This window comes from Acomys russatus, chromosome 2, assembly GCF_903995435.1.
Source record: "Acomys russatus chromosome 2, mAcoRus1.1, whole genome shotgun sequence".
Taxonomy (NCBI): Eukaryota; Metazoa; Chordata; class Mammalia; order Rodentia; family Muridae; genus Acomys; species Acomys russatus.
Genome location: NC_067138.1, coordinates 64,883,119 through 64,955,207, shown reverse-complemented (window position 1 = coordinate 64,955,207; position 72,089 = coordinate 64,883,119).

Sequence of the window (72,089 nt, the reverse complement as noted above, 5' to 3'; positions counted from 1 at the left end):
AAAGAAGGACACAACGATTACTTGTTACAGTCCTCTGCAATTGGCTGCGTGATAGAAAATATACAGATGATTATCAAGTTTGAAACAATTATCAGAAAAATCAACTTTCCCAAGCCCATGGAGCAGGACTATCCCTTGACCAAGAAAATCAATGTTCTATATATACTGTCTGATTTTACTCTGGAAGGAGATGTAATAATCAGTTAATCCACTTTTGATTCAATTTTGCAGTACACATATCTATAAGAAGAAAGTAGGTTTAATTCATTGATGGCTTGAAAGTTTGTCCCTGGGCAAAGATCTTGAGAAGAACATTAAAAAGATGGATTAAAAGCTTGGGAGGTATGATGGGTCCACAGAGCAAACTGATCACGCTAGACTAAGTTCTTTTCAAGGAGGTTGATAGATTGGTCAATAAGGGAAATGCCACAATGCCTGGGTTCCATTCTTTGCAAATGCATGTAAAGAGGATGTGTGAAGACAGAGGAGTCTTGCAGGAATGAACGGCAGGATGTCACTCTAAAACTCTGCAGGCTATGGAAGACAGTGGCTACTGATGGTACTGTTAAATAGATAGTAGCGAATGAATAGCCGCACTTAGAGAGAATGGATTAATGGCAGGATAGAACCAAGCATTGCCGATGATGCTCTTCATGGTGATTGAGTATTTTGTATTAGAAAACATTAGAACAATGCTGTATATGCAATTTTGGAGGAATGCCTAATATAGAGCTCTGAGAATCAGTATCTGACGTCCCCCAAATCTGAAACCATAAGGAAATAAATCGGAAGAAATGCAGGGAAATACTTAAAGCACATGCAAATGAAATAGCGGTAAGGAGGGGGCATCCAAGGTGGAAGGTGGGACTCATGTGACCATTCTAGCACAAAGCAGCTCCCAATGATTAATTCATACGTCAAGGTGACTTGGCCAGGGGTGCACAGATGACTGATTAAACACCATTTCTGAAGGTTTCTGGGTGAGATTAACATCTGATTCAGTAGACTGAATAAAGCACAGTTCCTTCCCCAGTGTGACGGAGCCCCATCCAATCCAGTGATGGCTTTACAGAATAAAAGGCTAAAGAAGAAAAGGGGGGTGGTTCTCTCTGCTAGGTGGTCTTTGAGGTGGGAGGTCATTCTGTTCTCACCCTTAGATTCATATGAACTTACACTGATATTTCCCCTGGTATTATGATTCTGATTTACATCAATGAGTCTTGATCTAGGAATTCAGACTAAGACTGATTTCTATGCATTTTGCTTTTTTGGTTTGAGTTTTCCAGCTTCCATACTCATATTAATCTATTCTTTCAGCCAGTGTTTGTCATTATCTCTACATTCACACATTCACAGATGCAGGCACACATACAAAGACACACACAGCCCATTGCTTCTGTTTCTCTGCAGAATCCTGAAAAATAGACTTCCATTTCTTTTCAAAAACAAGAAGAAAAAGGAATAGTTGGAGGGGCTTTTCTAAACTTAGAAGAAGTCAAAAGAGCACCAAAATATTCAGAATAGTCTCGCATGCCAAACAAGCAAGACACTTGTTATGGATTGATGGGAAATGTTCCTAAAAGACTGATTGAAGAATTCGTTCCTTGATGGTGGCACCATTAAGAGAAACCTGGATCATGAGTACATGAGTTCACTAATATGTTCATAGCTGAAATGAGATTTTTAATAGGTGAGGTTTTATTACAGGAAGTAGGTCTGGACTCTTCCTCTCTTACTCCATATCTGTCTTCTGTCTCTCATGATCTGAGTGTCTGTTCTAGCATATGTCCTCCACTCTGATGTCCCGCCTCACCATGGACCCAGCATTGCAGCCAAATGAATGTGGACTGACACCTAAAACTAGGAAGCAAGAGGAATCGTTTCTCTTGTTAAGTTACCTCAGATATTTTGTCACAGGAATGGAAAGCTGGTGATTACAGTCATATCTTAAGAATTACTCTGAAAAAAAAAAAAAAAAGAAAAGAAAAAAAAAAAAAAAGAATTACTCTAATCATGCTCAAGTATCCCGCCCATTTTGGGAAATCTCAATAGAAGGCAGAAAAGATTAAACAGGAGACTGTTCAGAAAAAAAGCACAGTGGTAGTAGATGTGTCAGAAGTTCTGCAATGAGAAGTGTTCAAAAGAGCATTTTTTGGGTGCGTGGGTGGGTCGGTGGGTAGGTCAGTCAAGGAAGGGCTTACCCCTTTCTACAAGCGTAAGAACCTAGGTTTAGTCCTCAGACCCCAAAGGGCCACTCCCTAAGCCAAATGAGGAGACAGGTGAACTGATCAGCTAATCTCCAAGTCATCTTAGCCTACTTGGTGAGTTCTAAGCCTAGAAAGAAAGAAAGAAAGAAAGAAAGAAAGAAAGAAAGAAAGAAAGAAGAAAGGAAGGAAGAAAGGAACAGTGAGTGATGAACAATAGTGGAAAATGAAGTTGCCTTCTGATTTGCACATGCATGTGTGCCCACACAGGAACAACACATTCAAACACACTCCATAAGAGAAAACATATAATCAAAAGATGAGAGTGCTACTCTGAGAGAGGCTGAAGGGAGGGGCATAGCAGATGCCTGTAAGTGCTGAAACCATTGTCCGCAAGAGTAGAGGGACTCACTCCCTAGACCTCCACCAGTGACTCAGTGCATGTGGAGAGGCATTTAGCCCACCTAAGCTCTTTCTACAGCCAGAATGGGCAGAGGCTGGCATGTCAGTTTTCTTTCCTGAGTCCACATGGTTTGAAGTTTTCCTTGGTAAGAACCAATTTAGCATTGGTTAACTTAAAGATGTTTTGGAAGCTTTTTTAGTAGGTGAGATTGCATTGTGTGGGGGAACAGTGTTATTCTTAAATAACATGGTGTGATGGATTACTTACCCTATTTCACAAAAGACACTCTCCAGAGATGTGTTCACAGGCAAATGCTTAGCTTTGCTCATGTTTTTAAGTAGGCAGCCTAGGAACCTTTCTACATTAATACTTTTTAGTTACATTAGCTTCTTTTAGCTACTTTAAATACCTGTTATCCTTTTGAAGTAGCATAATGGATTAAAACTATAATGGACATTTTTCATTCACTTATTCATTCATTAAACAATTTTTTTCCTAATAATACTAAATGAATTGCTGTTCTGAACCAGTGAGTCCCATGTACTAAGGCAATAACATCTTATTAAAAGTAATTTACCATTTGGTATTGGATAGGCAATTGATGTGCTCTTCTCTGAGAAAGAAAATTTCTCCAGCTCCCAGCATTCGTTAGTAGTAGTTGTCCTGAGATTCCCCCTTGCATGTTCACTTGTTGACTGGTGTCATTTTCTTCAGGTCATGTGTAGGCAGCGTGTTGGTGAGACTATGGGTGTAGCTGTTAAGAGACACCAACTCGCAGCAAGCCTTAGGATTTTCCCACCCATTTCTAAAATGATCCCTGAGCCTTGGGTGCAGGAGTGCTTTGTAGATGTCCTCTCTGGGACTGGCCTCTACAACCTTGCATTTGATCAGTTGTGACTTTCTGTAGTGATCTCCATCTGTTGTTGGCGACAGAAGGTTCTTTATATACCTGAGGGTATAAGGACAAATATGTAGAGTGTCGTTATGGATTATACTGGTTTATTAAACTCCATACCTGGATCCTTTAGCTGAGTTCTGGGGTGCAAACTCAGGTCTTCCTGCCTGTGAGGCAAGCACTTGTCAGACCGAGCTATGGGCTCAAGTCTTGACTTAATTCACTTTCATGGATTAACTTCCTGTGTCTTTGTAGTAACTGTATGAAGGAGTTGCTATTTTTATTCCCATTTTAACATTTTAAAGTGTGTGTGTGTGTGTGTTGTGTACAGTTTAGAAGAGGTCATTGGCTCTTCCAGAGATGGAGTTATAAAGCTTGTGAACAGACCCATGTAGGTGCTTGGAACTAGACTCTTGCTCTTCACTGCTGAGACATATCTCTGGCTCCCTTTATTCCCATTTTAGGTGGGGAAGCTAGGGCACTGAAAAGATCCATGGCAGTTTGTTCTGGGACACTCATAAGCAAAGGCTAAGATTTTGGCTCCAGAGTTAGTAGTCTCATTACTGGTGGACAATCTGCAGATTTTATAGCATTCCAGTTAAAAGTGGAAGTAAAACCTGGAATTACTGCTCATGGTCCTGTAAGTCATATTTGAGGGTAGGCTCGTAGAAAGCATCTACCATGGGGGCTGGCGAGATGGCTCGCTCACTGATTAAGAGCACTTGCAGTTCCTGTAGAGGACTGGAGTGCAGTTCCTAGCACCATATTGACCAGCTCACAATTGCCTTTAACTCCAGTTTCAGGATGTCCGATGCCCTCTTCTGGCCAAATGAGCACCCATGCATATATGCTCATAAATATGCACACATATACACACAAATACATAATAAATCTTTAAAACACACACACACACACACACACACACACACACACACACACACACACACACACACACACACACACACACACACCCCTCTGCCTATTCTAGGCTGTGAGAGACAAATGACTTCACTGTCTTCAAGTCACACTTCGAAGGAGACAGGCAAGCAGGTTCCACATCCTTATGTTCTACTAATTAGATGTTGTTTCATCCTAATTCATCCCTAAAGGATCTTTCTTGTGCAGCCTACAACATAAGCTTTTCATTACTTTAATTCTAGTATAGTCACAGATTAGAATTTAGCTGACATACATCCAGGCTGTGAGATTTGAACTTACAGACCCCTGTTCAGATCCCAGTTTCACTTCTTATAAGGCAAGTGAAGCAAGGCAAATGACTGTACTGCAGCTCCCTCTTTCTGGGTGGAGATTCCTGATACATCCTTTGCAGAGTGTTGACGAAGATTAAAAGAGACACCAGGGAGCGAGAGATGGAGCTTACTGATCCAATGCTTGTCGGTCATGAACAAGGCCCATGGTTCAATCCCAGTACCACAGTCAGATAGACAGACAGACAGGCAAACACACAGATGCTATGTATCTGACACAGGGATAGACTGGACATGGAATTTTTTTCTCTTTTAATTTGACAAATATCTCATGGACTACTTAAATTTTTTTTGAATATAGCTAGTTAAAGAAAATTTATATTATTTCTTGTAACTTGAGTTTCTTCTCAAATATAAGGAAGAATCATACTGAGTGCAGCTTCCAGATAGTTCTTTAAGGTTCGTGAAGGTTCCTTGTGCCTTCAGTAGGATGCCGCATTTCCTCTATAGTCATAGATATGGTACAAAATAGAGTAATATTGCAGATATGACTTATATCCATAGATTTGGTGCATAATTGAGGAATGCTATAGGTACAGTTTATACTTTGCTTTAAGATATGACTAAATGATATATTAGAAAATTTTCCCCATGTTAGAAAAGGAGAGCAGATTTGCATGGCCACTTGGAAAGGATATGTTGATAGTTGGTGCATACATTACCTTGTGGTGCAGCCACAGAGGAAATAAAAATATTTATTTAGAGAAAATATTGCATAAGAATGTTCGGGACAAATCCGTTCATGCTACTGGGACTGTCATCCTTTAAAAAATTTTTATTTAATTAATTTATTCAGAGTACAACTCAATTGTTAGCCCATCACTTGTGTCCTCCCATTCCTCCCCCCTCCCACTTTCACCCTATTCCCCTCCCCTAGGTTTATGACCGAGGGGGATCTCCTCCCCCACTTTGTGGTCATAGGCTATCAAGTCTCATCTTGGTAGCCTGCTTATTCTTTCTTTGAGTGCCACCAGGGCTCTCACCAAGGGGAGGTGGTCAAATATGGGGCACCAGAGTTCATGTCAGAGTTAGTCCTGGCTCTCCACATAACTGTGGAGACTGTCCTTGGACTGTCATCTTGAATTTGTCATTTTTTAGCTGTCTGACTTTGGGTAACATAGTTCTCTGCACCCCAGTCTCCTTATTTGTAACATGGTAGTATGATATTTATTTCACGTCCAGTATTATGGTGAGTTAAGTGGATTAGTATATGAGAAATTCTTCGACAGGGATCCAGAAGCAGCCAGTGCTAGTCAATGTTGGCTGCTATTAATATTCATGTAGCCATAGCAGTCATTTTCTTTATAGAAAATTGCTCTGAGGCCTGGTGTGGTGGCATATGCCCTTAATTCCAGCACTCAGAAGGCAGAGGCAGGCAGATCGCTGTGAGTTCGAGGCCAGCCTGGTCTACAATGGCCAAGGCTACACAGAGAAACCCTGTCTCAAAAAAAAAAAAAAAAAAAAAAAAAAAAAAAAAAAAAACCCCGAAAAAAAAAAAAAAAAAAGAAAATTGCTCTGATATAAAGTAGCCTTACTTTTCAGTTCTTATCCTGAGGTATCAATGAGCATGACTTGGGATCTCTAAGAAATGTTATTTATCTCTTGAAATTCATTTCAAGCACTTGTTCTGATGTCTGATACATTATTGGTGTTTATTGAATATTTAATGAATAAACATTCAGATCAATAGTTGATAGAAGATGGAGAAAGATCTGCGGCTACTGTAACAAAAATAAATCCCTCATGACTGAGAGGTTATTGATTCGAAATTGGATGTGAGGTGTGTGTGTGTGTGTGTGTGCTTTACGTTAGAACCACATGGCTGATGGATTTTAACATGGAAACCCTTTGAGTTGGGCCAATTACTGAATATTGACCTGGAAAGACAGTTTCCACAAACAGACAACACATGACACACCTTAGTTTTCTGCCAACTTGACCCAAGAAGCCTGAAAGGCTGGCTGGGATCCTCTATATAAGCTCTTTCTTTCACACAAAACTTTTATTTTGTTTTTAATTCCTTAATTCAATCAAAAGATTTGCCTCTGGTTAGGCTAGAACAGCAGTTCTCAACCTCTGGGTTATGACTCTTTTGGTGGTGGTAGTGGGTGGTGTCGAGTGAGCCTTTCTCAGGGGTTGGTATATCAGATCTCCTGCATATTAGACATTTACATAACAATTCATAGCAGCAGCAAAATTACAGCTATGAAGTAGTAGCGAAAATAATTTTATGGTTGGGGGTTACCACAACATGAGGAATTGTATTTAAAGGGTTGCAACATTAGGAAGATTGAAAACCACTGGCCCAGAACAAGCTCTGACATCAAACTGTGTCTGGCTTTTAGATAAGATAAAGGTGGGAATCTGACTTTTGACTAAGAAGCATAGATAGCAGTTGATTGCAGATATCAGTAACGAGATTGCTCCTTGAGTTGTACCAACTTTAGGAGGGTGTGGGTTGTAGGGAAGCCATCTCAGAAGCATCGCTTTTTGCATTAGCTACACTCTTGTGTAAGTACACATTGTATCTCAGGTGCTGAAGGCCTTGCCAGTGAGGAACAGAATGCAGATGGTGTCCGCCTCGAAGTTCTTTGTAGTGGGCAGACAGGTGGCTTCTTCGCCTATCACTCTGTGACTATATGTGTGTCTGTAGTAGACATGCATGAGCACTGCTTAGAGGAAATCAATGTTGCAAACAACTAACTTATTTTAGGGGTACCAGAGAGCAGGGATGACTTTCAATGGTTTCTGTGAGGCAATTTCTCAACTTCATTAAAGAAATGAGAGGGATGGACATTTCCAGCTGAAGAGAGAGCACTGACCAAAGTCCTGGGAAAGGCAGAACCACTCCAGAGAGAGACCTCAGAGGCAGGGCAGTGAGAGAGAAGCAAAGACTTGTGCTGGTGATTTTCTAGAACAGTCAACAATGTTGATTTTAAAGTGACATAAGTAATGAAGATAGTTTTGTTTTAACTGTAAGATCTGCAAAGCTTGGAAAGAATTATTCAAGTTCTAGCTCTTCTTCCAGTCTCCAAATCTTGCTCCCAGAGAGAATACTATTGGTGGTAGTCTTTTGTCTTGAATGTTTCTCCATGTTTTCTGTATGCATATAGAACATATATGATTATATATTTGTTCAAATTCATGCCACTATACAAATGAATTATTTATTACTATTATTGATGGGCAACTTTATTTTCCATGTAGAATAGAATTTTAGACATCATTCTACATAATTTGAACAGTTGCATAGTATTCTATTATAAAGATAAACCATTATTTTATTAAAATGATGATCAAGGTTCTTCTCAACTCATTATGCTGAGGATCTCCACTGATTTCATCATCTCAAGCAAAGACAAGAAGGATAATGTTCATTGCTGTCTAAAATGCACATCTTGATTACAAACGTCCTTTTAAGGCCTGAGGACAACATGCCATTTTTCCATCTGCAAATATTATCTCATGCTATAGTATTTGGTTTGGCCCAGGAATTCTGAGAGCTCTCCAGTCACTTGGCATGTGGCAGAGGAGGCGACATTTTGAGCTACATCTTGAAGAATAAAGAGGCTATTTTTATTTATTTATTTATTTTTTTAATTTTATTTATTTATTTATTTATTTTTTTTAGAAAGGAAAGCATTATTCTCTCCTGAGAAACTGCAATACGGTCATTTTCTCATCCCAATTAGTCAATCAACAATCCTTTAAGAATACCGACAGTGTGCTCAATAGCAAACAGCAAGGGAACCATGACCCTGGCCTTTGAGTAACTTACAATCTGCCTTAAGAAACTAGACTCATAAACCAGTTAGTAAGATCTATGGAGCAGTGTAAGTGTTGCTGAATTTTGCCTTACAGAGAGTACTCTTGGGACTTTTAGGAAGAGACTGAGCCAGGCTAGCATAACCAGTGAGGTCTCAATGGGTGTCTGAGATGTGGAGTGGACCTTAGAGGAAGAGCTGGATGCCAATACACAGGGTAACAAAGAGGTAACAGCCAGTGTGGAGACATACCAAACAGTTGATGGGCAGGCACATGGTTTTCAATGGCTAAATAACAGGGAAGAGCTGAATTTTCTGTCTGTGTCCTCAGACACCAAAGCATCCTACTGTCCTCTTTGCCTATGAGTCACATATTCCTCATGACAAATAAGGAAAATAATGATTGCTTACTGTCATGGAAATAAATCTCCAGGCTTCTGTATTGTTGATGCTCCTGCTCCAGGCTCGTATTTTCAGGTATGTCATTATTCTTATTTCTGGGGTGGCTGGAGAGCTTTGATTCACAGCTGCTTTCCAAAGCAAGCAGGCCCATGCCCTTGACCATCACATGTTCAGAAGGTAGCTTGGGGATCACTAAAGGAGCACTGCCCACAATAAACACAATGGCAAGACAAACTGTGGCAATTGAAAGCTCCGTGACCTGAACTATTTCTTGGCTTAACTCTACTTCAATGTTTCCTTGATGCCATGTTCCCAGGAGAAGCTGCTCCTCCAGGGGCTTTAGGTGAAAGGAAGGCTGGGAAAATTTTTACAGTATAAGTGAACAAAAACATTAGGAGAAAGAAGGCTGTCCTGGGAGAGAGCAGACTGATTTCTATTCCAGAGCTGCCATTTAATTTGCTTGATCTTGGATGAGTTATTTTGCAAAAGTAAGACATATTGCTCAAGCAGGCAGAATGGCTGCTTGCTGTCAGCTGCTTTCAGGGAAACATGGTTAAATAACTGAGGTATTCTTTTTTTAAATATTTATTTTTTTATTAATTTATTCTTGTTACATCTCAATGGTTATCCTATCCCTTGTATCCTCCCATTCTTCCCTCCCTCCCATTTCCCCCTTATTCCCCTCCCCTATGACTGTTCCTGAGGGGGGATATGCTCATAGGGTATCAAGTCTCTTCTTGGTAACCTGTTATCCTTCCTCTGAGTGCCACCAGGTCTCCCCCTCCAGGGGACATGGTCAAATATCAGGCACCAGAGTACGTGAGAAAGTCATATCCCACTCTCCACTCAACTGTGGAGAATGTTCTGACCATTGGCTAGATCTGGGTAGGGGTTTACTTACCAGGAAACTGGGACAGAGGGGAGGACATCCTATTGGGACTCTAGATGAGAGAAGCATGGGAGAATAGCAAAGAGAAGGATCCAGAAGGTCCTAGAAACCTACAAGTAGAATATTATGATAGGCAGAGTTGGGCCCAGAAGTCCCGCTCAAACTAAGGCACCAACCAAGGACTATAGGCGGTAAACTTTAAACTGAGATATTCTTATGAGTCCAGGACATGTGTGAAGGCCATCTTGAATGCCTTCAATCTTTTGCAAAGTTTGACTTGTGCATATACACATCTGTGGAGAGGCTCCACAGCTCAGTTACCTCCAGTCAATAGAAACCCCAAAGACCTTTCAAACTGATGATCTTCTCACCCACTGGTCCTTCCACCTTTGAAGTAAGCTAATATGGTTTTGGGGAAAATAATGGACTCAAACCCCTTTAAATTATAACTTTGTTACTTGAATCTTTTTTAAAAATATTTTTTTATTTTATGTGTCAGATCCCTCAGAACTGGAGTTACAGACAGTTATGAGCTGCCACGTGGGTGCTGGGGATTGAACCCAGGTCCTTTGAAAGAACAGACAGTGCTCTTAATCACTGAGCCATCTCCCCAGCCCCTGTTACTTGAATCTTAGGCCAAATCTATGTTACAGAAGAAAACTTTTTATTATAGAATTCTGAAAGATTCAAAGTCTTATAAATTTCATCCTTGTAATCTTATAGTGTTGTGTACATAGATGGTTATTTATTGCATCATTATTACTGACTTTAGTGAGGACACCCAAGAGTGTTATTTAAGGTTCCTTAGGCTCCATTCTTGGACTTTAAGGGTCTGTGTATTTCAGGGGGGGAAAAGTTCACTGCCCTAAGCTGTACTTTTCTATAAAGATGCCTTTTATGCATTGCTATTTGTTCAGCAATCACTACCTATGTGGCTGCTGTAAACTTGTCCATTTGAACATGCCTGTATTTTCTGAAGAGGCAAAGAGAACATATATCTACTATGTCGTTCAGGATTCATCTCCATTCTAGACAATTTGGCCTTTTTGAAGGCCAACTTACAATTTAATTTCAGAAAAAGGTTTCTGAAAGATTAACTTGTGCCAGGTGTAATGGCACACACTTATAATCCCAGCCCTTGAGGGGAGGAGGTGAGAGAATTAGGAATTCAAGGATGGACTTTGCCACATAGTGAATTCAAGGCCAATGTGGGCTACATGAGACCCTCTTTGTTATTATTAATTTATTATTCACTTTACATCCCAGTTGTAGCCCCGCTCCCTCCTCTCCTCCCAGTCCTACCCTTCTTCCCCACCCCTCCTCCATTCCCCAAAAAAGGGGAGCCTCCCCAACCACCCTTCTCAGTTTATTAAGTTGCGTTAGGACTGAGTTCATCCTCTTCCCCTGTGGCCCTGGCAAAGCAGTTTTGTCATGGGGAAATGATCAAAAAGCAGGCAACAGAATTCATTTCAGAGATAGTTTCTGTTCCCCTTACGAGTGGACCCACACAAAGCCTGAGATGCCCATCAGCTACATCTATGTAGAGGACCTAGGTCCAGTCCATGCATGGTCTTTGGTTGGTGCTTCAGACTCCTAAGGTCCCTCTGGACCCTAGTTAGTTAGCTTGTTTGGTTTTATTGTGGAGATCTTGTCACCCTTAGGTCCTTTTATCCTTCCCGTACTTTTCCAGTTGACTCTCTTGTGTCATCAAATGTTTAGCTGTGAGTCTCTACATCTGTTTTGGACAGCTGCTGGGTATAACCTCTCAGTGGACAACTCTGATTGGCTCCTGTCTGCAAGCATAGCAGAGTATCATTAATAGTTTCAGGAGTTGGCTCTCTTCCATGAGTTGGGTCTTGGGTATTGTCAGGCATTGCTTGGACATTCTCTTAATATCTGCTCTATGTGTTCTATCTTTATCCCTGCACTTCTTGTAGGCAGGGTAAGTTTTGGATCAAAGTTTTTGTGGGTGAATTGGTGTTCTTTTCCCTCCACTGGAAGTCTTGTCTAGTTAGAAGGTGTCCTCTTCAGTATCCATGACACCTGCTACTAGGAGTCTCAGCTATGGTCCCCCTCATATCCTCCAAGGAGCTTTTTCTGACTTGGGTCTCCAGCTTGTCACAGAGATGCCCCTACCCACAGTGTCTCTTTTCTCTGCAGCTTTTCTGCCCTCCTTCCCCCACTCTCCCCAGGTTTGATCTTCGCCCTCATTTCTCTCTGTTCTCTCTCCTCTACCTTGTTCACTCTCTTCAACCATTACCTCTGTCTATCCTATTTCCCCTTCTGAGTGAGATTTATGCATGCTCCCTTGGAGACCCTCTTTTTAATAACAAAAACAATACAGGCATACCTTTAATCCCAACACTTAGGAGGCAGAAGCAGGCAGATCTCTGTGAGTTCAAGGCCAGCCTAATCTAATAATGACTTCCAGAACAGCCAGAGCTATATAATTGAGACTCTGCCTTGAAGAAGAAATAGATTACAGGTGCTGGGGGAGGAAGAGAGGGAGAGAGAGTAATTGAGAGAGATTGATTTATATTCTCTTCCAATTAAAAATGGTTCACTCTATTTACTGTTTGCTTTGTCAGGACGTTCATTGTGAAAGTCAGAGCTCAAATGTAATTTGCAAAACTTTATGAGTTACAGTTATTGAGACATACTTATATTTATTCCAATATTAATTTTATTAATTATCTATTATAAATTAATACATTTCTATTGAAAATAAAGTCTCATGACAACAGACAACCTTTGCTTTTTTTTCTGTATTCTTTTACTACACTGACATATTTTTACTAATGGTGAACTAAAACTAAACATTTATTAAACAAAAAGTCTTTCATTTAGTGATAAGTTGTAAACATTTTTTATTTGAAATTCTTTTTCACTTTTTGCTTACTTTTAATAAAAAAGAAAATTGATTAGGCATTTGAGGACTAAAATATGAACAAAGAACAATTCACTAATTTGCTAGTTATTTTCTCTGTTGTAGACCTCAATTAGCTTAATCATTCAAAAATCAGTGTATATTAATTATACAAAATAATGGCTTTTATTGTGATATTAAGTACATTTACATAATGTACCCTGTCATATTCAGCCCCTATTATTCTCTCTTTTCCAGCCACACCCACTGTTTACTGTCTTCTTTATTTTATTTTATTTAAAATTTTTTATTTAATGAATTTATTTAGATTATATCTCAATTGTTATCCCATCCCTTGTATCCTCCCATTCCTCCCTCCTTCTCGCTTTCACCCTATTCCCCTCCCCTATGTCTGTGACTGAGGGGGACCTCCTCCCCCACTATATGGTCATAGGCTATCAAGTCTCATCTTGGTAGCCTGCTTATTCTTTCTCTGAGTGCCACCAGGCCTCATCACCATGGAGAAGTGATCAAATATAGGGCACCAGAGTTCATGTCTGAGTCAGTCCCCACTCTCCACTCAACTATGGAGAATGTCTTGTCCATTGGCTAGATCTGAGAAGGGGTTCGATGTTTACTGCAAGTATTTTCCTTGGATGGTGTCTTCTTTTAGATTAATTTATGTTATGTGTATGGATGTTTTTCTTGCATGTGTATCTGTGTACCAAAAGCTTGCTTGGTGCCCTCGGAGGTCAGAATGCAACATCAGACTCCCTGGAACTGGACTTATGGATGATTGTGAACTGCCATGTGGATAGCAGGCCTTCTGCAAGAACAAAAATTGCTCTTAACTGTTGAGGTATCTCTCTAGTCTCTAGGTGGGGATTATAACCAAAGAAACTACAGCCCCTTTTAGGTCTGTACCATGGGTGCAATATCCTTTCTTTCAGCTGCTATGATAGGCTACTGCTTGATATGTGTGTTTGGAATAGTGTCTGGAATAGCATATGCACTCAACTAGTATTCACCAGCTTATTAGGTAGAATTTATTTTCAAATTTCCTATAGTATATGACGCCAATATTTAATAGTTGTCATATCTTTTTGGATAGTCTCATTGTGGGAGAATAAAACAAAGAAAAGCAATGGAGCTGAGGAGATGGTTCAGCAGATAAAATCAGTTAGTGTTCAAGCTTAATAACCTGAGATCCACCCCTAAAACCTATGTAAAAAGCCTAAAGTATCATCTGTAATCCCAGAAATCCTATGGCAAGATTGGCCACAGAGCAGGCTTGCTTACACAGAACAGCAGCAGGAACAAGAGAGACACCATTGTGGGGGCGGAAAAAGGTGAAAGGGGAGAACTGATTTCTACGTGTACACTGTGGTGCACATGCCTATGCACACACCAGCATACACATCTTGAAAATATCAAATCAATTACCTGTGCCAATCCCGTTAGCACCTTCTGATGTCTTTGTAAGAATGGGGCATTCTCTCTTATTCAGAGATTGTTTTACCCTCAAAATAAAGCTGGGTGCATAGAAAAGGAAGGAACTGAATGTGCTAGAATGTGCAGTTCTGCAAACACATAGGTGGTTGCGCTTCTTTAATTGTTTTGTTTCATATGGCAGGTGATACTCCATGACCTTTTCCTATGAGGCTCTCAAGGTATTCCACAGGTCCTTGATTTCAGCCTCATCCTTTCCATTCAGGAAATAATCCAGGCAAGGCTCTCACTTAAAGGGAAAGAAAAGGAGAAGCTGCCAGGCAGCTAGCAACCCTGGAAGGGCTTGGAATTATTTTCCTTGGGACTGGAGACCCCACTAGCTGAAAAGAAAACAAATTCAGTTGCAAATCTGGTTTTGAAATGAGGAGTGAAGAGCCTCCAATTTGAAAATAATCACATCCACTGTATCTTCATCTTCCAAATGAGGACTCTCTTACATTTTAGTTAGTCAGTGTGTAATGTTCCTTTTATTTCTGTTCTCAAAGTCTTGACATCACTAAAAATAAATGACTCAATTACACTTGTGCATAAGCAGCTGGAAAACGACCAAAATGTTCCCAGCTCCAAAACTGTGTAAACAGAGACACCAGAGGAGGAAAAAAAAAAAAAAAGAGAGAGAGAGAAAGGGGAAAAACGAGGAAAGAAAAGAATTTTGAAAATAAAAGGGCGTGATATTAAAAACTCCCAGGCAAGAAAGCATGATATTTATTCTACATTTTTGCTTCCGGTGGCCCACGGCAGCCCTTCGGTCACCTGGTCCAGGGAGCAGAGCAGGTAGGAAAATGCATGAAGAAGCCTTCTAAGCTCCTTACAGATCGATGTCCCTGGCCAATGCACATCCTATTGCTCATTGTGGGAAAATGTTGGCAGCTGCCTCTGCTTCGGTGTTCCGGGATCTCGGGGGCCTTCATCTAGAACTTGAAGAAGAATGGAAAAACTGGGAACAGAAACCTGGGCTGCCTAACAACCCCCCGAATAATACCACAAACCTCCTCAAATCTCCCAAACTGATCTTTTGTGGTGGCTTTGAGCTCGGTGGCTTTTGAGCTCAGAAAGCACGATTATAAAAATGAAATGTTCTGAGCGTCCCGCACGCCCACGACATTCTTTTATTTACTCTCTTCTGTAGAAGAATACATCTTGTCTCCTAGATGCTCGTTTGCCAGGCAAGAAAAGCAATTCTGACCAGCAGAACACCTGACTGTCTTTATTCCTTCCTTCGTATCACCTGGAGATGAGGGAAAGGTGGAAACAGCTGTGCAGTCAGCCGAGTCACCCCGGGTCTGGCTGCATGTTAGATGTGCGCTTCAAGCGGAGAAAGTCATTGGAGATGAAGGTAGTGGAAAGGCTGCAGAAGGGGACTAAGGCTAAGAGAAGAGAACGCGAACCAAGAGCCAGGTTAAGCCTGAGGCCCAGAGCTCTGGATGTTTCTTCTGAACAGTGAGCAGGCAGGGGTGGGTGGGGGGGGCTCATCTCTGTGACCCTCTCCCTCTCTCTCTCCATCATCTCCTGCTTTCTCAGTTCGTGCGTTGCTTTCTTTTTTAATCAGTAAATGAAGTGCCTGTTGGGGCCAAGGAATCTGTGAAAGGACCTTGCAGGGCCAGTGGCAAAGAACTTTCCTCTTTCCACACGGAGGAGATAGGCCAAAGGGGGAATGGCTTAAATTGCTTCCAGCAGGATTTAGGTTCGGCATGAAGAAAATCTCCGAGGGCGATGAACTGCTGGAATGCATTAGGAAGAGAAACCCTGAGATCCACTCCAGGGATCTCCAAGGACGCCATGGAATGCTAATCCTTCCTTAATGGCTAATATTTTGATGCAATCAGAGCTGGAAACGTGGACGACCTTTCAAGTTCCTTTACTCCTGTAATGAGAACAGACACTGTCCTAGAGTGACAGCTGTGGTCTCCAGACCCTGCTTCCTCTAGGTCACCCAAGGTTCCTTAGCTGCCTGACCCACCCCCCCCCTCCACCTTTGCTAGCACTGGGGAATTGATCTGGAGAGGGAGGGTGGGGTGATGGGGAAGGAAGATTCATCTTTTTAAAAAAAAAGAGGAAGGAAGGACTTAACAGAAAGCAAGTCGAAGCCAAGATTCCTAGGACATGCTGACAGTTTGAGTGAAGGAAAGGACAATATTCTATTAAATAGTCCAAGGGCCAGGGGGCTGTGCCAGAACGGAAGAGCAGGGGCCAAGGCTCTGAAGCTGGGTAGAAGGAAGGTGAACAAAGCACATTAGGAAGACAGACACTTCACTGATGGAGACCCACGCCTCAGCAGCTATGTGCCAGAAGGAGTTGAGGAGGGAGGGAATGTGGGGATGAGGCACGTAGGCCAATCTAGCTGTTAGTGAGAAAGCACACACACGGAATGTCCAAGTGATCACATTAAGATTGCTTCAAGGGCATCTTGATGTTAGCATCTCTCCGTTGTTGTTAGGTCATGTACTTTCTCCTGTGGGTAGATAGGTGACAACTGGTATGGGGGGGGGGAGGCCAGCTTTGTGAGCCATGAGAGCCACTTAATGAGGGCTCTACACATGGATGGGATTGGAGAGATAACCATGTGGAGTATAGATGAATAGATAAGCTGGCCAGGCTAGTTGGAGGACCATTGCATCGTGTTATGACACGCTCACAGGGTATCATCGTCTTAATAGTATTTGCCTGCATCAGGGTTATCTGAGTCCATTATCTGTCACTAGGACAAGATACCATAGACTGAGTGACTTAAAAAATCAGAGAAGTTGATTTGGCCAGCATGTCTGGAGTGTTGGAGGTCTGAAACAGAGGAACTATAGATAGTGATGCTCTTCCACCAGCTGCCCCTCACAACAAAGCAGAAGACTTCTCAGAGAGAGAGAGAGAGAGTCTGTGCAAGAAGAGAGCCATTCTTATTCCTAACCCACCCTGCCATAACAGGTTTAATCCGCTATAAAGTCAGTGGCCAAATGACCTATGCACTTCTTAAAGAACTCACCTTTTAATACCATCATCATAGCAATCAAATTTCAACATGACTTTTGGAGGGCACATGCAAACCAGGACAGGAGGGCACCTTTCCTTTCATTTTTTCTCTCTAGACCAACTTGCCACACAAGAATCATTTTTAAAAAAATCCTTTGCTAGAAGCAACCTTTTTGTTCACATGCTAAGGTATGGTCTCACCAATACATAGTTATCTAGTCTGTGAGTTCTGAGCTAGTAAGCAAAGAGAAGTGGTTGGCTTCCTTTTCACTGTGTTTCATGGTGCCATGGACTCACCACTATTTTTGTTATCCTGGACTAGGTTGTGGATCTTGAACTCTAAGATGAATAATATGGGGTTCCTAGCCTTGGTCCATTCATATATAACCATCTACTTACCCTGATGTAGGGTGATGGCCGATGTCACATTTTGTTCCACTACGGGGTCAGATCTAATAGTTGAGTGTGATCAAGAAGTCTGGCAGAATTTGTAACAATGGGAAGATTGAACACTGTACTGTATATCAACACACCATGCCATATCTAACACACCGAACCATATCGCACTGTACTGTAGCATCCTAAACCACACCACACCATACCATAATACTATTCCACACCAAACTACTCTATACCATACCACAATACACCATACATACTATACCACACCAAATTATACCATCCCGCACCACCCCATGCCATCCCACACTGTGTCATACTCCACTAAGATGCACTGCCTCACACCACACCATAACAAACCACACTACATCATGCCATACCGTAAATCATTAGACCACACCGTGCCATGTTTTCTTCTCCACAGAAGCCAATTGAGTTAGAGAAATTCAAACATGATACCTGAACCTAAGAGACGGACGAGGAGAGTAAAACTGGTTAGAAGCCACAATGGCCATGGGCTCAACCCCTACAGGCAAATGTAGAACCCTTGGCTTTCTTTCTAGACTCTTCTCTTTATGGTGTGTTTAAGGCAACAGGTCTTGAGGTTTCTGTATTCCCTGGGGATGGGTGGGATGACATTACTATTGAATGGCTGGGAGGATACTAGCTAATGACCTAGGGCTGGGAGTTGCTGGGCTGGTGGTCATTGTCTAAATTTTACCACTGACATTCTTAGGAAAGAATTTGGCCTTGATGATAATTTTGGCTGCAAAATATTGGTAAGATAACCCCATGCTCTCCATTCCCATGCTCATCTTCTCTGAAGCAGAGGAAAACCCCAGACACCAGCTTTCTGGTAAAGCAAAGAGTTTCCCATAACCACGAACTGTAAATTATAAGCACGATCCTCCTCTTTCCCTTCCTCTTTGTTTTGTTCCTCAAGCAATATTCTAAGAGTCTATGCAGTCTCAGGAGGGACTTGGCTGGCAATCAGTGGAAGATGCTATTCCTTTGGCAGCAGTTCTAAGTGACTAGGCTAATGTATTCCTCTTTTGCTCAGTTTCTGCAAAATTGCATTATGGTTCTACACAGCTGAGGGCCTGAAAGGAGAAACCAGAGCCTAGAAAAAGTGAAGGTATAGTCTGGTAAAGCTGCCAAACCAGGCATTATGATTTTGCCAACTGGAAGTCACAAGCCCATTCACGTGTTAGCAGAGTTCCTGCCGTTTGTTTGGGACGTAGCTTCTTTGCAGTCACTAGGCCTCAGGGTCTCTGGTTGACCAAGAGGCAGCTGCAGCTGTAATGAATCTATGGAGACAAAATAAATCTGGGGGCTGACTTCATTTTCGAGGTTCATGTTCTTTATCTCCACCTTTGATCTCAGAGACTCTCAAACAAAGCCTGGCTCAAGTGAGTCTGGGAAACAAAATGGGTTGTGAAGCTTTCCTTCCTATCTCAGAGCCATAGGAAATGGCCATTTAAACTCTACCACTAGCCAGGACAGCGGCAAGCCTTTCCAACCTCCTCGCCCAACTCCTTGCATGCAATGGAGTTGGGGAGAAGGAGTGAGCCTTTGCGATCAAACCTCAATTTCCCTAAGTTACATTATTGCGAGATGAAAATATTTTCCCCATCTGGTGAAAAACAAATAAGCCTTGGCCACATCTCTTTCCTGCTTGGGGGCAGTTTCCGTATGTTCCTGACAGCTAGGGCTTGTTAACTTCCTTTGGCTTTGTTTTCTGAGATAGTAGAGCTGTTTTACCATGAGAGAGTTGGCTAAGGGTGAAATTTGGATCAAGTATGTGTCCTCTGTTTTCAAATACAGCATTGTAGTAGGGAGCTGGGAAAGGCTGTCACAGACCCAGGGATTTTGGAAAGATAAAGTGAATTGGCTTTTGAAAACCATTGTCTAAATCCTTTGCTAAGCTGAGCACCAGGACAGAAGCCATGTACACCACCATTAGCCACCCTTAAGTCTCTAAATTGGTGCTAGCCCATAGTGTACATTCATGAGTACTGGTGAGATAAAGATAGACGCGAACCAGATGCTATGACAAATGACACACTTGATATAAATTACACTGCCAGGCCTGGGAATGTGGTTCAGTTAGTAGAGTACTTGCCTAGCATACATGTAGGTTTGGGTTTAACCCTTCAAGTGCTGCATAAATCGGGCATAGTGGTGCATACCTGTAGTCCCAGCACTCATGGAAATGGAGACAGGACAACGAGAAATTGAAGATTATCCTTGGGTATATAACATGACCTCCACGAGCCCTTGTCTCAAAACAAGATATAATATCATCCAAAGAGAAATATTTTCAACTGCTTTTTTAAACTTAGAAGTGTTTTAAGTTGATGTGTAATAATTCAATGTATTTGTGGAGTGCGCTGTGTGTCACACCCGTCAAGAGACTATGACCCTATATGATCACAGCTGCCTGTGATGGCTGCTTCTTGGGCCTGAAGCAGAATCTTCTTAAATTGGCCTAAGTTTGAAGAATAATTTTCCTAAGTTCTAAAAACTTGGTTCTGATCCTGGCTTGATGCAGGCTTAAACAAATACTTCTCTGATCACGACCTTAGTTTTCTCATATGTAAACAAGGGGTTTAAGTTCCTAAGAAGACTCTTTCCAAAACCAGAAATAGAGAGAAAGAAGAAAATGGCACTCAGTTGGGCATTCTCAAATGAGGTTTTCACCACCCAAATGCCTCTGTTCCTTTAAAAACGCCATCTGAGCTTTGAACCTAGCAGATGGTAGATGGTTAAATGATAGCCAGTAGACGAAGAAAGAAGCACAACTGTTTCGGAAGTTGGCACTCTGTTGGCTTGACACTAGAGGAACACTTGCCTAGAGAGGGGTAGTTCTGCCCGAAATGGGCTGACTCTAGGAAATGTAGCCCTCAGAAGCCTCATCCAGGCCACTCTGCCACCTCACATCTCTTTCCTCTAGAGACAAACCTGACATGAGGTTTATGGCATGAAGCAGGTGTAGCCTCTCTCACTCATACTAGCGCTCAGCACTCAGCCATTGCTGATGATAGCCCAACTGCTATCTAGTAGTTCTGTTTGAAAAGTTGATCTCTAGCCTCGATCCTTTATCCTTCATCTTGAATCTGAGAGAAGTCAGAAAGAGTTTACTAATACATTTATTCTTTCATCCTTACTGTGACTCTACGAAATGCTAGTTTATCTAGCTCACATTATTTGTTAGTTTATTTATTTATCCCAGGATCCCATGTATCCCAGGCTGGTCTCAAAGTTACTTTGCAGTTCAGGATGACCTTGACTTATGGATCCTTCTATGTCACTTAAGAGTACTGGAGTGGAGGTATGTGCTGCTACACAGAGATTATGTATGCCAGGGGAGGAAGTCTAGAGCCTCATGCATGTCAGGCAAGCAAGTTACTAAGAAAGGCATACTCTTACTCTTCCCTGATTTATTTGTGACTCCTTCCTTCTCTTGTCCCCTTACCCTATACTGCCATGCTGTCCTTACCAACTCACGTGTTCCCACATTGACAGCCCTTCTGTTGCCTGTTTCACGTGGAGATCTTTGCTGCATATATAGAGCCTGGCCCACAATGTTTTCAAACTCCACAGTTTCCAAGGCCTGCATAAATGGGATCTGTGAGGGCCAGGTGAGTTAGGCTGGCCACTGGCAGGAAAATGCAAAGTGGGAGGAGTGGATTTCTTCAGAGATGGTATATTGGATTCATTAACTGAACTATGAGTTGGCACTATGCATCCTGGAGATAAAGATGCAGATCTTTTAATGGTTCCTAACAGCTCTTTCCTCTCACGTGCCTGCAAGATGCCTGGAGGCATTAGGACATTGATATTGTTCAACTTCTACCCCCATCTGGAACAAGAGCTCAAGTTCTAGACTCATGTCAAGTAGATGGAAGCTACCATCCCTCATCTATACTTGTAGCTACCTATATACCTCACCTGTATGTACAGTGTTCCATACTTCATGAGGAGTCTTGCAAAGATCTGTCAGCTGTCTGAATCTAGCCACTCTCGTTTCATCCGTGTTGGGGATCATACCCAGGAACTGTTCAAAGATGTCAGATAGAACTGGTGAGTGAGTGTGGGACTCTCAGTAGCAGAGCTCATGCGGATAGAGGCCAAGGCCACTTTCAACCAGCAGGGCCCATGGCAGTACATCTGTGTGAGGCGAGTCTTATGGAATGAGATCCTGCTCTGACTGTAGTCTCCATCATCAAGCCCAGAGGATGACGGAACAGAGAGTAAGTACTGAGGTTGGGAGCCAGATGAATCCACAGCAAAGGAGAGTGTGAATTGATGAATAATTCAGAGTGAGCCAGACAGCTCAAACTGTGGACAGAGATGAATGGTGTCTTCACATACCAGCAAGTGGGCAAGCTTTAGAGAGGCCCTCAGAACCGGGCCTGCCTATTTTTGGGGCCTTACTTCTAATGTGGGACTGAACTTCCTTATACCATCTGATGACATGGCTGGTCTCAGAGCAGGATGTATTCAGGCTACTTCCAGTGCAATGCAGTCCAGACTAAAATGTAACCTACTTCGTGAATAAACTATATTTGGTTAAAAGTCTTGAATAAGACCCGCTGTGATTGTCTGCATTGAGATAGGTAAAGAAGATGATCCCCAGGCCTCTTTTTAATTTACTATTTAAAATTTTTTTTTGGTTATTCATTCACAAGAGCCAGTTCTTCTTAAAGTTCAGAAACATTTTAAAAATTGAAAACCAATTTTTAAAAACAAAGCATTTCTTTACTCTGCAGGAAAATCTACTGCCACACCCGCATGTCTTGCCTGCGCCAAGTCTGTCTGCTCCCTGCTGTCACCATGTGCTTGATGAAGTCAGGACACTCGCTGAATTGGCAAATGAATGACTGTTATGGGCATTGGTATGAGGCATCAATTTACACTGTTTGCTCATAGCGATGGATGAAGCCCAGTTCATGATTTTAAAGCCACTCCTAGTGGAGCTGTGTGTGTTGAGATTTTTTGAAGATGTTGTCTGATTCCACAGGAAAAAAAAAGTAATCAAAGCTGTCTGTGGTGCATTCCTCTCATTACAGGAGAAATCCCAAGTGGGGCTTTGATGCAAAGGGTCAGACTGGTCTCCAAAATATTATGAATACCATCAAATTGACTTTTACCTCCTGAAGAGGATGGGAGAAGAGGAATTCGGTGTCTCTTTAAACACTCATCATTCTGGGAGAAATACACTGGTCTCTGCATGGAAGGGATGGGCGTGGGGAAAAAGGAGCCACATTCCTGTGTAGAATGTAGAAATAGTACATAGAAAACGCTTTCATGGTCACCATGTCATTTAATACAAGACCGTTCTGCAGATGCTGTAATTGCCCCCAGTTTGCAGATGAAAACACTGAGGAACCAGGCTGTCAGGCAGAACCTGTGCTTGGACCCTGGAGTCCATGTTATCCCAAGCACTTCACCCTTTTCTCCCACGTGGGGCAGTAGCACAGCCATCTGCACACATAGGCTTTCATCTGTGACTCACCAATGGGGGCCGATGGTGGATCTGTCTTTACAGTGATGGATGCTGTGCTTCAGTACACATTCCCTATTTTAGTTGACAGCATCACCTTGTGGATGGAAATACATCTGGTGTGTGTTTTTATTTGTAAATATATGTTTACTCTAGCGATTAGGGATAATGAGCTAAGCTATCACGCTGTCAGTCAGCGTTGTTTGGGGGATCGTAACTTCTTTTCCAGAGTTTATTTTCTTTTACTTTTTAGCCATCATACTATTATAAAAAGCATTATCGAATGGCAATTCTTAATCAACAAATGAGCAGAATGGAAGCTGCTTTGTTTCTGCCTATCTTGATTAAAATGCACTGTGATTTTTGCCTGCTTAATTAATAACTTTTGAAGAGCGGGGAGCGAGAATTTACAGCAATTGTGGTTTTGTGGAAAGAGGTAAAAGGCAACATGAGGCGGCCGCAGCTTGGCAGAGCCACACTGTGTAAGACAGGAGGACCTCAGACCCCAGGCTCAAGATCTTGAAGACTGGCCATTTTCACTTTGGGTGCTCCAAACTCCCCTGATATCGGACTCTTTCCACGCTATGCTGCCGCCCCACCCCTGGTACTCCTCTATTCCTTTCTCTTCTTTAAAAAGTAAAGTCTTTATGTGTCAAGAGCAAGCCAGCCAACACTCCAGCATGAGTAGAAAGCGGCTCCTGAGCTCCTGACCGGCTGAGGAGGAGCCACTGAGAGTTGATAACAACTTCTGGGATAGGGTGAGTCGGTTTCTTTAAGGGTGTGTCCCCTCGATAGGTCAACCATGACTTCACATGCATGAGTGTGAACACCCATGAGCACAAACTGGACTTGATGAGGAGAGAAAGGGGAGGGAGGGATGGAGAGAGAGAGAGAGAGAGAGAGAGAGAGAGAGAGAGAGAGAGAGAGAGAAGTGTCTTGGGGGTAGTGAGATAAGGATATATCTGAAAAGGGTTATTACAGGTGTCGGGGGTTAGTATGATCAAAATACATTGTATGAAATTCTCAAGAAATTAATAAAAATTAAAACCCAGACCTAAAAGGTTATGTGTATGATGCCTTTATGTGCATGTATGTATGTATCCATGTTCCTGAGCGTGTGTGTGTGTGTGTGTGTGTGTGTGGGTACTCTTGCACGCCGCTGCCCTGCAGTACGGCAGTCAGAGGGTATAGCGTTGGCTGGGGGTCTTGCCTTTTACCGTGTTTGAGACAGCACTTTAGCTTCTCCTCTTACCACAGTTGCTCTGCTTTGCAGACTCGCTTCAGCTCCTTTGCCTTTATTCGGGCTCAGGACCTAATGCTATTGCAGTGAGCAGTTTGCCTACCAAGCCATCTTCCCTCTCTTGATATTATTGTTGTTTTTGTCTTTTTTTTTTTTTTAGATGAATTCTCACTATGGAGTTCAGGCAGGTTTGAACCTGTGATTCTCCTGTCTCCAACTCTTAAGTGCTGCGATTCCACCTGGGCAGGTGAGTCCAGCATTTTGACTTTGTGACATGATGTTGACATCCTCAAAATTCATGCATGAGAATCATGCAATTGAGTGAAAAAATATATGTACACACATATATTGCATAATGTTTCAAGCAAGGATACGATTTAATCTGTTGAGTATATGGCATTCCTGGGGTACATGAGGCCCTTGGGTTGCATGTGGGACATGCCTGGCAGGCAGGCATTATTACCCCCCGATTTCTAAGCTCAGTTTCTATCTTACATAGAGAAAGTGATTCAGGACATGTGTGGTAGTTGTCAAATGTCTGAGAACACAGATCCATGGTTTGAAGGAAGCAACCTGTGCGTTTAATGACAATGAAAGCCACAAGATGATCATCTGTCTAAAGTACCCAAGAGCACGTCAAGAGTTTCAGATCTGGCAACCAGTGCCCGTCCTGTCCACTGTCTTCCTTTCTTGATGCACTTTTTGCTAGACAAATAGATTTATAAAAATAACGGAGAAATGACAAATCCTCCAGTCCTGATCTCCAAAGAGTTAAGTGACAGCATCCCCTGGCTTTAACTAGGGCAATGCGGTCCACCTTGGCTTACATTACCTGTAATGCTTTGATTAAACGCTTCCATCAGAAATTTCAGTGGAGAAAATTCTTTTTTCGTTTTTTTTTTTTCTTCCCTAGTTTTCCCAGTGGGAAACCCTGTCGGGCAACTCGTGATGCCAACGTGGATGTTAGAGTCTCACTTGGATCGAGTTTGCAAAAAGCCAGCCTACTGAACTCTACCTCACCAGGCTTTTCTCAGGTCGCCCTTTCCAGCCTGGGTCAGCGCACACCCTGCCCAGCAGCTCAAACTTCACAGCTGAAGGTCTTCAGGGCAAGCCTTCAGTTTGAATTTCCCGGCTTTTTGTCAGTCGGGTTGTCAAAGCCGGAGCCGCCTCCTCCCACTGACTGCAGTGGCTTTGTTTTCTTTTCTTCCCTTCCATTTGCTACTTGTTAGCCTCTGTGGACTGTGTCGCCACACTTACAGGAGCCAGAGCGTGGTGGTGACAGATGGTGAGGGTGGGGGTGGGAACGAGACTGCCGTGGCCAGACGCCAAGGGTTATGCCTGGCAGGGCCAGAAGCGGCCCAGTGCTCTCTGTGCAGTTTGTTTGGGTTCTGTGGGCGTGTTCGTCGGTGTCTGTGCACACGTGGCGTGTTTTGTTGTGTTACTGGTTGTTTTTATTGTTGTTTGGGCCAATGACAACAGAGGCCGCCGGCTGGCTGCTGCTTTCCGCTCTTGGCAGTTTCCAGGCTCCCAGACAGGAAATCCTCCCAACGATTGCAGCTGTGAATTGGCCCATTTTTCTGGAAAGAGGATAAAGAAAGGAGTTTAGTGGGATCCCTTGCTTTTCTTGCACAAGCAGGGATGTGTTGAATACAAACACGGAAATGTGGAGCTGAAGGGGTGCTGGGGAGAGGGGAGAATGACAGCCCTGAATGAGAAAGATGAATTCCAAGCCCAGAGCGGGCAAGAACTCCTAGACACACTAGTGCGATTTCCTAGGAGACCTGTGTGGCAGCACTGAGAGATGGGGTGAGAGGATTTGGAGCGGGGAGGGACATGAGAGTCATTACAATGTAAACAGTTTCTGCACCTGTATTTTGGAGGGGTTGCACCAGACTAGACAAGGGTGGATGGGTGAGTGTAAAAGGCCGTTTCTGGCAAGAAGTGATACTCCCATGAATTAGTGTGGTAGCTGTGAAAACGGAAACGGCGGGTTGCAGGTGTTAGGTATCTGTGGTGAGTAGATCAAGAGGAAGTGTCTACTGACAGGCCAAAGGTCGCATAGTCACCACAGCACATTGGCTCTTGCTTCAGTCACTGGGTGGCACATGGAACCATTCACCAGGGTAGGAAGAGCCCATGAGAACCAAGGCTTCCTCATTCAGCATGCAGGACAGACAGACACGTACTCTACTGTACACTAGAATGCTCAGTCTCTCAAAAGTGAATTCAGGGCTGTGGGATGAGAAGAAAATGCCTTCCATTGAGAGGCACAGTGATTATACCGGGAAAGAAAATGGCTTCCTAGTGTTTATGATGTTTTACTTCAGCTCCGTCCTTTGTCCAACTTGGTCTTCCATGGTGTACTCTAAACTGATGATAATGAAGCCAGTTTTATAGATGGAGAAAATGTGAGTTTTCCTGGTCACACAGGTGGGAGTCCTCACTATTGTCAATATGTATCAAAGGCTCGCCTTGGGCTAATTATGGTCCTGTGCACTTTATGCGTGGGAGGAAACTTCCAGTTTTACCCCATTTTGCAGAGTGGAAACTGAGGAACAGCAAGTTCAAATACCTTGTTCAACTTTATACATGACAGAGTTGGATTTCGTTTTATACACTTTAATTTTGTTTACTTATTGTATGTATATGTTTGGGTATATACATGTATGCACACACATGCGATGGCCTGGGTGTGGAGATCAGAGGACAGCTTTGGGGGGGGGGTGTCATCAGCTTGATTCTTATAGTCTGGAATTCCGGGGTTGAACTCAGGTCATCAGGCATATACAGCAAGCAAACCCACTTGATCATCTCACTGACACAAAGTTGGGTTTTAAATGGATTAGCTGAGCTCCCAAGATGTGCACTCTTCAGCGTCATACTACATGTGGTAGTAGAAGGAGGACAGCAAGCCAGAAGAACTTTTCATTGATTTTATACTCATACAAGCTGCCTCCCCTCCCTTCCCCTCCTTTCCGATTCCTTTTCCTTTCCTCCCTACCTCTTTCCTCTACTCTGCTTCCCTTCTCTCCTTCCCTCTTCCTTGTCCCCACTTCTTTTTTTTGGTAGCCCGTGCTTGCTGGAGCTGAACATGTGGTAAGGCTAGCCTTGGACATGCCCTCCTGCCCACACTCCAATGGCTGGATTACAGCTACGCGCCACCTGTACATCTTGCTGCTTTCCTGTTTTCTGTGCCATTTTGATGGTCATTTTCACCCTGCGGTGGTTTTATGCATTTGCGGCATTGTCAGCGTTACTTTAGTGGCTAGAGGATTGTGTCTTAACTACTTTCCTCTAGAGCCTATAAAGCATAATAACCCGATAACTTCAAATAAGACTAGATGTTGAAGTGACACAATGTTCACATACAACTTTCTAAAGAGAAGAAAGAGGCCATAGATGCTACAGGATAGTTTGCTCCCTGCCTTCAGTTTCGAAATGAAAATCAAAACTTCATGGAATGTCAATTTTTTTTAACTTCTTGTGTGACCTAAGGCTAAGTAGGAAGGCAAGATAGGAACATCATATCAGTTTCATTTTCCTATCTATTAACAGTTGACCTTTGGACATACCAGTGATGAAGGAATTGAGCTAAAAGCAATGCCCCATGTTGACATGCCATGGGCCTGCATGCATTGTCTTGACAGTGAGCTCGGCACACTTCTTTCTTAAGAGAAAAGAGCAATGGTTCCAATTTTACTTGTTCCTATGTATTCTATCAGGTTTCATTTATCTAATTACTTATCTATTTTTATTTTTCTTGAAGTAACGGCCAGTATGAGTACAGGGGATGTTTGCATTCTGGAAGCGCTGTTTCCAGAAAATTGCTTTCTTTCTAAGTAGGGCTGGCTGAAGCAACTGACAATTTCTTTCTTTGATTTTAACTCCTTCTAGCTACTATGGCATAATCATGGAGCCAGGTCCTCTTGCCAATTCTCTACACTGATATCTGGTACTGAGATGATGGGAGAAAGCTATTAATATTCACATAAACCATGTGGGTGGTGGTTCTGAAGATAAAGCAAGATGATTTCTCAATTATGGCTGCCACCCAATCAGGTAGCTGAGACAAGACAGGTGAAAATGACTACCACATACTCCTAAAAGAAAGCATAGGAGAGTGTTGGTATTACGCACTCCTCAAAATGTGTACCTAGCCAAGGTTTGAGGAATGCATTCTGTTTTGTCATGTATTGGGAAACTAAGAACTGTAGTAATCCTCACAATAAAGAAACCGTTTAAACATCTTCCTGACAGCATTCTCTAAGTTATCCGCCTGTCATCAGTGCTCATCGCTGTTGGTCCAACTGATATCCCAGCTAGATCACTTTGTAGCTCATTAAGATATGCTGAAATTCAGGGGATGTCGAGTCTAGGTAAGTTGTTTACAATCAAGTGAATCAGGTGACACATAGCTCATTCCCTTGTTTAGTCCTTTAGCTATTCTGTAATTTGGGGGCAAGTCCTTGATTTCCATGATCACAAAATGGGCAACAGATCTTCCCCCAAAGAATGGTCATGATTTATTTATTCATTCACAAATTCATTCATTTTTACCATTTCATTTTTTATTCCAACTCCAGGTATGGATCTTGGAATGAGGACTCAGGAGTTACCTAGTCCACTTGGAACTGGACTGTTGACTTTCCAGAAGCCCCTGACTGCACCTACATTCTCCCTACCATCACTCGATTATCTTCTGTCTTAGTGTTGTACCGCAAGAGAGAGTCCCCAGTAGGGCTAGTCCACGACAGGGCAGACCAGATGTTTTTCAGTAATTCTAAGCCAAAAGGATGTCACTCACAGCCTAGATGGGTAATGGGAAATGTGCCAAAGTAAAGACGAGCTATTTGTCAAGGCGTCTCCTACAAGAGTTGTACTAATGCTGTTTTGACTACTGCTCTTTGTTCTGCTTTTTAAAACAAAACCTTGAAGTCTTCAATCTTCGTTCTTTCATTTAAGAAATTTATTTAAAAAAAATCAACACCTGAGAAGATTCTCCATTGAAAATTAATAGGTGACTAGCAGAAAAGAGAAGGAGTTTCATGTGTGTCTGCATTGTTATGACTGGTCCCCAGGTAGAGAAAATACTATGTCCTCTCACCTCTCCCTGCCTCCCCATCACCTACTGAACCTTGAAAAGGAGACAGGTCTTTTAAGTGAGGGCTGCCTTATAGAAACCACTGGATTTCACGTGGAGTCAGAACAAGGTCTCGGAAGCTAGACAAAGCCACAGGGACCCTTCTGCTTTTGTGGAAGGGACTTCTCATTCAGTCTCTAACAAGTTGGTCCAGCAAATCCAGCTGCACTCATAAATGCTCACACACAGCTTCTGGCCCACAGGTCTAGAGAAACTAGTATGCTTGTCCAGGTGGGTGAAAGACTGGAAGACAAAACCAAACCAAACCAAACCAAAACCAAAACCAACCAACCAACCAACCAACCAAACAAACAAAAAAAGAAAACCAAACCACTGGGCTCACTCAAAGGAAGAGCAGGAGGACAAAACAAACAAAACAGACAAACAAACAAACAAACAAAAACCCACACATGTAGGGCATCTCATAGGTTGGCAATTTCTTTTTGCTGCACATTGCTAAGCAGCATGATGAATACATTGAATCCAATCATTGTATCTCTGTCAAGTGATCTGTCCTTTGCATTGTGAAACGGCTGATACTGCCCAGGACCTCTACATACTATTAGATGTCAATAGCTGCTCTTTCTAGATAGTGCCTGATGTCCCTGGGACTCAAGAACAGCATTGTCTCTGGTTTAAAATAAGTATTCAAAAGCAAGAATAGCAAGAGCAATGAAGTTAAGTAGGCCCCAGAGCAGAAATTGGACGGTCTGAGCTATTCCTAGGTGATTTTCCTCAGGGAATGGTAGCTACAGGTCATGAAACCCAAAGAGGTATTATCTTTATTTTATTTTTTATTGGGTATGTGTGTGGAAGTCAGACGACAACTTGCGGGAACTGGTTCTCTCCTCCCATCATGTGGATCCCAGGGACTAAACTCAGGTCATTAGGCTTGGCAGCAGGCACCTTTGCCAAGTGAGCCATCTTACTGGCCCATTATTCCAATTTTATACTTTATTTAATTTTTAAATATATTTTATTAATTTATTCATATTATATCTCAATTGTTATCCCATCCCTTGTATCCGCCCATTCCTTCCTCCCTCCCATTTTCCCCTTACTCCCTTCCCCTATGACTGTGACTGAGGGGGACCTCCTCCCCCTGTATATGCTCATAGTGTATCAAGTCTCTTCTTGATAGCCTGCTATCCTTCCTCTGAGTGCCACCAGGTCTCCCCATCCACGGGACGTGGAAAAATATGGGGCAACAGAATTTGTGTGAAAGTCAGACCCCACTCTCCACTCAACTGTGGAGAATGTCTTGTCCATTGGCTAGATCTGAGGAGGGGTTCGAAGTTTACTGCATGTATTGTCCTTGGCTGGTGTCATAGTTTGAGCAGGACCCCTGGGCCCAGATCCGCCTGTCATAATGTTCTTCTTGTAGGTTTCTAGGACCCTCTGGATCCTCGTTATTCCAATTTTAAAGCTGAAAGAATTGATATGGAAAGAGAGTGTAGGCCAAGCTATTTCACTACACAAACAATTGTAGAGTCAAGCAAGCCACTTGGGCCCAGAAAATGGGCTTGATTATTGTTAAGTAATGAATTAACTTCTTTTATCTTAGAGTTTTTATAAATGCTAAGAACATTAACATTCTCTCAGTGATATTTATTGAATGGAAAAATAAGTAAGTGAATGGATTCATATATTACTGGTTTCTATTTTCAATGCCTATCAATCCATTTATCTTAACATTTTATTTGTCAGATTTGTCAAGTATTGCCATTTGTGGTGTGATTTATGCCGTTTACTTACTATGCAATGCTCTCTCTCTCTCTCTTTTTCTTTCTCTTTCCTTTCATACACACACACACACACACACGCACACGCATACGCACATGCACATGCACACACACAGAATCCTTCCAATGAGGTAGTGAAGAGTCCAGCTCATGAGTGTCTTCTCAAAGCTCCCCTGAGCCTTATCTAGATTTCTATTTACAGCAGAACGGCTTTTGTGGGATATGGTGCTCTGTGATATTACCCCCAATCAGGTGATGTTTCCCACAATTATGAGGGTTCATGAGCAGCACTAATGGTTACAGAGAAAGAACCATCTAAAGAATCCAGGGTGTGGAGGGCAAGAGAGGCTTTAATTTTAGTTTTTGAAATTTTGCTTTTCCTAATAAGGAAAAATAAAAGTCTCTGCTTTTCAGCTTGGTAGAAAATAAATAGGCTTAGCTATGGGCCTGCAGTTCTGCACATGCTGTGTGAGGCACATGTGAGTTACAGAGCAAGAGGCTCTGTGATGGTGAGATTAAATTTTCCCTTTGGCACAACTTAGAATCAATCGGAGTTTCAGTGAGGATTGTCTAGGTCAGAGTGTATTTATGGAGGATTGTCTTGATCACCCTAATTGATATGAGAAGACCCAACCTGAAAGCGGATGGCACCGTTCCCTGGTTTGAGGCCCGGGGCCATGTTAGATAAAGCTAGCTGTGCACTAAGCACATAGGCATTCTTTCCCCTCTGCCATTGGCTGTGGATGTGAATAGCTTTTCCAAGCCCTGATGAACTGGGACTTTCTTTCTATGGTGGACAGATGGTGAGCTGAAATTATGCCCTTCCTTCTAAGTTGCCCTTTCTAAAGGTATTTTGTCATAGCCAGATCAATGAAGTAAGTAAGCTCCAGAGCAGAAATTGGAGGGTCTGAGCTCTTTCTGAGTGATGTTCATCAGGGCATGATAGCTACAGGTCACAATTCAAAGGCTTAAAGACAAGGTGTGCATGAAGATTGACACCAGTAGAGTGAGTGAGGACTGTGGCCAGCTGTTGATTTTCCATCTAAAAGAGATCTTGCTACCAAATTTCAGTTCACTAAAACCATCTAGAACTGGGCCTGAAGTTGAGAAATTTACCTAACTTTAAACAAAAGTCTGGAATTTGTGTTTTAAATGTTGTGAAGTCTTCCAAAGTCTTAAAGAGCCACTGTAGGGAAAGGGAAAGGTTAGCCTAGGGATAGCAAGGGGCCTTTCTAAAGGCTCACAGTATTACCATTTCAATGAATCCAAGTAGATGTGCTAGCTCTGTGAAGTGTTTCAAGTTTCACATTTATAGTTTAATAGCTTGCAAGTCACTTTCATGATTCTGTCTAGTCCCATAGTCACCCTGTGAGGGACTGCTATTGCTTTATAGAGAAAGTGACAGGTTCAGGACATTGAACTACTTAATTCTCTTTAGACACAGACCAAGCAAGTGGTGGAGTCTAGATGTGATGGCTAATCTTGGTGTCTTCAGCACACCTGCTAGCCACACCACTTTTACCATAACACTGAGTTTTCTGACCCTACTGATTCCTCTGGAGACCAACGAAGGAAGCACCATCATTATTTTAGTTTTTCTCTGTGGAGGCCTGTTTTTGGACTGAAGAATGTCATGAAGCAATGACTCTTTAAAGAAAGGACACTCAATATTCATTCTCCAATTCAGTTACCCATTGGGTTAGTGTTTCTTCTCACATCTCAAGTATCCTGAGACAGAAGCAAGACTAGAGGGAAGAAGCTATTCTCATCGTCCTACTGTCTGCTTGTGTGATTTTAAACAAAGCACAGCTTGTCCTCTTCTCTGAATTCCAGCTCATCATCTGTAATGTTGGGAGTCATGAGAAGAAGGGCTACAACAGAACCTGGCTTGGCAGCTCAGCTCCACTGCATAGAGTGAGATTAACTTATGCTTTAGACATGGAACAACTGGGTCTTCCAGTGTCAGACATGTGTTACACTACAAGGATGCTGGGTAGATGGTGGACAAGTAAAGAAGACACAACAAGACACTCGAGACTGGTGCTTTTACAGACAGATTTTATTAATCAAAACGAGTGAATGCAACACAGAGGCTGACTCTTCCTGCTATCCGATACTTTCAGAAGAGAGTTTTTTAAAAAAAAAACAAAACAAAAAACAATTTGAGTATTATAAAATAGAAGGAAGTCTCTGTGTCACAATGACCTCCATCCTCTTTGTAAAAGGTAATATTTACAGGGGCTTAAGAGAGGGCTCAGTGGATGAGGGGACTGGCTTCTCATCCAGAGGACCGAAGTTTGATCCGCAGCACCTATGAAGGCTCACAACCATCTGTAAGTCCAGTTCCATGGGCCTTGACTTCTTCTTCTGGCCTCTATGGTTACCGCACATACATGCTCCACAACGACACATATAGGTTATCTACATATAAGAATAAAATAAAAAACTAAGTAAATTTAAAAGTAAACATCTGATATACATTTGTGTGTGCCTTAGAGTTCCCTAGTTACAAGCTTCTACCAATGTGGCATCTATCTCTTTTGATATCCATTCATGTATTTTCCATGTTTTTTTTTTGCAAATGAGACTATATCACTATGGCCTTTTATAGGTTTTCTGGTTAAATACTGAGAAATTTATCTATCAGAATGAGAGAGAGAGAAAGATTATGATTTTATATGGGTAAGGAAGTGGGGAGGATCTGAGAGGAGGTGGGCGAGGGAAGTAATATTGTCAAAATATATTGTGTGAAAAAATGTAATAAAAATTAAAAATAATTTACTAGTACATACAGACTTATGTCTTAAGAGTGTTAGAGTATCTAGCATTGTGTGGTGATTTATTGAATGCTTTGTAATTGATGAGTACTTAGCAGAAACTGTATTTAATATGTAAAAGGTACATCTTTGAGATGTAAAAGATATTTGAACACTTGATCCCCAAATGGTGGTGTTGTTTTGGGAAGCTGTGGAACTTTTGACAAGTGGGACCTAGCAGCAGAAGTGGTTTACAGGCTGGCCATGCTTGCTGGCCTGTCTCTGCTTCCTGACCCAGCCAGGTCTGAGCAGACGCCTCCCTCTCCTGCCACCGTGCTCCCCTACTGCCTCCCCAGCATGGACTGTCCCTCACACTAAATCCCTCTTCTCTTAAGTTGCTTTGTCAGATGTATAAGAAAGTCATTGACATAGTATGTATCTACTCTTTTGCTATTTCAAATGTTTCAGCATATATTCATAAACACAACACTGCACTATCTACGCGTGTGTGTGTATGTATGTATATATGTATGTATGTTTTGCTGGGAATTGAAGTTGCATTAGTTGAATTCATGCGTGCCATGTAATTACTCTACCAATGAACTACATCCCTAGCCTCTTTTTATTTTTTATTTAGACACAATATCTCACAAACTTTCCTATGCTGACCTTGAACTTGTAATCCTCCTGCTACAGCATCCCGAGGTTCAAGTCTCTTGAGGTCCTCAGTCTTTCCTAATTTTTATTGCCCTTGACAGTGTCAGGTTGCAGGTTTTCCTGGGTACTTTTTACTTTTGCTTTGCTGGAACTATGTCTGTCACAAGCAACTTAAATGGAAAAAAAAAAAAAAAAACCAAAACCAAAAACCAAAAACAAAATGACTTACTTTGGCTTTTGGTTTCAGCCATCATAACAAGGAAAGCATGATTGGACACCTCACTCATGGCACTGGGATAAGTGGGAGAAGCTTTGCACATCATGGTGGAGCAAGAAGCAGAGCATGAGACAGGAAGTGAACAAGGATAATAAATAGCCATGGACCCTCCCCTAGTGAACAACTTCCTGCTACTAAATCTCTCCTACCGGTTCCACAAATTCTCAGAACAGCTTTACCAGCTGAGGACCATGTATTCAAAACATGAGCCAGGGAGGGACACTGCATATTCAAACCATGCTATCCCCCAACCTGTATTCATTTTATATCTTCTTGTGACTGAACCTAACCAATGTGCTCTTGCCAGATACATCACCAAAGTAAACATCCCATTTCTCTCAAGGCAGTCTGCAGTGAGCCACCAAAATAGCACTGTCTCAGATGTGTAGTGGTACCAAATCTTTAACCCCTTGTCAATTGTTTTGTGCTACACTGTATAAATCATTATTTTTTGCATCTGATATATATATATATATATATATATATATATATATATATATATATATATATATATATTTTGTACAATGTCCAAAGTAACTAGTATAATATACTTCAACAAGACACCTGTCACCTTTCCTAGCATCCATTAACAGTCCTCGTCTGAAGCCACTACCACTATGATGGCTGTGAAGTAATTCTATCTTCAGCACGTTCCTATATTTGTTAGCTGGCATTTCATCAAAATAAAGGGTTCTTTCTCTCCCTCACTTTCTCCTACCTCTTTCTTCCTCTCATTTTCTTCCCCTTCTCTGTTCTCCTCTTCCTTTTTCTTCAGTACACATGCAAAGATCTTATTTGTAGAGAACAGATAGTAATTTGTTAGAATCATCATTTATTTTGACATGTAAATCCTCCTGCCTTTGGCCAAGCAGGAATGTTTTCAAGCCGAGAAGCCTTTTTGACTTTTTCTTATTCTCTCAGCATTTTCCTGCTCTATGGTGCCAAGGCTTTGGGCACTTATCTTGAACTCGTTCTGCTTTGGAATCAACCCTTTCTCCACAAAGCCTTGGTTCCCATCAGTGGAAAAATTCTATAGCTGAGAACAGCATTGCTTCTAGATGTCTTCTGCAGACAGTGATGAGAAACAGTTGAGAATGCACGCAGACTTGACTTCACAGACATATACAAATCTATACGCATGTGTGATTAGTTCTACATCCACATACATTCATTTAAAAACAATGCTGTGAGTTTATTATCTATGTCCAATTTCAGTCTGATACAGTAGGGTTTTTTTTAGACTTATCTTTCCACATCTAAGTTTCCCTTTTCTGATTGTGCTCAATATGCTCTGGTATTTTAACAAATTGCCGAAGCCTTTTCTTGCCCTTGCATACACTAGAGAGCTCCCAGTGTGGTCAGATTGCAGGTTCTTATCCAACGTTCTTCTTTGGTCCCTGAATCAGGGACAACCTTGGCTTTAGCAGTGAAACTAAAGAAGTCATTATCTCAGGGGACTAGTTTGTGCCTTTTTATGTGATGAATACTGGCAGTAAAAAAATCCCTTTCACTACTCTCATTGACTTCTTTTGTTTAAAAATGTGTGTGTGTGTGTGTGTGTGTATGTGTGTGTAATGTGTGTGGAGGAAGTTTATGTGTGCTTCATGTAACGGGGAGGGTTGGGGATGGGGTGTGTGATATGTGTTGGGGAGTGTGAGGGATGTGGGGGAAATGTGTGTGGAGAGATGTTGTATTTGTGTGTCATGTAGAGGGGGTGTGGAGATGTGTAGCATCTGTATGTATCTGTCCTTCTGTCCTTCTGTCTTTTTGCCTGTCTCCCATGGCAACACTCCCCCCTCTCTGTGTGTGTGTGTGTGTGTGTGCGCGCGCGTGTGTGTGGTATGTGATGTGTGAGTATAGGCATGTAGAGGTCACAGAACAACATTTAGGAGCCAGTCCTTTCCTTCAAACTTGTTGAGGCAGGTTCTCTTTTGTTGCTGCTGCCCTGCATACATTAGGGTAGCTGGCCTATAAGCTTCTGGTAGATTCTATTCTTCACCTCCCATCTCCCTGTTGGAGTGAGTTCCGGGATTACAGATGTGTGCTGATGCATCTGGCTATTTTTTTTTAATGTGGGTTCTGGAGGTTGAGCTCAGGTTGTCAGGCTCATATTGCAAGTATATTCACCCCTGGAGCCATCTCACAGGCTCCTCATAAACCACTTATAGTGAGGACTAAAAAAGGACTCTCAACATCTCTCAGAGGTTCTCCAAGGACAGATGCTACAGAAACCCAATCATTGTTGCTATGTGGAAAAAAATGTCCCCATCTGTTTTGTTCTAGCATGGTTGGAGCCTGATTTTGAGGAGCGTTGCTATTCTCAGTGCTCCAAACAGACACGGCAGCTAAATATTACATGAGATAGATCCAGTGGCATCAGTCACAATGAATTACAAACCCCCAACTTCCACATTTCACATTTTTTTCAGACTTAAGAGATGCAACATGACAGAGACTATGCACATGAATCTGTCTTTCCCATTAACACAAGGAGGGCCTTCCACTCAGGTCAAGCAGGCTGTGCTTATCTCAGAAGAAACAATCAGCAATGGACCAGAAGAGTCCCAGTGGCTGTCGCCGTGGGTTGCTCTGTCTTTTCTCCACTTGGCAGCATCATGGAAAATGATGCTCTCTCCTGCTAAGGCCTTTCTCTTAGAAGGAGGAAATTGATTAGGTCCTGGAGGTTTCCATAAATGCATCAGACAGCTTTCTCAACAGCCCCTGGAGTAGTAAGTGAAGACTCGGGACTCAATCAAAGCGTGCCTCCTTTTCCATTTATCTAACAGCTGTTTCCCGGCCTCTAGGAGTGGGCTTATTACTCCGTGATTATTCATGGTGAACTGGGTTCCAGTCTACCCAATATTGAGACATAGAGAGACATAAACTCTCTTTTGAGCTCTGTCTGAGATCACAAGAATAGCCCAAATAAAAGAATAGTTGGAGACTTCACCAAAGCGCATCATTTTACAGATGAAAACATTTTATAGGTGAAATCTGCCCCACTTCCACTCCTCTTTGCTTTGCTTCCTCCCTCTTGTAGCTTGTCCTTGTGCCTTCAAGAACTACATCTTGGCTAGAGGTCAGCTCTGGGTTTACATTTCAAGGGAGCACAGTTTTTCCTAAAGAAGTTTCTGCTAACAGGAAATGACGTGGTGGGATTTTCCTCTCCTTCAGCTCCACGTGGCATGTCTGGCATAGTGGAGAGTGTATCCAAATGACTGCCATTCTGCCACTGCTTTCACCAGCTGAGTGAGCTGGGTCAGATTTCTCTAAACCTGCATCGCCTCATTTTTTTAAAAAATGCAAATACTGACTAAAACAGTCCTTCGAGGGCTGGGGAGATGGCTGAGTGGTTACCGTGCTTGCTGCATGAACACAAGGGCTGCAATTGAGATTCCTGGATCCTGTGTACATGCTGGGTGGCCAGAGCAGCCTTCCTGTACTTCTAGTCTTTGAAGCTGTAGACAGGGGATCCATAGAGCAAGCCGGGTAAGTGACAGCAGCCATATCAGCCAGCTCTGGGTGTGATGGAGAAATCCCTGCCTTGTTGAATAAGGTGGAGGACAACCTGATGTCATATACACCCACACATGAAGTCATGCATACATGTAGGTACCATACACATAGAAGGAAAGAGGGAGTGAGAGAGAAATGGGAAAACAAACAAAATATTCATTCAACAAATACCATTAAAAATATAACCTCTCCCTGTCATTTAGTATATGGCTTTTGACAAATTATCAAACCTATCTGTAATTGAGTCTTTGAGGGAATCGCATGCATGTCCATGTGAAAACCCTTGTGACAGTAGCTGACATATAGTACTCAGGTATTATTGTTACTATAGATATTATTGCTGTCTTCTGATTCCTCATTGGATGCTGTCTGTTTTTTATTTCTTCTGCTGAAGTTGACTTGTCTCCTGTTGGATAAGTACAAGTTCAAGGCCCAGTTCAAGTTGTTTTTCAGCAAGCCCCTTTTGATTTAAACCAGCTTTTTTCCCCCTGAGACACCAGCCACAGGTTCACTCAAACTTCATGTGTGTGCATATCACCCCTCCCTCAGGGTTCCTTCGTCTCCACCAGAACTATCTCTAACCCATGTACCAGGCACAGAAGATAACAACTTACAATTAGGTAAAAGTAGGTAAGCCATGGGATATAATATTGCTTAAGTAGTGGACCTATATTAGTAGTTTGAACGATTGTGCTGATTTCAAATTGATATAGAGAAGAGGTATATTTTTTTCTACTTGTTAATAAAATGGCTGCTGACGTACATAAATAAACAAAAATCTACCTTGGTGACTCCAAATTTTGGTCTTTAAATCAAGTCAACCTACTTCATCCTTGGAACTTTTTAAGTTTGTGAAAACCTGGTTCATGTCTCCCAAATAGTTTGGCCAAGTAGGAGCGTGTGTGTGTGTGTGTGTGTGTGTGTGTGTGTGTGTGTGTGTGTGTGTGTTTGTGTGTGTGTGTGTGTGTGTGTGTGTGTGTGTGCGCGCGCGTTTGTGTGTGTGTAACCAAAAGGAGAAAGCTCAAGTGTCTATTAGCTGGAACAACATTCTCCAGTTTCCCTTCCCCACGTGAGTGATTAATTTCCACAAAAAAGTGGCTAATGTGAGAGTCTCTTTGCTCTTCTATGTTCATCTCAATATTTTCATTCTACACAGATGATCTACCAATAAATGATACCAGCTGTTAAGAGGAAGTATGTTGGAAAGAGTAATATTCTGGATGACAAGAGATACAGGATGAACTTGACCAGATGTATTTGAAGATGGGTAAGCTACTTTATAACTCTGGGTTTCACTTTTCAAGTCTTAGGAACGACAACAATTACACTAACAGAGTAAAACTTATTTAGAGACTTTGAGATCATCTTGTTTAATTGGCATTACCCGACCACCAAAATGCTATTTGATTTTTCTAGATTTAAACCTGTCATAAGTGAAGACAGTTTGATAGTATTTTGGAAGCAACTCCTGAAAATATTGAGTTTTTAAGCTTCTAAACACTTATGCCTATGCACATAGATTAGTGCCCTTAACTTTGGCCAGAGAAGCTTCTCTCTGCCATGGTCAGAAGTTAATGCTGAGAGACACAAGGGGTCAAAGTGCTGATAATAAGTGACTGTAGAGTACTCAGCCCTAAATGGGATGTCTATATCAACCTCTCTCCTACCCTAAACCAAAGCTCAGGGACCATTACGGAAAAGAGGTTGGAAAGAATGTTAGAGCCACAGGATAGAGAATAGTACTATGAAATGCTGTCTTCTAGGCATGAAGTAGTCATTACACTCATGAACTCACTGAAGCCATGGTGACCTGCTCAAGATCAAGCCATGATCAGTCAATGCTCCAACAGGCAGCACTAATTGGACTCAGTGGGTCACAAAAAATACTGAACAATAATAATGACGATGACAGCAATGATGCCAATGACAACAAGAAAAAACAGACAAGATGTGAAGAGGGAGTAAATTGGGGGTGCTACAATCCAGATACATGCGTACATGCATAAAATTGTGAATAAGTACATAACATACATGAAAGACAGTCTATTTTTTAAATTAAGGTTTTTATTTTTATTTATTTTTGTGTGTATGTGCACATGTGCATGCACACATGCACACGAGTGCAGTTTCCCTAAAGATCAGAAGAGAACTTCAGATCCCCTGGAACTAAAGTAAAGGCAGTTGCAAGCCACCTGATGTAGGCAATGGGAACTAAATCTGGACCTCTTACAGAACAGCATACATTTTTACCTGCTGAACCATCTCTCCAGACCCACAAAGAAAGAAAATATTGACTTTAAGCCCAGCACTCGGGAAGCAGAGGCAGGTCAAACTTTGTGACTTCAAGGTCAACCTAGTCTACAGAGCAAGTCCCGGGACAGCCAGGTCACACAGAAAAACCTTGTCTCAAAAGACAAACAAAACTATTGACTGTAATGATCCGCTGAAGAGGGCAAGAACTTGTCTGCATTGTTTTGTGGCAGAATCAACAATTTTGTATGAGTGGGTCTGTTGGCCACAGAACTCCAAAGACTTGCCTTGGCAACTCTTATGGCTTATCAGTTGGAAAAACATCTTACTGAAAATTTATCTTTGTCTATTTCTGTTAACCAGGTGACAGAAATACAAGTCATTTTGGAGACTAATTGTGGGCATATAGCCAAGAGACTGTATGTCCTACCACAGTGACACATGGACAACCTTGTTTCTTGTTCCTCTTTACAATATACAGGAAATGGAACCAGTCTAGGTGTCCCTCAACAGATGATATATACTAAAAATACACACACACACACTGGAATCACATTCAACTGTAAAGAAACACGAAATTATGACGTTCACCAGGAAATGGATTCAACTGGAAAACATCCTGGTAAGAGATGTAATGCAGCCTCCAGAAGACAAAAGCCATGTTCTCTCTCATGTGCCCATCCTAGTTTCTGAGTGTTTCATATGTGCGTCTGGGTGGGAGTAGATGTAAAGAAGGCGAAGGAATAAGGAAAAGAGCTATGAGATAGGAAAGGAGCCGTTAGAGAAGGGAGATGGAAAATCTAACAGAGAACAGATTAGAATAAAAGTGGAACGGGAAATACTGGGTGTAGACATCTAGAATGGGAGGGGGGCAGGAAGATGGGGGAGGAGGGGGATCGATAGGGGATCCCTATCAACCCGAATGAAGTATTATGAAAATAGCATAAGGCAACTCTTTTTTCTCTAAGTGTTTTGTTTTGTTTTTCAAGACAGGGTTTCTTTGTATATCCTTAGCTGTCCTGGACTGCCTTCGTAGACCAGGCTAGCCTCAAACTCACAGAGATCTCCTTGCCTCTGCCTCCCAGAGTTCTGGGATTACAGACGTGCACCACTGAGCCTGGCTTCTAAGCTATTTTTTTTTTTTTTAAAACACAGTAGTGTAAGAAAATATGCAAATGTTTTTAAAATATTTGAACATAAATAAATAAAATCTGTTTAGGCTAAAGGGAACAAGACACTTGCAGCTGAATTCTGACAACAGCTGAAGTAGAGACTAGGAAAGTGTGTGGACCTCTGCTGCTGTCTGTACGTCTCTCCATGCACTTTGCCTTGCTTCCTCTGTACCCCAGGGCATTTGCCTGTTGGCTACATCCTTGTTTTTGACACCAAGGAGAGAAATCTTGTCTCATAGTCTGATATGATAAGCCCAAGGGAAGGACTTTGCACAGCTTTGGACACAGCCAACTGTGGAAAAGTACTGTGAATGGAAGATTTAATTAATAAGACAACCCCTTAGTGAGAGAAGGGGCAGTCAGTCCTACAGTCAGGAATGAAGTGACAGGGAGGCCAACCAACGCCCACTGCACTGCCCCTTACGCATTCAGGTAGAAGTACATAAAAAGGAGCTGCAGGCTATTCTGGATGTAATGTAATGAATCGGGACTTAGTTCTGCCACTAACTATTTATATGACATTAAACCATATTGTTCATCTCTCTGAATTCTGATTACTAGAAGTGGCTATTTGTTCAGTTAAAGTATGGCTTTTGAGACCCAAAATCCAGCATCACTCATATTTACCTCTTTGAGACTAAGTATCCTTTAATGAATACTCAAATGTTATTTATTTATTTTTTAATTGTTCAGGGAGTCGGCCTCAGGGCCTTATGACCGTGAAGCACACGCTCTACTATACTCCCAGTTCTTCTATAAAATTAATATGCAAGCAATATTTTTAGTGAGGCTTATTGAGGTTCTTAGAACAGATAAAAATTTTAGCAAGGAAAGAAATAAAAAGGAATATAAACAAACAGGAAAGATAAAGTAAGATAGGATGTAAAATCTTACTGGAAATTGATGACGATGCATTTGACTTTAAGTGTCTTAACAGTCAGTGCAAAGACGAGAGAAGAGAAGACAATCCTACAATTAGTATTACCAGAGTTTTAAAAGAAAGTAACAACAAAAACAGTAATAAAATAATAGAAAGCCTAGTTAAATGTGAATTTTTAATAAAAATGAATAATTTTGATATTCCATCTTTATGCTATATTTGAAATAACATACTAAAAGTTTATTATCAGAGCAGGACATTTGTTGTCAGGATGTCTTGTATCTGGGCCACAATATCTATACTTAGGGTTCCCACATCCAGAATAGAAGAACCAAGCCAGTTGCTCAGGTGAGTGAGATTTTTACAGGGATGGGCTTCCCTGAGAGTCAATGAGCTGTTTAAGGTGCCTGAGAAAAGTGGTCTCCTCTCCACTCTCCAAGTCTTGGTTGTTTTTCTGTATAAAGAGTTTGACTGAGTAATACACTAGTCTCTTCCCTGCACCAGTGCCCTATGATCACTGGAGTGGGATTTCTCCATGCACTTGCATGGAGCTTTTACACTCATTTGTGGCTACAGGCTGGCAACTGGAGACTTTCACTTAGCTGGATTCTCTTTTTCATTCAAGAGGTAAGCCCAAGAATCACTCAAATTAACACATCACATTAACCATGGTCATGTTGTGTTCTCTGCTGTCTGTTTACGAAAGGACAGCCATTGGAGTTTTTCTTATTCGTATTATTTTGTTGGCCCAGGAAGTAAAATCATTGCATTTGCTTGTGAGCTTTATAAACAATTAACTTTAATACATTTTAATTGTGTTTATAAATAGTGAAGCATTATAACTGTCTGGGCTATGCCTTGGGGTGTGACTGGAGGCACTTTGGAAGGAAGTATCTCATTGTCTAACTCATTTTCTTCTATGATTGGTCTCATCTTTTTTGATCTCTCTCTCTCTCTCTCTCTCTCTCTCTCTCTCTCTCTCTCTCAGAGAACTATGTAGGCCCATCTAGCTACATATAATACTGAGAAAAGGCAATTTGGCTTCACCATCCATTGTCACATCCAGTCATCTTGCCCTGAGCTGCCAATATTCCTTCTCAAATATTTTTCATGTTTACTTCATCCTCCCTAACTACCCTGTGACTGCACTTGACTGAACTAAACCTCTCCCACCTGAACTATTGCTTCAGCCTCCAGGTCATCAACTTGCCCCTAGCATCTCCACCTCCATCGAATGACTTTCCTAAAACTCCATTACAGGTTGTTTAGTTGTCATTGTTGGCCTCTTTCACTCTTCAGCACAAAGAAGTGAGCTCACTGAGCAGGATGCAGGTGAGGTCAGATGACCACGCAGGCTAACGAACTCACTTTTCACTCAGCTCCCTCTGGTAGGAGCCCATATGAACACGACCTTACATTCTTTGCTACTGAGGAAGGATTAAATATTTCACATACAAAATTTGGAGGAACACAGTTCAATTGCTAGCATCACATTTTCAATCTCTTCCATACTTGCAGGGATTTATAGACATAGGTCCTTTGTTTAGAATTCTTTCCCCTGGAACCCTAACCTGCACAGGCGGAATTCCTCATTCAAGGTTTCTGTTGTTCTTCTCCCCAGTTACTATGCTCATGTATCCTGTGTCTACTGTAATCCTTATTTCCCTCTCTGTCTCTTCACCTACCCTGCAGGACAATGATGGTCTAATTTGCCATTGTATGCTCAGTGCCTACCGCTGTTCCTGACATACAGCAGGATAATTAAACATTTGGGAGAAATAAATTAGAAGTGAGCCAGAGGAAATGACACCTAAGCTCACCCAGAGAGCATTAAAACTTATCCAAATAAAGGAAATGAGGGCTTCTCAGAAACATGAAGCAAAACAGAGCGCTTGTGGACAGATTAGTTTATGAAACAGGGAGTTAGAAGCTATTGGAAGGTCATATATGCAGGCAGACTAAGATCATGAGTGAACTTGTAGACAAAAACATTTGAGAAGCTTCTTATCACATCCACACATACATAGATATATTCATAGCCCATTGTGCCAGGTCTTCAGAAAGGTTTATAGAAGTAAATCACATGATCTCGTTTGCTGGTAGCAAAATGAAGGTAGACTGAGGAGAGTCAAGGCTGGAATAAGGAGGCCACAGGAGCAGCTGTGGTCCTGGCTGTTGATAATAAAGGAATAGAAGACATTATGAAGGTACAGAAGAGGGGACGTATTACAGTTGTTCTTAGAAAGTAAAGGTGGGTACATTGGATGTCTGGTTAGGCAAGAGACAGAAAAGGAATGAAAGAGAAAAAAAAAATCTCGTTCCTGATTGGACAAAGGAGCTCCTGGCAGACTTCAAAGTCAGAGGAGGAAAAAGGAACGCCCTGGAATGCATTTATGAGCAGATGGGGAAGACAAAGACCAGCAACTAGACACTGCAGGCCTCAGAACACTCAGCCCTAAAAGTCTCCATCAAATCCCTCCCCTCAGGGTTCAGGGAACTCTACAGAAGAGACAGAAAGGGTGCGAGAGCCAGAAGAGATGGAGACTACCAAGGAGATAAGGCCTTCCAGACACAACAGGACCAACACACTTAGAGCTCACAGAGACTGGGGCAGCATGCACAGAGCCTCACCAGGTCTAAGCTAGGTGGAAGCAGAGTGGGGAAGTGGACACAAGCCCCCAGAAGCTATCTCCAGCTCACAGCCACTGTCAGCCACAAAGGTAGTTTTCTCCAGTTAAGTCTCATTGGGTGTACATGCCACACTTAAGGAGAGGTCCCATGCCCAGCAGTAGATGGCCAGCACAGAGCAAACTCAATAACATTTTTAGAGAGGGTTTTTTTTGTATCATAATGCTTTGTCTCGGGCTTTTTGTTTGTTTTTATCTTTATAGGCTTTTTGTTTATATATTACATTTTCTGATTTTGTTTTTGTGGGTTTTCAGTGTGTGCAAATGTTTGAGTCTCTGCATCTATATGTGTTTCTTGTGCTTTTGGGGCTCTTTTATATGTTTTATTTATTTATTTTCATTGTTTCCTATTCTGATTTGTTTGTTTTTATTTTATCTTATTTTATTATTATTCTTAAATGCCCCTTGCTTTCTAATGAGAGAGTAAGAAATAGTATGGATTTGGGAGGTAGGAAGGAGTTGGTAGATAGGAAATGGTAACCAAAATATACTGTGTGAAAAATAATCTACTTTTAATTAAAAAAAAAAAAGAAAGATGTGTAGAAAGACAAAAGTGAAATTTAATGATAGATGCTCAAAGGGTGTCTACCTGGACAGGTCTGGCAGACCTCTATGTCTACCAGTCTGGAAACTAAGGGAAGCCTTTACTGCAGGAGTTGGCACTGGAGTTATCCATAGAAAGACAGGAAACAAAGTCATAGACACTGATTCACAACCCAGAGTAAGTGTGTGGAATAAAGATAAGACCCAAGGATAGAGTTCTGGGCCTCATAGAACAGTCCACCAGATTCACCTTTATCCTACTTTTTTTAAAAAAATTATTTGATTTTTGTACATATACATTTATATTATTACACGTATATACAATAGATTACCTATGGTAAGAAGAACTGGGACACAATCAGGAATTATATAAATGTTACATTCTTAGTGTTTTGGCGATTTATCCTATTTCTTAATAGCCATCCATACAGAAGGCTATAGACTTCCTAGGTTCATTTTGAATGTTACAGTATAGAACCATTTAAGTTTACAAAAAAAAATGCAATAGAATCTATGATTTTGAAGGGTAATAGTAATAACTTATTTATTTAATGTGTGTATATTCATGTGTAAATTTGTGCACCGTGTGTACACTGCCAGTGGAGGTCAGAGAAGAGTGCCAGATCCCCTGGAACTGGAGCTATAGGGGGTTGTGTGCTGGGAAACAAACCTGAGTCTTCCACAAGAGCAGGAAGTGCTCTTAACTGCTGAGTCATCTCTCCAGCCCAGTAATAACTAAAAAACAAACTACACAGAACTTCAGTGACTCCATTTTACATGTTTATTATCCTAATGTTATCTTCTTTAGTATTTGCCATGCCAGTATATCATATCAATATAGTCATTATTTATATACCAAATATCCCCAGGAGTTCATTAAAAATTAAAAGTATAATAATTATCTTAAAGTAAATTTCACAGGAGATTAAAATCTGTCTCTTCTTCCCAAGTTTATGAAAGAAAACATAGAAACAAAAATCCTTGACCTGGGGAGATAACTCAGTGGGTGGAACTGGTTGCTGCACAAGTGTGAGGACATGACTTTGAGGCTCCAGAATCTACGTAAAACACAAGGTATGTGGCAGGAACATCTATAATCCCAGCTCTTCTATAGTTAAGATAGGAGACAGAGACAGGAGCATCCCTTGGAAGATGTCAGAACATCTAACCTCACCTATGCAGCAGCAAAAACAAACAAACAAACAAAGCGATCTTGTCTTTAAAAAGGCAGAAGGTGAGGACTGACACCTAAGGTTGTCTTTTGACATCCACACAGGCACATTTATACCACAGAAACACAGCTGAAGTCTCTATTTCAGAGGGTTCCTATGCAACCATCATGTAAAACAAGAACACTACAATTTTCCCATTTAGACAGACTGTTTCAATTGCATAATCCTATATTCGCCACTTAACCTTGCTGAAACAAAATAGAAACAATAGAAACTTAAGGAAGAAAGAGCTTATTTCGGCTCAGAGTTTATGCTTTAAACATATACAATTTCTCGTTGGCAAGGAAGGCACTGACCAGGTAGAGCATGAAGCATCTGGTCACATTGCTTCTGTGCTCAGGAAGCAAAGAGAGATGCTTGCGTGAGCTCTCCCAGACCAGTAGAACCAATCTAGAACCAAGAGGTTTGCCTCTCTTCAGTGGTTCTGGAGTCACTAAGTTGACAACCAATATTTACCATCACAAACATTCTCTCTACATTCTAGTTTTCATCTAGAAAAGGAACCACACTACTCTTGGCCCTTTGATAACTAATCTTGCCATTAGAACCGTTGGTCTTGTTTTCAAGTCAGGCTGAACCTCTCTGCTTCCATTAGCTATGGTAACATAACACATCTGATGGCCCACACACCAAAAAGGAAAAGAAAATCTCCATTTCCCCTCATTTTATTCATAAAAATATTGAAAAGAAACAATAAACTGTGGAGACCAGAGAGGTGGCCCAGTGGTGAAGAGCACTTCTCACTCTTGCAAAGAGCCAGAGTTTGAGTCCCAGCATTGATGGCAACTGCTGTAACTCTAGCTTCTGGGGATGTGACCCCCTCTTCTGGCATCCATTGATACTGCATTCACATGCATAAAGTTACAGTCAGACACACACACATAAATGCAACTAAAATACAGGCATAAAATCGTTAGGTAATAATGTGTATGCCAAACACATTCACTGAAATATTATCTACCCTAGAAAGGTAAAACTCTTAACAAGGGATGAATGAAATAACTTTTATGACTCTAAAATGGCATACTTAAGAAGAAAAAAAAGCTAAAGAAGCTATTTAATTATATTTCTGTAACAATCATAACAATATCAAAATGCTATGGCTATATGGACAATGACTTTGAGGCACTCCTGTAAAGACATTGAACAAAGTCAAGTTCTGTAATTCTCTTCTGAGTCCCTAGGAGGGATTGTGAATTCCTTGTAAATCACTGATATGATGTAAGTTGTCACTACTACCAATGTCTTTTACAGAATATGAAGCAAGAATTAGGAATAGCCTCCGATCACTGTTAATATGTGGGGTTGAAACCATCCTGAATGGGCTGTCTTCCTCTTACTGTGCTTTCTATCAATGGTGTTGAATGCTTTCTGTAGCTTTCAGTATTTGCTAGAAGGAATGAAATAATGAACTGCTCCTCACAGTAAACGAAAGCCCAGTTCATTCTAAATCTTGTAATTAAAAATGTAAGATTTAGCATGAGACCCTCTCTTCTTTTTGACACTTCTGTGGAAAATGCCTTTATGCTCCATGTTTTGGGTTCTGAGGGGCTCTGGATGTCGCCTCCTGTATGTTTTTCACCATTACTCATGATGGGGATGAGGATCTCTATGGACTCTTATTTAGAGTCAATGCATCAGCCTGAGCCATCGTTTGGACTGAAACTCTTTGTACAATGATTGGGCTGTGAATGCCAAGGAAAGAGGCTTTGTGGTGATCTTCTTGGTTGGCTCCAGCCCCTTTAAGACAGCTAATGCCAGCAAGCTCACTGAATCATAGAGAAAAGACTTGACGGCTCACTTAAGTGATTGACCTATTTCTGGGCTCTCTGTTGTTGCAAATTACAAGAATGTACCGTGTGCATTTTCAGATAATTTGAGACTATTACCTTAAAACTCACTGGTTGCACCTCCCCCTGCCCTCCCCTGTTTAGATGGAATATCTGACCTTTTCCTTTGGCAGGCTGCTTTTCTTTTCCAGGTAGCTGGTGATGATTTTATACCCTGGATGATAATCAATATGTAGAAGCTGTCTTTATTGATTTGGATAAAACCACCAATTACAGCTATTTTGAGCAGAGCTCAATGGGATTAGATATGATTACATGGCACTGGGGTGTGAGCCTATCAGCGCCCAAAGGCTGTTGTGTGGCTATTTAATATTTACAGAAGTAATGTGGATGAATGGCGACCCAGACCCAGAACCTCTTCAGTGGATACCGTCTTCAATCATTATGGAGCAGAATCCCCCCAAATGAGCTCCCCTTCCTAGCCACACACACTTCAGAGCATCAGTGTTTAGAATTTAATGAGTCTGTCTCCAGGATAGCAAAGGTGGACTGGCTCAAAGAGAAGCAATCTTTATCCTGCCATTTACCCAGAATGCAGAGGCAACAACATTTCCAAGAACATGTGGATTTCGGTCATAGCTCTGTGAATGTCAGTTAGCAGGAAGAGAGAGCAAAGCATGCTGGGAAGAAGAAGCAGATGTTCTCAGTGAAAACAGCCTGATCAAGATTGCTATACATCCTGAAAGGTTACTACAGCCTTCCCTAAGACTTCCTATCATCTGTCCTCGAGAACATGGCAAATACCTCTATATTCCAGCGATAAGGAACACGGACTTTGGAGCTAGCCTGATACTCTTTATTGAAGTTACTTCCTGCAAACTACTAAATCTTTCTATGGTCTTTGTAAAACAGGGCCACTAACCAAATTCTTATAACTGCACTTGGCCTCTATCATTAGCCTTCTGTTTGCACTGAGAAAGCAATCCGAATGCTCACAGCACTCCATACTCTTTCTAGGTCTGTGTCTATGCCTGCATGCCTCCACCTGTATCAGCCACATTAGTTAGCAGGTGTGATGAACATGACCCATGAAAGGTACTCTCTCTGATGGTGGGTTGGTTCCCAGACAAGTAGAAACACGTTGCCTTTGCTTCTTTACCTATTGCTGTAATGTGTACTCTGACAAAAGCTGCTTAATTGGAAAGGGGCTTATTCTGGATCATAGTTCAGAAGTGTAGTACAGGTTATTTTCTCTCGTATCAAGTTCAGGCTCCCTCCCCAGGGAAAGGTCCTGCCCACAGTCAAGACAGGTCTGCACTCATCAGTTAACATAATAATACCATACAGGCACGCACAGCTTCAAGTGATTCTAGATTCTACCACACTGAGAGTGAACATTAACCATCATACATACTTTTCTTCAATAAATTGAAAGGTACATAGCACAATAAGGTCCCACTAAGAATAACAAGTATCAGCATTTTATTTGTGATATCATTCATTCATTCATCCACTCACTAAAAAGAATTTATTGATCTTCCCCTATTTACTAATGTGATATTGTTCTGAGCGCTGGGATATAGTGCTTGGTAACACTAACGAGGAGCCTGATACAAAGAATCCTACATCCCAGTGAAGAGGGAGAAATACTAAGTCTATGCAAACAAACAAATAGAACAAGATAGCCTGAGTGTTGTTGGAATACAAAGCAGGACTGGGTACCCAAGCATGATTAGATGGAGATATTGGAGGGATGCCGCTGATTTGATTAGATTGTTCTTCTCTAAAGACATGCCACAAAATGAAGAACTGGAGGCCAAGACCAGGAAGAGCTGCAACAAAGCTAAGGGGTTGGCAGAGACTGGAATGTCTGTGGACAGCAAAAGCCAGTCCAGAACATACGAGCCAAGCACGAGCGAAGAGACTTCTTCACCATCTATGGTTTCATGCATACCCCATGAACTCTTCTTTCAGGATAGTAGACTGATTCAGGAGCAGCCATGATGCAACTCCTCATTCCAAGTCATCATCTCATACCCACAGACCCGTTCCTATACATTGAGCTCAGGGCCTCCTCTCAGCAGTGGATGGATTTCCAGAGCATGTCCAGCCTAGCTCCTTCTTGAGACCCATAAAACTACAAAACCCGGGAGCTCAGATCACACTGGCTACTCTGACTGCACGTTCAGACATCCAGACACATACCCATTTCATGATGCCTGGAAACAAACATAGATAAACTACTGAAGCCTCCTTTCTATTTCGTCTTCTTCATTTTCATGCACTTTGGATTAAAAAAAAAAAAAAAGAATTCTTAAGTTTAAAAAAAAAAAAAAAAAAAGAAAAGAAAAGAAAAGAAAAATACTAGTCTCACTTGCCTTTGAAGAGAGCTCCTTACAACAGTTGTAAGATTTTTCAGGTCTGAAGACAGAACAATTGGAAACTCCCAACTGTGACTTCTGAACCCATCATTTAAGGCTGAACTCTCCTCTCTGAGACACAGTGATGGTCGCTGTTGCATAATGTAGTTTCCTAGCACGCACTTAAGTCCTATTCATCCAAAGTGGAGCTCAGCTTGCAGCAAACGTGGAGCATGTGAGAGGCTCTGTGCTGTTGCTGATGAGAGAGAATTTACCTCCCTGCTACTCCTCCAAGCATTCTGACACTGATCTGGCATTTGGGAGGCAGGAAGGAGATAGTGATGAGGATAATGTTGGGTGAGCCAAGATGCATAAAGATTTGTAGCAATATGTATGCATGCCTTACTTCTTATATACAGAATTGATCTATGGATCACCTTTTGCACTACTTCTGAGCATCCTGACAAGAGCTATTCAAAAGAGAGCAAGTGTGTTGAGGTCGAGGGTCTCTAGTCTGAGAAGAATGAGCCCACTATGGAGTAGGTCAGCAAGTCTGAGGAAGCAGCATCTTTCTCTTTTTATGGACATGTTTGTGTCCATGTCATTACCAAAGTGGGAAACTCACTGTTCTGTTGTTCTGTTTTCCCAGCTTTGGTTGTTTGTCCATCAGATTATACAGTCGCTGAGATTCAGCACACTACCTCTCAACTCAGCTACAAAGACAGCAAAAACAGTGCTTTCAAAAACCTGCCAATCTTCAGAGTTGAATTGTATAATGTCTGTAGCTTCCCGATGCTTTTCCCATCTTCAGCCTGACACAACTAGACTGATGGACTCTCAGTGGATGATATTTGCAGTTGCTGAGAAAGCAAACAACTCTGTCTGAGTGCCATGCTGTCTTCCCACTGTCTGCTTCCTAGCCAACTCCTCTTCTTCCTTCAGCTGGTATGAACCTCAATAAATGAATTCACTCCCACATCCCCCTGTGTTAATCGTCACCTAATGCTAACCCTCAGCTCATTTGAGTTTCTGGTTTCTAAGTCAGCATGGTTGTCTGATGAGTGTCCATCCATTTGGCTACCTCACAGTCACTTCTTCTCGCACTGCATTGTTCTCCTCTCTGCTTTCCTTCTGCCTCAAATCTAGTCTCAGTTCATCACCCTTCCTCTTTATCCTCAGTTCCCAACTGATGGAAAGCTATTAGTACATGGTGCTCATTAAAGATGTAGACATTGGCTGAGGCTTTCAGGGTATGTCAGCTCCTAAGGCAGTTCAGCATCCTACCCAGAAGGCCTTGCAGGGCCTCTGCAGAAGGTTTTCCTCTGTCTTCATATGTTCCACTCAAGGGGACTGAGACGAAGAGCCAGCAGAGAGGCTTCACTGCCATTCTATCTCCAACTTACCATCAATGTGCCCTTCCCAAGCCACTAAGCCTCCTGCCACACATTTTCACATGTATAAAATGCATTTTCGTGGAGCTTCTGAGAGTTATCAATCATAAGATATGTGGAAAATAAAATACTGTAGAAGGTCCCATCACTGCACTACCATTCCCATGTGACTTTTATGTGACTAGCTAAAATGTAAATACAGCAGATAGTTTGGGTGATGATCTGATCTTTCTAGAAATCTCAGAAGACTCCTCCATGCAGAATAATCTCTCTGACATGCAAATCATCATAGGAAATTAAATTACCAGGAGATACAATAAAATGCAAATTAAGCCGTAAGCAGTATCAGTGAGGGTTTGTAGGTTATCTTGGACTTTGGATGTCATTAATCTTAGCTATAAACACTAAGCTTTTGTTCTTTCCTGAATCATGACTGGTTAAGGGAAAGGTGCTGTCTATACACAGACAGACAGACAGACAGACAGGCAGGCAGACAGACAGGCAGGTAAGCAGGCTGGCAGACACAGACAGACACACAGACATAGACACAGACACACACACACACACACGTACGCACGCACGCACGTACATACACACACACACACGGACACCATGCACATGACTCAGACTACCAACCTCTTTCTTATCTTAAAACACTCTGGAAAAGGCTGTCTTCACTGTAGTCAAACATAAATTCATTCAAATTGAGAAACTTTCAACAGTAAAAGAGACATTATTAGTAATTACCCTGAAGCAAGGAGCATACATCAGAATTTCCCAGGCAGGATGGTCTTTCCTGATGCTGCCTTCTCATGCTCCATCCAGGACCTTCTGAGAGCTGTGACCACACCTAACCACAGAGGCAGGAAGGAATCCCATGGCCCACATTTCCCTTCTGTGCATCTCTCTGAGCCCCATGTCCTCTCTTCTTATCCCTTCTGCTAGCAATCTCTGATTTATACCGGCATAGCTTCTTGGCTGTTTGGGGCCTATGGCTCTTCTAGATAAACTAAGTTAAGAGTTGCAAGAGATAAGAACATTGAACAAGTTTCTTGATACTCTTTGCTTTCATTTTGTTCCCAAATATCACTCTCTCCCTTTCCTTTTCCATGCGAGAGTCATTTCCTCTTTTGCCCATGGCTATTCTTTCCAGCCAACCTCTAACAACTCACTTTATGATGCCCACCTTGTGGCTTCCAGCCTTGAGGGAGGCAGGCAAGGTGAACATACATCTCATGATACAAGGTGGCGAGTGTCAATACTATGCTCTTGCAACAAGCAAGAGACCACTTTTGACAGTAATAAATGAAGAATGAATTCATGGAGGTGATGAGAGTGAGTGAGGCCTTTAAAGACGTACACACCAGAGAATGAAAAGTTCCCTCCAAGAGACAAGAGGGTACAGGCAAAGGCCCAGGGCAAAGAATGGCAAGAAAGTGAAAATTTTTACAGTCCTGAAAGAAGTGAGGGGAGTTGGACAAATTAGAACCAGACGGCACAGCGCCTTGACTGTTATAGTCCTCCATCTTGTATGTATTGAGTCACTGGGAATCTGGGAAAACATGGTCAACTCCAAGCAGAATCTCACGAAGATGGGAGTTTCATGTAGTAAGAGGTCAGAGTCAATGAGACAAAGGATTTTCAACAGCCTGACCATGTGGTCTGATTCTCCACTGCATGATTCTTCATTGTATAGTTTCTTATTATTAAGTTTTAAAGGTAGTAATCAATGTAATGGGTCTCCTCAATTCATATTTGTATATACACCATTATACTCTGCTTTCCCCTTCCCCATTATCCTACAAGCACCCTCTTGCCACCAGTTGGTTTTCTTTCTTCCCCCAATTAGTCATCATTTCTGCTTTTTTAATATATCACTCCCATTGCCCTACTTCCTACCTCTCTTATGATCTCCTCCTCTTATAATCTGCTCTTTAGTTTCATGACTTAGGAACATATACATGTAAATACACACACACACACACACACACACACACACACACACAAAGGGGGAGGGGAACAAAGAGGACAGAGAGGCAGAGACACAAAGACAGAAACACAGACACAAAATCAAAGACACAGAGACACACAGAGGGAATTTTTAATCTAGGTGTCACATAGCAGAGAAACACATGGTATTTGTCTTTCTGACAAATTCACTTAACATAACTATTTTCAGTTTCTTGAAAATGTCATGATTTCATTTTTAAATGTCTGCACAAAATTATTCTGTTGGGTATGTGTAAGCTATTTCCTTTATTGAGTCATCTGACGATGGACATCTATGTTAGCTTTGTTCACCGACTTTTGTAAGAATGCAGCTTTGCACATGGATGTACAAGTGTTCCTGTTTTTTACTGACTTAGAAGCCTCTAGATATACATATGTAACCACCAAGAGTGGTATTTCTAGGTCATATGGTAGTTCTATTTGTATATTCAGGTTTTTTTTTTTTTTTTTTTTTTGCTACTGTCATTCATTTATTTAGGCACCCAATGCCAGACAATCAAGTCATGACCTATTAACACCATGTTTAACTCATCTTGTTTGTATAATGCCTAACAAAGTGGCTCTCAACCTGTGAGTCATGATCCCTTTGGAGGTCAAATGGCCCTTTCATGAGAGTCTCCTAAGACCATCAGAAAACACACTATTTACATTATGATTCGTAACAGTAGCAGAATTACAATTACGAAGTAGCAGCAAAAATAGTTTTATGGTTGGGAGTCACCACAACACCAGGAACCGTATTACAGGATCTCAGTGTTAGGAAGGTTGAGAACCACGGGTCTAGCCGACCATGTCATGTTGTCAGCACTTAATATATATCTGTGGAAGGAAAACGTGTCTTCGGATGTGGAATGATGTTAGCAACAAGAAACTTGACAGAATCCACAGTAGCAATGGCAGTGGGGTGGGCTTTCCCTAGGCAAGGCTCCTGATGTTTCACATACATCAATGAAGGCAGCTACACAATAGCCTCATGGTGAGCACACGCTACCCCATCTTATCCCCACTGCTATCCCCATGGATGAGCACACTGACCTTCATTTTCCTCTGTGCCAGGGAAGAGAATCATGTAGAGAGCACCACGAGACTCCACGAAGGGTCACTGGGTAAAGAAGCAAAAGCAGAAACATAGTGAGGGAAAGTGGAAGGAGCCCCCAATGCAGAAGTGGTGCCTGCTTTTGCTCTGAGAACATGACGTCTCTAAGATGTCACAGGAGGGAAGCATGACCAGAATAAAAACTTGTGTGTCAGACTCAGAGCCTCTGTCCCTGCCTATAAGAAATGGTGCCCACCCTGCACTGGGCAGGAGGTAACAGGTTTCAGTTCACAACCCTCCCTCATTCTCATTTGATTTGTGGGAAAACAGTCCCAGAGAAGATAAGGAAGTTGCCCAAGGTCACATCATTAAGAAGTATCCATGCAGGCTTCTTTCAGTTCCTCCCACTTGACCTCCTTGCCTCAATAATGACATGTGGGCAATCAGCAGGACCAAGGAGGGGGAATGTGATCTTTACCAACCATGGAGAAGGAAGACACTTGGGAAGGACACTCTATGAATCCACATTTTGATTTTGTGGTAAATTAAGAGTGGTTCTAGTTTTGTTGTTGTTTTGAATTGGTATGAAAACCAAATTCCCCATGTATTTTTAGCAAAATGACTGTTACTCCTTATTATAAGAAAACCCATGGCAGCAAACCATTGCCATAACAACAATAACAAAAAACATTGAAGTGTCAGTTTTCCCATCAGTGTATAAATTATTAATGGCTTCAGATGTCTCTACTGTGGTCCTGTGATGATGGGTTTGTCTCGTCCTGGTTTGATGAACTTTATTGGGAGCATCACATGGCACTTGCAGTAGATGACCAAAAATGAAGCTCCAAAGTCTCACAATATTCCTCAAAAGCAAACACTGGTCTGAAAGAGACAGTTTCAAGTTGCTTAGTGATTCTTTTGATGTCCATGTTTCAGGAGAAAGCAGTACTTGGGTTTTTAAAATTTTAATTAAAGAAAAACAATAGCAGAAAGGAAATCTCAAGGCCTAACAGTACATTAGATCAGAAGTTGCCCCCAACCTGTTAATTGGATAAAATAACAATAAAAGTCTGTTTTAAAAACTCTTTAATAAAGAGAGGATCCCATGGACCTGACCCCATAGGAGACATAAGCAGATGCAGCAATCTTTGTCTGGGTTGTATCAGTAGGGAGCTCAGTAGCAGGCTTGGGTAGCATGTATAAAGTCCTAGGTTCAATCCTCATTACCCCATAAACTAAGAATAATGGCAAAATGTAACCTGAGTCCTTAGGAGGTACAGGCAGGAGGATCAAGAATTGAAACCCAAGCTGGTAGCAAATTTTAGCCTTGCCTGGGCTTTGCACAACCCTGTGAGACAGAGAGGCACAGAGAAAGAGCACATGAAAGCCAGCAATTTTGCTGTAGTAAGAAAGAACGATAAGCCAACAAGCCTTTATGATGGATCTCACACCGTATTCTGGCTTAAAGATGTAGAGGATACATTTGGACCACCCAATCCATATCTCGCTCTTAATCAGTGATACAGCCTGCCAAGACTGCTGCTAGGCTCCTTCTGAGTCACGGGTTAAAAGTCCCGAGTGTAGTCAGACTTTGGCTACTTTGTGGGTTCTTCTTTTTTCTATCCTTCTCTTCCCTTTCCCACCCTTTTGACCTCTTAACAGAAGAGAAAAAAGAATAGAAAGGAAAGGGGATAACATTATCATTAGACTACTTCCTGCTGATCAGGAGTGTTCAGTTCTTGGGGCATATTTGATCTTTGCTGCCAGGATATCTAGTTTCCTATTATTGTTTCTTCTTTGCACATAACTACTTACAAAGTGCTACCAACAGCAACCAACCAGCAACCAACAACCAGCCAACAACCAACCACCTCTCTTGGGGCCCTAGGTATTTATATGCCTTCTGAAATGTCCCCAGAATCCCAAATATCACACAATCGCAGAAGCTATCTACAGCTGGCAAAATCACACCCCTGCTAGAGCATGACACAAATCATAGTCAGCTGCTGTTGAAAATCTGAAGCAGCCTCATATACCACAGTTGGGATTACAACAGAAACATGTTCCCATATTATTTCTGTTTCTCAAAGAAACCAAAATTCTCACAACACCTGAGGCATAGTCTCCTGTCTCTTCTCCAACTCTCTGGACTCAATGAAGTCCTAGAATCTATGATGTGGAGTCAGGACTGCTGGGTCTGTTCATTGCTGGGTGTCACATGAAAGAGGTCCTGGGCATTGGTGCTGGTTCAGAAGGTCTATAAACTACCAGCCTGGAAGCTGTTCTGAACCACAGCAAGGAACAAGGGCCACTCGACAGGGCACAGAGGCAACCTCTGGGGTTGAGTAATTCATGCCAGTTCAGAGACGAAGTATCTGTTCCCAGATTATGATAAAATGTAAAGATCAGTAGACTCCTTCAAATGAAGAGAAGGTATGAGGAGGCTGTTAATTTATTCATCAAAAATGTACTGGGAACTTATGTGTCAGGCTCAGGTGACACAGAGATTAATAGACAGACATTTGGACACACCTCCTCCGGAAGCTAATAGACTCATGAGGAAGATAGAATATTGAAGGAAATGAAGTTGAACAGATTGCCTCAATCTGGACAACAAACCCAGTCAGGATTAATTGATCTTTACAGACCTGACTTGTGTTCAGAAGGGACTTGTATCACATGCCATACATACGTGTCCGCCATTCACCTAAATTTGACATAAACCTTATACACACAGATGATACCATCACCAATGGCTTCCCAGGTTCTTTTGGTGACAGTAGAAAAAAGAAGGAATACTGAAGTGTAAAGTACATGGTGCAGATCGATGTCATTTGTGTTCTTTTTCTCCAGTCTTTTGGGACCAGATTCTCAGGCTGTACTGACAGACTCACACCAGTAACAGAGCAGAAAGGACACCTCATGGTACTTTGTGACATATGGAAAATGAGGTCAGAAGATCTGAATTCAAATTCTGTTGTTACCAATTGTTAGCCAAAAAACTCTGGGCATGTCAAACGCTTATTGGGCCTGCTTCCTCATCCATGCTTATGGCAAACAGTATCTATATCTCACAAGAATAAGAGAGTTATCACAACTTAGTAATCATTGGTGAGTTTCAACAAAGATTATTGTACCAGTGGCTCACCTACCTTTCTCAAAACGATAGAGTCAGGCAGTCAGGAGATGACAGACCGGGCAGTGACCTCACAAGTGTGTTCTGTGTTCTGAGAGCACGGCTTGGCTCATCATGCCTAAACATTTCCCTGTGTTGGTGATCCTAATGGTATATCACAAAATCCCTCTTATCTTTAAGCCTAGACCTAAATGAGGAATCAGGTGAGTAGACCCACAGTGGTTGAGTGTTAGTGAGCTTGGAATGGAATGCTTCCTGGGGATAGTAGGCATTCAGCACTCTAAGGGGGACAGTACCAACAAATAGAGAAGATCCTTTATTCTATCTCACCTGGTCTCTGCTTAGGCTAGAAAAGCCAAGGCCTATACAACTCACCATGTTTCATATTGTGTGCAAATATGGACAACCAGAGGGAATAAGTGAACTAGAGTGAAATGCCTCCTAGAAACCACTCTTTTTGTCTGTAATTAAAATTGGTCTATAATCAGGCAACAGGAGCCACTCTGAGTGTGTTACATGCCACAGATATGCAGGCTGCTGGAACCTAGGCTTTGGCACTTGCCATGACCTGGGAAAAAACGTTGCCTTCCCTGCTCTGTACTTATGATGCTGTTTTAGATGAAGAATGAAAGAGATTGATGCCAAACGATTTCTCAATGACAGTCAAGGACAATGTGGCCAGGCTTCTTTTTGTGTCCTACTCTACAAACGTGGATCAGAACAGAACCATGGCACCCTTCTTAATACCATGACGATGTATGACCTTTGTCTCTGCTGCTGCAGGACAAAGCAAGTTGTCAGGGTGTCTGCCTAAGTGACAGAAATCCTCCCTCCTTCCTTAGGATGCTTCACTTCCCTATAGGACTTAGCATTCAAATGCCTGAGGGTACTGAGCTCTCTAGGATGGTGTCTACAGATTTCTTCCAAAATTCCTGCTTTGTTTGCTGGTATGTGTGTGTGTGTGTGTGTGTGTTCAAAGTAACTGAGGAAAACGTTTTACTTTAGTACTCTCTCAGCTTTTCTCTCATAGTAAAAGACTTAAAGGCAGTCAGGACAACCATCAGACAGAGAGCATACCTTTGGTGGAGGGATCTGGAAAATAAGTCAATGACTTCCAGAGGTCAGTCAGCTTTTTTGGTAATTTAAATGACTCATATTACAAGAAGCACTGTACCCTCCCTTAGGATGAAAAGCAGAAACTTCTGGGAGAAGTTGCGCAAACACATCTTTTGGTAACATCCGTCATTTCAGCTGTCTGTGCGGAAGAAACCATCTTGATTTTTAAAATATTATAGAGTAGAAAGGCTTGAAAGATACTCTAACAAATGGTATGCTCCCTAGGGAAAGAAACCAATGCAGTACATGTGACATACTGATGTTCCAGTTTCTTAGATTTGTATTTCTTATAATTCAAAAAAATTACTCATTAGAAATAAACTGGAAAAAGATCACAAGATCATTTCTTTGTAAGAGATAAAAATGACTTAACCAAGATTTGAAAACTATCTGGGCCTGGTAGCGCAGTCCTGTACCCCAGTGACACAGTGTAAGTTAGATGGGTACGCCATTTAATATTTCTTTATTTGATTTTATTTGTGTGTGTTTGTGTGGTGCACACATCCACATGCATGTATGTGAGTGTGTATGTGTGCATGCATACAAGCATGAAGGTGCCTACAGAAGCTAGCAGAGGGCATTGGATCCCGCCTGGTGCTACAGTTATAGGCAATTGTGAGCTGCCTGACATGAGTGCTGGAGACTGAGTTCAGGTACCCTAGAAGAACATCAAGCACTTTTAATTGCTGAGACATCTCTAGCCGTGATGCACTGGGTTTGTACATATGTATACATATGTATATATGTAACATGTACAGTATACATATTATACAGTTCGTATATACCAATTTTGAGAATACAGTTCTTGAGAGAAGCTCAGAACAGAAGGAAAGTTTATATATGTGTGTGTGTGTGTAGTGTGTGTCTGTGTTTGTAGGGCGTGTGTCACTGAATCTTGAAGAGGAGGACACCAAAATACTCAAAGGTTGACATTTGAAGAATCTGCATAAAGAGGGCAGAACAACTATTTGAATTGCTCTTGTAACATTTCTACCAGTTTAATATTATAAAAACAAAAGGATTAATTTGAAAAAGTCAAATGGCTGAATGCTGTAGTCCGAATCTTTTCTATCAACCCAGCTCTCCCACCCCCAGTGCAATGACCACAGGGGTCCATCTTTGCACACCCGTTACTTAGTGTGCATAGCACAATGGGTGTAGTATAAGGTGTAACCACGCATGAAAGCAGGGTAGAAGTAACATATGAAGCATTAAAGTGAAAGTGATTGTATCTCATTGTTGGCCAGGAGAAAGTTCCATAAGAAGAGACATTTGAGATGGAGGGTTCAAAACTGTATAAAATATCATCAGACCCTCATTTAGGCGACTCACATACTAAAGCTCAAATGTTACAGAAGATGAGCAGGGCCCCTGAGCAGGGATGGCGTTAGATTTGCGAAGTAGTCTTTTTGAAGGTTGTACTCAGAGAGACTAAGGACGAAGGTGGAGGGAGAGAGGAGACAAAACGATGGTGTGAGGAAGTTATCAGGAAGAGGTTTACAGTGCTGTTTCAATTACAAGTGACAGAGGTCTGCTCAAAATATCACAAGAAAACAAGAGGATCTTTCTTGTTTATGTAAAGGGAAACTAGAAAAGGTATGGCTCAAACCAGGTACCTAGCAACATGCCATTAGGAAGGAATCCTTTTTTTCCCCTCCATGTCATGGTTTCGTCTTGTATTAACTTTACTCTCAAGATAATCTTTCTAGCGATAAGTTATATTTGGTAGGTGTAAGAATGTGCTAGAGAAAAGGCTTTCTCATTCTCAGTAGTCCAACAGAACATCAGAGTGAATGTCACCTCTTTGGTCCTGCTTTAGTCCCAAAGAGACTGCGAGCTCATCACCATATCTTGTCATGTGTTCTTTCCTGGGACAGCCTGGGAGGATCATCAGGTGGGGTGGGATTAGCCCTTCTAGAAGCATAAGGATGGATCGAGGAGGGGAAGTTTCCCAAAGGAAAAGCCTAGAGGTGCTTCCAGAAGGAGAGTACACAAGTGTGGGTCAGTCTACCAGTAGGTGTTTGGGGGACACCATGCCCCAAAATGAGCAATGTAAAGAAGAAGTGAAGGAATTCAAATGGGAAGTCAAATTGCTGTCCTTGTCTTGAAGATACTAAATTCCAAGACCACAGTTTTTATTCAGTGGACGAGAAAGAAGGTTGTCACTTCTTTCTATAAAAGGCAGATAGTAACTGTTCTAGGCCACATGAGTCATGTGCTTCCTTTCAAAACCACTCATATCTGATGTCAGGCTGGCCATAGGCAATAAAACACATGATGGATTTGCCACAGATGCTCTTGTTGGCTGACCTTACATTAGAGGAGGCCATCAAGGACACCAAGACTACAAAGGATATCACTGAAGTAATTCCTTGGGAAGGTACATTCCCACTACCAAGTAGAGAATGATAGAAGAGAATGGACTAGAAAAGTGGGGGTAATAAACGGGAGAGGCTGTTGCAATGGCTAGCCCCCGCATTAGCAATATGAAGGGACCTACACAACCGAATGTAGCTGGGAGTTTGTAGCTGGCACACAGCTGGGTCTGCCTATCTTTTAGCTGACCCAGATTCCTACCGTCCTGGCAGTTCAGTCATCTCTGAAATCCTTCCACCGTTGAAATCTATGTTGGAGTTGGTAAATCATCTTGGGAGGCTGATTACTCCTTTTCTTTGCTCTACGGTGTTTTTGATTTGGAGAACCAACTCTGTACTATTTGTGTGTGAGAGAAAAATCAATAGAAAGAAAAAGTTTAATAAAAATACATTTTTCATTGACTTTAATTAACTTGGTCTTAGGTTTACAACTTTGAAAAATATGGAAAATGAAAAAGAAAAAAAACATACTCCACATCTCACCCTATACACAAAACTTTGTATGAATAAAATTGTAAATTAAATCCAAATGGATCAGTTATTTATTTGAGTGCAACAAGTTGAAGAGAAAACAACATACTGAGAAGAAAGAAATTTTTTATTGAAGTCATAATGAAAAGACTAGCATTTCTCACTCCTAGAATATGAGAGTGAGCATTGGATCCAGGAGATTAGTTTATCACTGTCCTAGGACTCTTGTCTGTTCTCCAGACTTAGATGGTCATAATTTGACATCTTCACAGTTCATGAGTCCTAACCATCATTAAAACCTGTCTGCTTTGCTTATAACTTCAGCACCAATGCTTCGAGGAGAGACTATGACAAATGATGTGGATACCTGTCTCCTACCAAGTGTTGGCAAAGAGCTCCTTAGTACTTGGACAGTTCACACATTACAGATCTGTGAGCCTTTTTGATCACCTGAAGTGGTGCATAGATAGATATGCATGTCTATGAGATGTTCGCATGTATACTGGTATAATATATAAATATACACACATGCATATGGAATGCCACATATGTAGTCTATAAAGCTTCACATTCATTCAATTGCAAAATAGAAATGTGAATATATATGTATATATAAACAAAAAGTAGATAGTAGATATAGACAGCATTGAACAAAACTGCTACATGAATATTACCTACTTATATCCAAAAGATGTTCAGAACATAATTATGCAGTAATATACATGTGGGGCCAGCAAGATGGTTCAGTGGGTAAGGGTGCCTGCCACTAAGTTAGTTCCCCAGGACTCACAAAGTACATGGAGAGAACTGACCCCTGAAAGTTTCCTTCTGACACCCACAAGCATGCTGAGCTTCCATTCAATAAATGAATAAATAAATAAGTAAATATGGGTAAGCCATTCTATTCTGAAAAACACTGTAAGAGACACAAAAGGCACACAATATAGGACTAAAGTTGCACTTAAAGTAAAAAATATAAGGTGTATGATGCATACAAGCATAGAAGCTACGCACAATACCATATGTGATATATTATCTGCTTCCACCCTTTCTGATTACGTCTCTGCTGCTTGAATGCTTCCCTTGCAATCATTATACTTCAGGCAATTCCTGGCTCTCCCACAAATGCTTGCTGCACTCCTACCTCAACGACGCTGGTTCTCTGTACTGCAGTATTTCCCCAGCAGAGCTCACGCAGACTGCTTCCTCATTTCCTCATGCCTCTGTACAAATCTCCGCATGTCAATGAAATCTGCATAACTACGGCATCGCTCCTAGAAATGTGCAATTCCCCCACTGCAGTGCATGTTTCCAACCTTCCTTATTTCATCCTGGTGGTTACACTATCCAAGAAATTATTTTTTTATTGTTCATGTTGAATGTAGTATTTATATATTTGTTCACTGGTATATATAAAGAAAAGAAAGGAAGGCAAAACTAAACATCAAACCCGACTCATAGAAGACACAGTGTACATGTCTTGAATAGCTGAGTGAGTGAATACATGAGTATTCAATTATCCAATATTTCATCTACTCATCAATATATGTATCTATATGTAGTTGTTAGATCACATATAGTACATTAAGAGTGGCAAAGTCTACCTACCCACTAACATCATGGCGAACATATACATGTGCTTATTCAAAGAAATTGAGGCACGTTGGCAAAGTGATGTGAGAGTTACAGTATAGGGAATGTTCTGGAGACATTGCAGATTTCTACTTACATAACCAGGGAATCAACTTCAGATCTGAGTCTCAATTTTGTACCTATTTAAAATTTCACTCCATGATCTCCAGCCCTCATAGCACATTCCTTAGGGGCTATCAGAAATTAAATTATTCTGTTCGTCCTTTTGAAAGTCCCTCTTCAGACCTAAGTTAAATCTTCAAATCCAAACCACAGTTCAGTCCCTTGCTCCTTGTTTGAAAAGGGAAGATTTTTTTTAAAAACATTAACGGCAGTTGTGGAGATCTTGTAATTTATTGTTCAAAATGAGGTACCATAAAGAGCAACCATTGGACACAACTACTTAGTATGTCACTCCCTTTTGTCTGTCGGCCTCCTTAGCTTGCTTCTCTCTATCTATTCAGACTAGCTGTAATTAGCTGTCTTGTGGTAGATTCTTAGTACAACTTTCCTTAAGGACACAATGGCACACAAAAAAGAAAAAGCACTGTTGGGGGCTGGAGAGATGAATGAGTAGTTAAAAGCACTGGCTGTCCTTTGTGAGGATCTTGGTTCCATTCCCAGCATTCATACAGCAGCTCACGATCATCAGTGACTCCAATTCCAGGTGATACAGCACAGGCTCTAACTGTCATGGGCACAGGCACACATGTAGCAGATACATACATACATATATGTATACATACACACACATACACACATACATACATACATACATACATACATACATACACACATATAGGCACAACTCTCATCAAATAAAGTAAATGCAAATTTAAAAATTAAAAATTCATATGGTCTGCCACCAAGAAACCTGTATATTTAGTGAAGAAGAAAGATGCTAGTCCTTGAACACTTACTATGTATCTACTGTCCTTTTAGACTCCAGGGAAAATTGTCAAAACAAAGAAGGTTTTTGTCTCTATTGACTTGAGAGTTGGAAACAAATCACTGTGTAGCCTGCACCTATGATGGAGTCTCTAAAAGACAGGGTACCATACCAGGAAAAGCATATGACGTTCTGTACTAATGTGGGGTATGCTGCTGCTGCTGCTGCTGCTGCTGCTGCTGCTGCTGCTGCAGATGGAACGTTTGAGCCCAGAGGAACTCAAGGGTCACCATTTAAAGAGGCATGGAAGTGAGAGGGAGGTGACCTTTCACAATGAGAAAGAAGTGTGTGGAAAGGCCTCAAGACAGAAAGAAAGCCAGCTTTTCCGTGGAGCAGGAAGACAGCAGTGTGATCCCAGAACAGGTGCACAGTGGGGGTGGGGTGTGAAGTGAAAAGAATCTGGAAGTGGCAGGCAGAAGACATCATGGATAATTCTGGGTCAGGGGAAGACCCTCATCTTCCAGATGGTATATCCTGAGATGACTCGGGAAGTCCTACATCACTGATGAGATCAGGGAAGCAGCTGTCTGGGCTGCTTAGTAGAGATGCTGGGGGAGGGGTGGAGCCCAATAACATTCTGAACTTCCTGCTCTGTTAAGACAAGGGGTTCAGCCAGATGTTTTCCTGTGGTCACACTCGAGAAAGGAAGTGTCACAGTGAACTAGTCAAGATATGAAGGTCTGGGTAGCCATAGAAAGGTGTGGCCTCAGGCAAGCTGATATCTTGGCAGCATGATTGACATTCATGTGTTTATTCAATAATACTTATTGAGCCTCTATAATGAGCTAGGGACTTTGAGAAGCATTGAAGAACTAACCATTATCACGATAGAAGGGATTTATGCTACCAAGAACAATCACATTTTATTTGGCAAAAAAAATCTCTATTTTTCATATTTTAAGAAGGATAACAAAAAACTATCAGTCTGATAAGCAATAAGGAATCTAAAAATCAGAGTTCATAGGAGAAATAAAGACTAAGAGTCAACAAAAAGATGCTTGAAATTTTCGCAGAAGAAAAGGCGGGTTTGTTGTGTTTTGTTTCAGGGGGTGGGGCATTATAAGGCTTCTGTGAGATTACTTAAATGCAAGAAAGACTATTTTGTGGGTGAGGGAATCTAGAGGTGCAGTAAGGTCATCATTCATAGAAAATGTTGGAAGTTTGGTCTGATGGTCATTGTAGAAGGAGACTATTTAGGAAATGTCTTTGGAGAAGAAATATTGGTTTGATGCTTGCAGTTTCCTGTGGCTCACAGACATTCACACATACAATAAACTCAAGAAGGCGGCCTGCTGGAAAGAGATAGTTGCTTGTGCAATGAAGCAGGATCAAGTTGCTTGGTTGTAGCTTGGGTTGCATAGGCCTGCCTTGTAAAGAGAAGGCCTCTTTGATTTCGAGAATGGGAGAGTGATCTGTTAGAATACTCTACTGCTCAGTCAACTTCTGGTCAGGTGTTCAAAAGAGTGCGATTCTTAGGTCTGACCTCCTTCAGATGAAAACCTCTTGAGTTTTATCTCTAATTTTTAAAAGTAATGTGTGAGCAAGCAAATCCTACTTTTAAGAAACTATGTATATATTATCATTGTGTGTACATGTGCATGTGTGTGATATGTGTTGGGGGAGGAGGCATGTTTGTGCAGAGGTTAGAGGACAACCTTGTGGAATTGATTCTATCATCCCGTCTTTCTGTGACTCCCTGGGATGGAGCTCAGCTCACCAGGCTCTTATGCTAAGTGCCTTTACTTGCAGAGCCATTTCTCCAGCCTGGAATCTTCCTCTCAATGAAAGTCTGATGGGTAAGTTTGTTAGCTGTGAGACTGTTCTTTTTAAGGCAAAGCTAAGGCTCTTAAGAAACACATTCTGAAGTTACTGGGAGGACGGAGTCCTTCATTCTTGGTAATGGAGACCTGTCAAGGCTAAGAGTGCCACTCTTCAGAAGATTTACTGTTTAGGTGCTAATTTTAGATCCTTGGATGGCAGTAGCTATTTTTATAGCTATCTCCATTTCTGAAAGGAGAATCAGGATGTTCAAATAAGTAAGGGCTATGCTTAATAATCTAGAGAAAGAGCTTGTATCCACCAGGACATCCCAGATCGGATGACAATAGCAAACAATGCCCAGGTCTTAGGCACATCAAAAATTAAAACTTTAACTCCCTATCACCCTACTTGAGTATGAACTGAGCGTCCATAGGAGGCTTGTTCTCTATCATCATGACCCTCACTCTGGGCTGAAGCTGTCATAGCATCTGTTACTGTAGTACTGACATCTCCACTGCAAAGGGAAAAGTGTACTCTTAGATCTGCCATTCAGAAACAACTTGGCTTGAAATATGAGCTCATATTTCACTGGTCACAGCCAACTTAAGTGGGTGGAAAATTCCATCCTACCATGTGGCTGGGAGAGAGACCTGGACGGTCCATATGCAGACTCAGCACTTGTTGTTGTGCTGGGGAAACATCCAATTTGTTTCCTCTATCTCAATAGCCCTGTCATCTCCACTAGGCAGTTTCTTTTCATGCTAGGTCAGTATTTCTCAACCCATGGGTCATGACTCCTTTGGGGGCTGTATATAAGGCATCCTGCATATCAGATAATTACATTATGATTCATAACAGTGGAATAGTTACAATTATGAAGCAGCAAAATACTTCATGGGTGGGGTCACCACAACATGAAGAGCTGTATTAAATGGTCACAGCCTTAGGAAGGTTGAGAGCACTATGCTAGGAGTTCAAATCAAGACTGAGGATAACATAAGCAATCTAAATATCTGGAAAGACCATTTGTTACTTCCTTGATGCTTTTTGTTGTTGGGAAGCTTATCTTATTTTCCCAGTGCAAAACCTTTTGGGTATTAACGTAAGTTATTTCTCCTTCCTTGTGACACCATAAGACTGGGATCTTGTGAGAAGGCTTAACTATTATAAACCTAGTTGTGTTGTCCTAAGTGAATTATTAAAAAATTTACCTAGAACCCAAGTCCAAAACAATAATTAGATATTCTATCTTCACTGGAAATATTCATTACATCTAACCTGAAGAAATACCTCCCACACCCCAGGCTATGCACAGACCCTGGAAGCATCGTCCTTGACTTTTCTCAAATGTCACCTTGGGGGCATGTTGTCTTTCAGAATCTCTGGCTTGGGCTGCTTTGCTTTGAGTTTTTCATCAAATTACTTGGACTATTGTAGACAAGAGATCTTAGAACTCATTTCTTCAATTTATTAATTCTAGCATTCTTAGGAGTATCAGGAGAGAGAGAGAGAGAGAGAGAGAGAGAGAGAGAGAGAGAGAGAGAGAGAGAGAGAGAGAGAGAGAGAATATCCTGTGAAAGAAATCAGGTATCTGTTGATAATTCATATAATAAATTATTAAATTAATGTGTGTGCAATAGTGGGAGTAAATCCCAGTAAAACAAAAAATCGTAAGTGGCATGATTTTAACAAGATGTGTTTTCTGCTGAATCCTGGGCCTGCAACTAGAGAGTTTCTGATTAGTACCTTTTTACTTTCCTATATTTCTTTCCTAAGGAAACGTAAGGAATAAATCATCCAGGTAGGGCGATGATCGCTATACTATTTAGTATATAAAATTTTGAATGTTTGACATACATGTAAAATATTTTGCTTAGTTCTGTCTGACATCACAATCAAGGTATTTTTTGTATCATCTCACTATAAGATACTTCTGACTCTGGACATATCACTGCCATCTGAAAGTGATGATTAACCACCAAACAAAGATAAAGTGTCCTAGAGATATGAAAAGGGTTAAACTGAAAGCTTCACCTTAGTCCATTGAATATGGCTTCAACATGAGTGGAATATTGTGCCATTCTAGGTTCAGGTGTTCATTTACTATAGAGGAGGCTCTAGGCACATGATTGCTTTATAGGTCTCATTTTAGTTTATATTTCTATGGCTCTGATGTAAGCAACATAAAAGAGAAATGCTTTATTTTAGTTCAGAGTTCAAAATATAAATCATGATGTAGCAAGTCAAGGTAGCAGGGGGCTGAAGCAGCTGGTCACATCACATCCATGATCAGGAAACAGAGAGGATGGATGTAGGGCAATGCTTTGCTCAGTCTCTATATCTTATCCATCCCACAGTCCCCTTCCCAGGGAATGAAGGACCATAATTAGGATGCATTTCCTACATCAATTAACATCATCAAGATAGTCCCACAGGCATGAACAGAGGTCTACGTTGCATGAGAGTCCAGATTTTCTCAAGCTGACAGTTAACTCTACCCATTGCAACTTCCTTGGTGCATGTATGAAGAACACATTCTACATAACTGTATATGGAAGTTTTTCTGGTCAAATGGTGGAAAATATTGACAGAATTTAGTTTTCCATTAATGGTTGCTAGTTTTCTTCCCTTACAAATCAGACTTCATTTTCAACAACAACAACAACAACAAAACAATGTTATGAAGAGAATCAAAATTATTTTATCCACCCCACGTAAATACCTAACATAAATATCTCAGATTTTTGTGTTTTTTTGTTTTTGTTTTTCACATTAGCTTTTTTTAGTTTATTATAATTTATTCCTATTACACCAAAAATGTTATCCCCTCACTTGTATCTTGTTGTTCCCATCCTCCCTCCCTCTTCCATGCTACTCCTATCCCCTAGACCTCTGACAGAAGGGGCCCTCCTCCCTAAATATCTCAGAGTTTCAAGAAGATGTTGAGTCATTGCTAAAGATGAACATATTTACTGACTTGATATTGTAAATCTTTAAATGGGACAATGTGAAAACACATTGCTTGCTGTGCTTGTTATGGTACCATCTGAACTGAATTTGAAGAGATTCTTTGGCAGTTTTACCATGGAAGTGCAGCTATTTATATACCACCAACACAATGGTCCTTCTATCCTGGGATGGTACTTTTTCTCAACTGAGCATACAACTTTAGGAGGGACACACATGAAGCAGTGAGGGAGAAAGCAGACACCAACTTAGCAAGCCAAACCAACTCTGGTGACCTATCAGTTAGGGGACATATTTAGCAGCCAGATCATCTTTACATCCCTGAAGTTAATCTTGAAGGACATGTGAGATTCATTCCAGTGACAGTGAGTGGACTAGACACACTGAAAGAGTAAGTGCATTTTCCACCTTGAGCACATGTAGTTCAAATCACCAAAGGGGCCTACGGGCAGGCAGAACTTTAAGGCTATGCAAAAAATTTACACGCAACAGGATTTGATATCATTCATTTAAATAGATGATTTATATCAGGTTCATGGTTTATACTGATTACACAGCTACAGGAAACTCTTGGGCATGGAGAGAACACACATTATAATGGAGCCCCCAAATGGAGTAGAATAGTGGGTTGTGAGTCAGAAGACAAGAATAAAAAAGTAAAGACTAGTCCCAAGGACTTGATGATTCACAGGACGCAGTGTAGGTGAGAGGAGACTAGTCAAAGCTGAGTTCTACATTGCTCACTTGGGGCAGTGGAAAGAGTTGGTGCTTTTACGTGAATGGGGACTAAAGGAGGAGCAGGTTGGGGGAATGGAGGAAGGGGATCTTCTTTGGGGACACACAGTGGAGATGTATAGTGGAACGTTATGCATCGACTCTGTTACCCTTTGGAAAGCTGTGGGGATTTGGATCCCGGAGGTCAAACTGGGACTCATCCAAACATAAGCAGTGATTGAAGCCGCAGCAGTGATGAGGTCATTCAGGAAGAGCATGCCAACTACAGTGATAGCCAAGAGTATGACCCAGAGAACATCAACATCTTCTCAATGCCAACGGAAGTAGGGAAGAATTGTCAGAGAAATGGGAGAAAGGTCAAGGGAATGAACAGTGATGAGATATCAAGGAGAGAAAGAGAGAGAGAGAGAGAGAGAGAGAGAGAGAGAGAGAGAGAGAGAGAGAGAGAGAGAGAGAGAGAGACATGATAAAGTGTTGTGTTCCAGGAAAATATAGAGGCTAAACAGTTTTCAGCTGCCCCTCCCACTCTAAGTCTCTCTCTCTCTCTCTCTCTCTCTCTCTCTCTCTCTCTCTCTCTCTCTCTCTCTCTGTGTGTGTGTGTGTGTGTAGATGTGTGGATGCATGTAGAGGTCAGAGGAAAACCTGAGGAGTTTGTCCTTTTCTTCTACCGTGTTTGAGACATGGTCTCTTGTCAGAGGTTGTGAACACCAGCCTAGCTGACAGGGAAGCTTCCAGACACTCCTGTTTTTGCTCTCATCTTGTATCATGATTACAATGTGTGTGTGTGCCACCACATCTCACTTTCATTTTTGTTTTTGTTTTGTTTTCTTTCGAGACAGTATTTCTGTGTGTCATCTTGGCTATCCTGGACTTGCTTTGTAGAGCAGTTTGGCCTCAATCTCACAGAGATCTGCCTGCCTCTGCCTCCCCAAGAGCTGAAATTACAGGCGTATACCATCTCTCCTGGATTACAGCTCACTTTTATGTATATTCTGAGAACTCAAATTTAGGTTCTGATACTTGCTTGGCAAGAATTTTACCCTCTGAGAGAACTCCTCAGCTTAAGGACTACACAATTGTAAAGGAAAGTTTCTAGAATATCCCAGGAGCTAGGATTAATGATGTCATTATGAGCCGCAGTCAGTAGACAGCAAGTGTAGACTCTTCTACTCTAGGCCTATGTAAGGAGAAGGCTCTTT